The sequence below is a fragment of the Desmodus rotundus genome, chromosome 8 (assembly GCF_022682495.2).
Source record: "Desmodus rotundus isolate HL8 chromosome 8, HLdesRot8A.1, whole genome shotgun sequence".
Lineage (NCBI taxonomy): Eukaryota > Metazoa > Chordata > Mammalia > Chiroptera > Phyllostomidae > Desmodus > Desmodus rotundus.
Genome location: NC_071394.1, coordinates 132,023,132 through 132,084,079, shown reverse-complemented (window position 1 = coordinate 132,084,079; position 60,948 = coordinate 132,023,132). Strand labels below are relative to the sequence as shown.

Genomic DNA, 60,948 nt, shown 5'->3' with positions numbered 1-60,948 from the left:
GTATGGTGTCAGGTGGGACTGAAAATATGGGGGGGGACACTTTGTAAAGTATATGACTGTAGACTGTAACCACAGCCTTCTGATGCTGTACACCTGGAAGTAACATAACACAGTATTGAAAGTCAACTGTAATTGAAAAACAATTTTTTTAACTCTGCCCTTGCTATGCAAAGTAGCTCCTTCTACACAGAAATGGCCCTGTTCCTCCTCTTTCCTTATATATTTGAAATGTCACCATCCCTGACCTACAGCTGGAGTGGCTCTGTCCGGTCCTAGCTCCGCCCGGCGGGTTCGGTCGACGTCTCAGTCCCGCGTCCGGCGAGCGCTCCCGTGCCGCACTCCCATTGGCTGGAAGTTCCTTCGCCTGGAGTCCCGAGCGGCCTGGACTCGCCACGCCAGCGGGTCGGGACTCCAGACCGCCCAGGGGTGGGGCCAAGTGCGTGGGCGTGGCCATGCAGAGGCGTGGCCTCGGGCGGAGCGGGCGGGGCTCGCGGACGTCCGGGCGACCTATGGCGCAGGAGGCAGTGCGCCGCACCCCTCGAGGCCGGACCGGGCCGGGCCAATCCCCGGCGACCCGGCGGGCGAACGCGAGGCCTGGCGGGCCAGGCCGGAGGGGCTGGGGGAGGGAGACAATGGGCCGGTTCCTGGTGCGTCACCCGGAGTTCCTTAAAGGGGAAGCGAGCGCGGCGGCGGGCGGCGCGGGTGCGGTGGCGGAAGGCCCCGCGCGCTAGGAGGATGCCCGCGGCCTCCGCGAGACCATGCAATGGCGAGCGCTCGTCCTGGGGCTGCTGCTCCTGCGGCTTGGCCTCCACGGAACGCTGTGGCTCGTCTTCGGGCTGGGCCCCAGCATGGGCTTCTACCAGCGCTTCCCGCTCAGCTTCGGCTTCCAACGCCTGACGGGCCCCGACGGCCCCGCGTCTTCCGCCCCGGAGCCCGCGGACCGGCCCAGGACTCCCGGGCGGCCGACGGGACCGTCGTGGCTGCAGTCGCCGGGGCCCGGGGCGCCGGCGGGGCGGCAGCGCGCCCCACAGCGGCCGCGGCCCGGCGTGTGCGGCCCAGCGCACTGGGGCGACGTGCTGGGCGGCCGGGACGAATACGAGCGGCGCTACAGCGGCGCCTTCCCACCGCAGCTGCGCGCCCAGATGCGCGACCTGGCGCGGGGCATGTTTGTCTTCGGCTACGACAACTACATGGCGCACGCCTTTCCGCAGGACGAGCTCAACCCCATAGATTGCCGCGGCCGCGGGCCTGACCGCGGGGACCCGTAAGTAGCCCTCCGCGCCCGACTGCCCTCTGCCCGCCGGTGCTCCAGGGGAAGCCAGGCGCTTAGGGTCCTGGGCCAGCGCCCTCGCCGCTGTAGCCGGTCCCCGTGAGCCCCCCTGGGCTTGCGGTGCCTGGGTGGGCCGGGTGCTGCCTTCTTTCTTGGTTATTCCGGAATCGGGAACTACGGAACAGCTGCCCAGCACAGCCTCTTTTACAGATGGGGAAACTGAGGCCCGGGGCTCGGAGGGGACAGGGGCAATGCCAAGCGGTGACTTGAGGGCCTTTAGACTTCCATCTCCAGCCTTCTTCAGATGAACGTATAGTAAAATAAAATCCCTTGTAAACGCATCTAGGAAACAAGCCCTTATCTCTCTCCCCACCCCTACCTGTTCTATCTAAAAATATAAAAATTCAGGAGTTGACCCCGGGAAAGGACTTCTGTAAAGCCCCGCAGGGAGTTTGAGGCAGAACAGGGCGACACCCTTTCTCCATCATGGGGCTGCTTCCTGGGCTGTGGATACTCGGGAAGGAGAGGCCGTCTGGCCCAGATTGGGGGTCCTGATAGGGTGCGATTCCTTGGCCCCTGAATTGACTGTCAACATGTTGCCCTGTATGATTGCCCCATAAATTGCCCCACTCTGGTGGCAGGACCCTCGGGGAAGTTCGACCAGTGCCTCTAGTTTGTGAAGGCCGGGCTTCAGGGGCCATGGCTGTTGACCTCAGAGTCCAAGAGGACAACACACCCAGCTACGGACCTCCTTCCCAGAGCGAAGGTGCGCCTTGTCGCTGACCCTGTCAGGCCAGATAGGTGACTGCCTCCCTCTGGGTTCCCCCCACCCCCGAAGGTGGGAGTAGAGGATACAGGCTGCTCAGTCCTTGGGGACCACGCCCTGTGGGTGCCTTTAGACATTTCCCACGCAGGTTTTTCCTCACCTGGGGAAAAGCAGGCGAGCCCAACCCTTAGGTTCTGGAAAGGATCCTAAAGGGACTTGGAGAGTTTTTAAAATGGTTTGTTTCTCTACCGCTGGCGTCTTACACTGCAGTTTGAGAGTGCGGGTTGTGTTCCCAGGACGGGCTGGGCCTTCCCAAAATGGGAGGAAACTGATCTTTTTCTCGCTTTTCTGTATCAGTCTTTATACACTTAAATGTATTTTCTATCTCTCTCTCTTTTTTTTTTTTTTACGAAGTTTTATTAAGCCCTGGTTGGTGTGGCTCAGTGGATTGAGCGCAGGCTGCGAACCAAAGGGTCACTGGTTCGATTCCCAGTCAGGGCACATGCCTGGGTTGCAGGCCAGGTCCACAGTGGGGGACTCTTGAGAGGCAACCACACATTGATGTTTCTCTCCCTCTCTTTCTCCTTCCCTTCCCTCTCTCTAAAAAGACTTTTTTTTAAATAAATAAATAATATTTTAAAAAATATTAAGAAAAAGAAAAAGTTTTATTAAATTTTGAAAAAAGATACTGGGCCTTTCCAGATTGTGGGAGTTAACGAGTTATTTGTTTTGCTTAACTATACTGGATTTTAAACCTATATATATTTTTTTGTATCTTATTTTTTTGAGAAAAATTAAAACTTGAAAAAAGAAAGCCTAAAATGCCACCAGTTATTTTTAAGTGACCTTTCCTGCCAGCTCCTGCCCCTGCGCATACACATTCTTTACAGAGTTGAAATCACAGCGTGTGTGCGTATTTTGGATCTTAGTATTTTCTCCCTCCTGCTCATGGGGTTACAAGAAGGGACAGAACACATTCAAAAGTACCCTCTTGCCTCTCGGAGACTTTTTCTCTGAGTTCCTTTTTTGGGGTGGACTTGAGGAAAGCAGTTTAATGAGGACTTGTGGTAGATAACACTTCCAGTTGGGACTCTGGTGGTCCGGAGAGTGAGTCGATGACATTTCTGTGCATTTCTTAATGAGCCTGAGAGTCCTCTGGAGACCTGGAGCCCCTCTCCAGGGAAAGCTGGCAGCTGGCAGGCTTGCTGGTGCCCGCGGTAGTCCAGGGTGGCTGGCGCAGGCCATTGGTTCAGGGGTGAGCCTGCTGGCGAGTGTTTCGGTTTCGTTGTACAGCGCCGTTCTGGGGAGATCGAGGTCTGGTTGCTTGAGACACGTAGGCTGTTGGAAATACAGTGTGTGAGGGGTGGTATTTGGGTTGGGGTTGAAGTTGGAGTCTTTGAGGAGGCAAAAGAGCCCGGGTTTGGGGGTCTTGAGTAGACCCACCCACTGGGCTTGTCCGAAGAGCGGCAAGGTTAAGTTTTCTCAGTCCCTCCTTCACCTGAACTCCACCCAGACTGTAGTGTTCTCAGGTGAAGTTCAGAACCTGTGCTTTGTCATTCTGCTCTGAAACAACAGGGTGCGTTCTCATATGCAAAATAAATAACCTGTAACAAAAATCTTTCCAGTGTTTTATTTTTTTAAAGATTTTATTTATCTATTTTTAGAGAGAGAGGAAAGGAGGGAGAAAGAGAGGTAGAGAAACATCAATGTGTGGTTGCCTCTCTCATGCCCCCCACGGTGGGGGGAGACCTGGCCCCCAACCCAGGCCTGTGCCCTAACTGGGAATCGAACCAGCGACCCTGTGGTTTGCAGCCCGTGCTCAATCCACTGAGCCACACCAGCCAGGGCCTGATAGTTTAAAAAATCAAATGTGTTCCAGTGATTGCTGTCAAATGTATTCTTAGGATTCTTTTTTAAAATATAGAGTGGCATAGCTACTTGAATGTTATATAAAAGGCTCAGAAACAAAATATGGGCATAACCATGTGTATCTTTTTTTTAGTCACGTTTTCTCAAGGCTCATCTCACCATCTTGTTTGACTAGTGATAGGGGAATAGTTAACATGAAGTTAGTTGATAGAACCTGAACCCTTTAAAAATAGCAAGTCTTTCCATCCAGGTACAGATTACTATGCAAAGTCATTTCTTCTTACATCCACACTTTGGGGTGGAGGGTCCAAATTCAAAGCTCCTACCAGCCCTGGCTTCTGTGGCTCAGGGGACTGAGTGCCGGCCTGTGAACCAAAGGGTCGCCGGTGTGATTCCCAGTGAGGGCACATGCCTGGCTTTCAGGCCAGATCCCTGGGTGGGGGTTGTGCAAAAGGCAACCAGCACTGTTGTTTCTCTCCCTCTCTTTCTCCCTCCCTCCCCCTCTCTCTGAAAATAAATAAATAAAATCTGAAAAGAAAAAAATCTCCTTCCAGTACATTGAATGCGTTTTTGCAGTCCTGTGAACAGCGATAGTTCAGGTCTCGGGCACATGACCCTTTGCTCTCTCCCATTCATATCGCTATTTGAACAAAAATGCAAATCTCCAGCCCCCAAACCGACTCATTCCTAGGCACCCCTGGCTTAAGAGGATCTTCTCTGCATTTGTCGCTCTTTCTTAGATCCCGTCCTCCCTCAAGGTCAGGCCCAAGTCCTCCTCTGTGACCCCGCTGACCTGTTTGAAGATGATTTTCCTGGGTCGACTCCATTCTCCTTGGGCTCCTTTCCTTTGAGCTGCTGCCCAGCTTCTAACATCGTTTGAGACCTGAGCCCTGTTCCCCCTACCTGTCTCCCCAGGCCCCCTCTGTGCCCACCCAGCTGCAGGCAGATTCCTGAGCAGCCGGCACAGGTTACGTATGTGTGGGAGATTTTTGTACACGTTTGATTGGGTTAACTGCGTGATCACAAATTTTCCATTGGAGGCCGTAGTCTTTTGCATCGTCTCTGTTTTGGGGTGAGAAGAGCCGTAACAATCCATAGCGGGGAGAAGGTCATGAAGTGGAGGGTTGAATTCTGTGTCACCGCGGTGCGACCCGCTAGTGTGGCGGAAAAACGGGAAGTTCAGAGCCCAGCCTTGCACTGGGAGGTCCAGCGCTTGACTGGAGGTACTTCGACGGGGTCGAGTCAGCCGGCCTCTGGTCAGGAGTCTCCACAGAGAACAAATCCCCGTTCTCGCCGACATTGTCGTGTGGCACAGGGGACTCAGGATGACCGGTGGTTTAGGCCAAGAGGGCTTTACGGAGCCTGCTTGTTTCTCCACTCCGCTCCCCGTTGTTCTTTTCCATTGTGGCACGTTTTGAAAGCGCATAGAGAGCAATTATTTGATAGAAAAGAGGTAAAAGTGTTTCAATGAGCACCTTAGCTCTTTGGGTGGGCTTGTCTGACTGAGCGGAGAGAAGGACCCCCGTCACTGCGACTGCATGTTCACCGAGGCAGCACATGTAATTGCCCCTTGTTGGCGGCTGCTTGGGCGCAGGCTCGGACAGTATTTGAAAACGGGGTCCCCTTTACTTATAGCCTAAAAGGAGCGGTGCAGTAAAGCACGGGGAGGCTGCAGCCATCCAGCTCCGTGACGCCCTCGACGACGGTGCAGGCGGAGCAGGTAGCCGGGCGCTTCGCTTCGTTGCTGCAGCTGGGACGTTCGCTGGTGAGGGGCCACTTTCGCGGGGTGGGTGGTCGGAGGCCTCTCTTTGTTTCCCAGCAGCAGAGCCGGGTAGTTCAGTGTCGACACCCGACAGAGTCTGGAGGTGGCAGGACTGTGTGTGAGGCTGTCCCTGCCTGCTTTGACCTTCTCCAACTTTCCACAGATCCCATACGCCTTATTGTGGGCGGCGCCCTTGTGGTGCTTACCCCAGCCCACAGCTCTCGTCTGTCGAGGGCCTTCTGCAGTTCTATACATTTGTTTAGAAAGAATGGACAGCCCTGGCTGGTGTGGCTCAGTGCATTGAGCACCGGCCTGCGAACCGAAACGTTGCCAGTTCGATTCCTGGTCAGGGCACATGCCTGGGTTGCGGGCCAGGTCCCTAGATGGGGGCATGCGAGAGGCAACCAATCAGTGTATCTCACACATGATCTATCTCTCCCTCTCTTTCTCCCTCCCTCCCCCCTCTCTAAAAATAAATAAATAAGATCTTAAATTAAAAAAAAAAAGCACGGGAAACAGAAGAAGCAGCAGGCAGGGTGGTGTTTCAGCCCTGCGGCGTGCTGGCTTCGTGGCTTGCGAGACAGGGGCCAGCCCCCGTTCTAGATAGCCTTCCACACAGCCCTGTTTTGGGCCTATAATGTTGCTGCTCAGGCTTTGCCCCAGATTAGTGGCATGAAACAAAGTGCCGGCGGGCCCCAGAAGGTACGGGCGCCTGCCACGTGGGACTGCCACCTGCTCCCTGGCAGGCCATGGGTGCGGCCAAGAAGGTGTGACGGGGACCCATGGGAGTGTCCCAAGGAGAGGACAGAGTGGTCTGGGGTTGATGGAAGACACCAGAATACCGGTGACGGTAGAACTGGGGCTCTGTCACTTCAGTCTGTAAATAGCCATCGTGTTTCTCCCCTATGTTCATCTTCTCCAGCCTCTGTGGTTGCTCGGGGTTGCGGGGCTGGGATAGCGGGATCCCCGAACCCCACGCCACCCCCAGAACTTGTCAGGCTGCCGGGGTGGCATTCACTGCTTCTCCCTCCCTGCCCTTCCAGACGAGTGAGTTGCGGTCATCACAGGAGACCCTCAGGGTACCAAGGGAGCCTCACCCTCTGTGGGGTCCCAGGGTGGGGAGAGGGGGGCCTGTCGATGTGGGGAGGGGTTGGAGCCCATCTCAGAGTCCAGGGAGCTGACGTGATCCTTTGGGTGAGGGTCAGGGAGGAAGAAGTCAATTGACCCTACCCCCAACTCGGGAGAGAGGAGTGAGGGGGAGTGGCTGACTTCCGTGTTTGCATTCGTTGGCAGGGGAGTGTCTGGGGCGGCCCTATGATGGGGCTCTTAACCCTTTTTGTTCCGCATCCCTAGTGGTTTCAAAGTCAGAGCTCATTGAAGCTGAACAGAGAGATCACTTAGGGCGATAAAAGTGCCTCACAGAGGCGGCAGATGACTTGTCACCATCTGCTGACTTCGGCTGGGTCTCCTTCCCTCTGCGGTGGAAGTTGTCCCTGCTGTACTGTGTCTCGATTGAACTTGCAGCACTATGAAAACGGGACTTGTGAGCGAGAAAGACTGTCGCCACCCTCATTTACCCCCAGTCGTCGGTCCCTGAACAAGGGTTCCCAACAGTTGCAGTTTCTGGTGGATGTGGAGTTTTGCTGTCTTTCTTTTGTAAAATAAAGCACCTTTGTTTGCTTTGCTTGTCTTTCAGTTCCAATCTGAACATCAACGACGTCCTGGGCAACTACTCGCTGACGCTGGTCGATGCGTTAGACACACTTGCAGTAAGTTCCCGGCCTCGGTTTTTTTTTTTAATTAATTAAGATATTTTGGAGTTTGGTAACCCTAGTTTCCCCAAGGATGGGAATTTCAGCAAACCCGACCCTTGAACTGTATTCCTAGCTCTCAAACTTGAGTCTTTTATCGACCTTAATTCCTGGGGCAGGAACAGCCTGGGAGGAGAGATGAGGGGAATGTGATCCCCCTAAAAAATGGAGAGGAAACTGGGGTGATTTGGGGGGAACCAGTTTTTCCCCCAGTCTCCCACTATTTTAACCCCTCAAAGAATCAAAAGAGCATTTCATTAAAGCTTGCAGTGACTGTGAACTTGGACAGCAGTAAAAAGCTTTCAGGAGTAACAGACAAGAACTCAGGGTCGGTGGGTCCCCTGACAAATTGTCCCACTCCTGGGCCCCGGAGCATGTGGGAGCCCCATCTGTCCCTGCACCGGCGCCTCTCTGGGGATCTCCTTTCCTCGCTGCTTCTGTGGGCACTGCCCACTGGGCCCCGCCTCAGGTGCCACCTTGATGCCTCGTCGGTTCTGGGGAGCAGGTGACCTTCAACCAGACGTGCTGAGCCAGTGGGAAGCAGCCAGCTCTGTGGCAGGCGCTGGTGGCCAGGTGGGAGGGGCGCTTGGTCTCCCAACCCCATGAGTGAGCACAGCCCCCAGGGGACTGTGTCCCAGGCAGCGTTGTAGAATCTCTCCCCTTCATAGTCCAGCCAGCCTGTGCGGGAGAAAACTCCTGCTGTCTAGGCCCCAGCCGCACGTCCAGGAACTTAGCCGTCTCTCTCTCCTGGTGAGAGGTTCGAGTGTCAGCATGAGAGTTGCGCAACGCCGGCGGGGTTTGCATCAGACTCGACTCTGTGGGAGAAGCACCGGAACTTGGAAGGAGCTTGCGGGGCCCTCTGCATCCCACTCGGCCCTGGGCCGCACTGGGAATCCGGCGGGGGGTCCTGCCAGGCTGGGGGTGCAGGCACTGTGGTTTCCCGTGTCTCCTCCGGCATTTATCACTCTGACTCCACCAAACGAGCCCAGGCCGGCACCTTCGGCCCAGTCAGAGCTGATCCAATGAAGATGACGGGCTGACTCGGCCACAAGGGTGCAGCACAGCGTCCCCGGACGCCTGCACAGCTGCGAGAGCCTGGCTCTCTGCCTGTGTGTCTGCGCCCCTGCCATGCCCATCACGTTCAGGACCTTATCTCTGTCCCTCGGCAAGTCTGTGTCCCAGGAACGAATTTCGGCCAACCCAGCACTTCCCAACACAGACCCCAAGGGCACCCTCCTTGAAAGTAGGGTTCTGTCCCCACGGGAACTTGTGAAGTTTGCGTGTCTGTCCCACTGCTGGAGAGCCATGCGCACCCCAGCATTTTAGAGGCTCCAGAGTCCCACAGCAAGGAGACCGGCTTCCCGCCCCTGCCCTGTCCTGCCCTCTGGAGCAGAGCGAGGGTTTCGGGCCTGCCGTCTGTCCTGGCGACAGGTGAACTCCAACTCCAAGCTGCCGTGGCGGCTTCCGTCTCCACCTGCCACCAGACCTGGGATCCGGCTGGCAGCCACAGCCGCCAGCAGATGTTGGCGCCGGTGCATCTGGAAGGAAACAGGCCCCTCTGTGGTTTTCATTGCACAACGTCCGGCCTCTGCTGTGTTCGCACCTCAGCCGTTTTTTAGGGGCTACTTCTGTTGAGGTTTTCCTTTTCTTTGGTAACATTTCAAACCGGCTCCAACAGGTGTCTCAGGCACACCAGCGTGTCAGAAGCAGAGCAGAACCCCTCAAAGATAGCAGTCTCCTGGCCTGGGGTGCGGGGTGCAGCCCGATCATGTGATCTTTTAAAAAGGAAGAGCTTCCAGGCCGGAAGAGAGATGCCTGTACTGGTCTGTGCGGCCCAGGGAAGTAAAAGTGAGGAAGGACCCCTGGACCAGGTCATGCCAGGGACTCGGTGGACCTGGGGGAAGCAGTGTCTGAGTGAAGTGACCTGCTCCTCCTCTGTGTGCGTGTGTGTGTCCTCGTGACGTCACAAAGCTTTGCACACCACGAGAGCATGCCAGTCCAGGTCAGGTGGCTCTGAAAGCGTGGGTGCCCAGTCTGCTGTCGGTGCCCCAGGCAGGAGTCACAGTCCTAGGGCACAGTCGCAGGGGGACAGAGCTGACTGTTGAGGTGTCCGTTTCGCATGCTGCTGGTGTGGCGCTTCGCTCCGAGAGAGAGCGCGTGTGCTTCTCAAGGTGCTCGGACGCCTGGGACGCTTTCCGGGCGTTTGGGCCTCTGGGGGGCGAGCACCCAGGCTGCTGGTGTATCTGAGGAGCAGAGGGAAGGTCGTATCTTTGTTTCTTCCCGTTCCGCGATTTCCTGAATGCGGACCTCCACCGCCCCGTGCGAGGGAGCGTGGAAGGGACCGGTGAGGCGCCCGCGATCTTGTGAGCGTGTGCCCTCGGCAGACGTGGCTGCGCGGTTGGAGGCAGCGGCTTGCGAGTGTCCTCGTGTACTTCTGGGAGCTAACTGGGCGTTGTTCCCGCCCCACACAGACGTCAGGCGGCGCGACGCAGCCCCGGCGGCCCTTCAGCTCCCACTCCGTCTCAGGCTGTGGTAACGGTTTGTGTTCCTCTTTTTAAAGATAATGGGAAATTCATCCGAGTTCCAGAAAGCAGTCAAGTTAGTGATCAACACAGTTTCATTTGACAAAGATTCCACCGTCCAAGTCTTTGAGGCCACAATAAGGTAACACAGCCCCAAGGTGACGGAGGCTCCCTGTGTGTGCGTGAGGTCAGGGCCACCCGTGAGGGTCCCCCGGCCATGAGAGTGGGGCCGCGGGGACGTCCGGCGCCCTGGCCACTTTCCGTCTTCACTCTCAGATCTGTCAAACCCACGATTGACATGTCAGAGTAATTACTTTTTGGACTGAACAGGAAGTGTCCCCTTAACGCAAGTCTGGTTTCATTTCCTCCCTTCCCTGTGTCCCAGGAAAGGTCCCGCCTCTGCCGCCCCCTGCAGAGGCCGCAGCTCGCCGCGGGGGCACGCTTCCCAGGAGAGGGTCTCTCTCTGATGTGTTGGGCACGTGTTCCGTACCCGGTTTTGTACCTTGCCTCCTTAGCTTGATATATTGTGACTATTTTCATTTCATTTTTTAAAATTGCCTGGCTGTGTAATATCCCAGAGATAGCGTTTATTTGAAATTAAAATTGTGAAAGCATGTCACCATGCAGTTCAGATTAGAGGGGACATGGATTCACCGCTTTTCGGGGTCAAATGTAAGCTGGTGGCCTCTTACTCCGAGTGGGTCCCCTCCTCCTCTTCCTCACTGGCCTCCCCCCATCAGTCACTTGGCAGCCAAACAAGAACAGTTATTTGCTATTTGTTGTCATGCCCTGTTTTTTCCTCATAACGCTAAGTCTTTTCCCCACTGAGAGAAATCCAGGGTAATTACTGGAACTAAAAGGCAGCATTTATTCTGGGAGCGGTTTGAGCCCTCACTTGGGTGAGGAGTTGAGGTGACAGAGTTCAGCTGTGACGTCACGGGGGGTCGCTGTCACAGCCCCTCGCTCCCTCTTGGTATCGTGGTCGACTAGAAGTGGGCGTTATCGCTGGGGCTGGAGAGAACGTCAGGAAACCCAGGGCCAGTCCTGCCGGGTCCTGGCCGCCCGGAGCCCCGCAGAGCCGCGGCTGTTGTGTCTTCCGCGTCCAGACTGCGTGCACGTCCGACCGAGGCGCCTCCGTGTCTCTCTGTCCCCCTGTCCCTAGGGTCCTGGGGAGCCTCCTCTCCGCCCACAGAATAATAACGGACTCCAGGCAGCCCTTTGGTGACATGACAGTCAAGGACTACGACAACGAGCTGCTGCACATGGCGCACGACCTGGCCGTGCGGCTGCTCCCGGCCTTCGAGAACACCAAGACGGGCATCCCCTACCCCCGGGTAGGCCTCCGCCGCGCCGCCTTCCTGCACGGGAGTCTGCAAGTTGGTTGATGTGGGGGACGCACGGGGCTGATGTGCTATGTCTGGGAGAATTTGGCCCTAAATGTGATGTAAATGGTTTTCAATTCTTTTAGCATTTGCTGAGCACCTACTGTGTGCTGGGCATTCAGGGACACACCTGGCGTAACCCTTCTGCTTAAGGAAGGAGTTGTGCTCCTGCGCTCCAGATTGTCCGGTCCGTGGGGGGTTGTGGAGCCCCTGCTGCAGAGTAGTCTGGGGTTTGTCTTCATCTCCAACTTGGGTCATCTCCCCAGACCCTCCCGTGGGTGCTGGGGAGCTCAGTGAGGCCCTTCCCCTGGACCTTCCCCGAACAGCCTGACAGACCGGCCAGGTTGCTGCTGGGCTCAGTGCAGCGTCTGGAATGTGGCTTCCTCCCGTGGCTTCTCACTTGCTGCGCCAGTCTCCTCTGGGAAGTGGGGCAGCCTTTTGGATGACCAGCGGAGAATGGCCGGGCCGAAGCACCTCAGCGATGGTGGTCTGCTGCGGGTCGCTGTGCCCCCTTCCCTGCAGCGTGGGGTTTGTGTACACTCTCTGCACACGAGATGTGCACGTGATCCCGGCTGGCCTGGCCTCTCCTGGCTGACCCGGCACTGTGTGGCCACATGGAGAAGCTGCTGTAAAGAGGGGACTAGCGAGTGGCCCTCTGACAGCTCCCCTGAGGCTGCTCTTACTAGCAGACCAAGGGTCTGCTGTCCTCCCCGTCTTGTTTGTGTCTGAAACTGTCCTGCTCGTCCTGGAGCTAAAGCGGAGGTTGCCCCCTGAGTCTCTGCAGCGGGCGTGGCCCTTAGTGCAGTGTGGCAGCCATGACCCCCGCGGGTCCCTAGAGTTGTGCCTCGTCTCTCCCTGTCCCCAGGTGAACCTGCAGACAGGGGTCCCTCCCGACAGCAACAACGAGACCTGCACGGCTGGAGCCGGCTCCCTGCTGGTGGAGTTCGGGATCCTGAGCCGGCTGCTGGGGGACTCCACCTTCGAGTGGGTGGCCCGGCGGGCTGTGAAAGCCCTTTGGAACCTCCGGAGCAACGACACGGGGTTATTAGGTGCGGGCACCTGCTCCAGCTGTGGGGACCGCACACGTGGGGCCCCGTGCTCTCCTCTTCTCTCGGGCGCCCCCCCTCCCCACGCCTTCTTCCCGTACCTCCAAACCTGACGGTCAGCAGGTCGGCCCTCAGTGTGCGCCCGGCCTGGCCTCTTCCTGCAACCTCTGTGTAGGGGCAGGTCATGAGGCTGGACGGACAGAGGCTTGTGCGGGACCCCTTCTGATCTGCCCCTCGGCAGAGCCCCCCTCAAAACCACTGTTCCCGAAAACGGCGTGAGGAGAACTGCCTCCGAGGCAGACCGTGCATGTCAGTGCCAGGTCTCTTGTGCGGCTGCAGGCTGGCTTCCCCTCCTAGAAGACCGAGGCCCACGGCTGGGCCACCGCACGTGCCCCCCCCGGGGCTGGGCAGTAACACTGCACACATAGTTCCCCTCCCTCATCGTTTTTGTAACGCGTCTTCTCTCGAGCTCACTTTATTGTAGGAAGACAGCACATGACTCCCGTAGCCTACAGAACGTGCGCTGATGGACTGGCTGTGCGCCATCGTGGGCCCACAGCCGGCCGTCGGCAGTCCGGTGTGGGTTTGGCTGCGAGGTGGGGCCGGCCCCCCGAGGCCCGTGCTGTCCAGCCGCAGCTGTGGACTGAAAGCTCAGATCAAACCTGTATTGAGGGGTTGTTTTTCCCTTGAGAGTGTTTGGTCAGGAGACTGTTTTTTTTAATTACGGAAACTTTTGAGTATATAGAAGTAGGAAGCAGATAGGCGGATGAACACCGTGCGGTTGCCGTGCGCCATTGGAGGGTGTCGGCGTTTTGCTGACTCGGGGTGCTGTTCAGAAATGGGTTTCCCCTGAAACTGTCTGACAGTCAGACGTGTGTTTTGTCGCCAGGAAGTGACTGGAGTGTCCTGGGGCCATGCGGCTCTGCTTTTCAAAGGTGATTTGTGATTATTCCTTGCGTTCTTTTTTGTTTTTAGACTTCATTTACTTACTTTTAGAGAGAGGGGAAGGGAGAGAGAAAAAAGAGAAACATCAGTGTGTGGTTGTCTCTTATACAGCCCCAAATGGGGACCTGGCCCACAACCCAGACATGTGCCCTGACTGGAATCAAATCGGTGACCTTTTGGCTCGCAGGTCAGCACTCAATCCCCTGAGCCACACCAGCCAGGGACACTTTTTTTTTTTTTTTAAGATTTTTACTTATTTATTTTTAGAGAGAGGGTAAGGAGAAAAGAGTGGGAAAGAAACATCAATGTGTGGTTGCCTCTTGTGCACCCCCCACTGGGGACCTGGTCTGTAAACCCAGGCATGTGCCCTGACTGGGAATCGAACCTGTGACCCTTTGGCTTGCAGGCCCTTGCTCAAACCACTGAGCCACCACACCAGCTAGGGCAGGGGCCACTCTTTTAGGCTTTTGTCCATCTGGAAAAACAAAGTGGCAGCCCTGTTTTGCCTTGACATTGAATGATGTCCCACGTCTGTGTCAGTGCTGAACCTGTGTACTCAGAGAGGTCCCCCGGCTATCCGGGCAACAGTGTGAGGGCCCAGCTGTCCATCCTTCTCTGACCGCAAGGACAGAGGTGCTTCGGTGCGGGGGCCCCAGCAGCAGCCACCCCTCCCCCCCGCAGTCGGGGCCTGACAGGCCTTGTTTGTTCCGCAGGCAACGTGGTCAACATCCAGACCGGCCGCTGGGTGGGGAAGCAGAGCGGCTTGGGGGCCGGGCTGGACTCCTTCTATGAATACCTCCTGAAATCTTACATCCTCTTCGGAGAGAAGGAGGACCTGGACATGTTCAACGCCGCCTATGAGAGCATCCAGAACTACTTGCGAAGAGGGTAGGCCTCGAGTCCGTCTCCTGTGGCCCTGGGAGCACGCAGCGAGTGCGTGAATCCGCGGGCTCGGTGGGGCTCTGCCCTCACCAGTTGTTTGTCCGTCATTTGGGGGTGCAGGGGTGCATTAGCTGCCTGCTGCTGCGTAACAAGTCACCCTAAAACTTACTGCTTGAAGCAGCATCTGAGGGTCAGAAGCCAGGAACGGCCACGCTGACCAGGGTCTCACGAGGTCATCTCCAGCGTATTGGCAGAGGCAGTGGCCTTGTCGAGGTCTGGTTGGGGCCAGAGGGCCCCCTTTCAGGCTCACTCACGTGGCAGCTCCCCACCAGCTGGAGGTCCCAGCTCCTTGGGCCTCTGTGTAGGCAGCTCACCACAACTTCCTTCTGAGAAAGAAAAGACCAAAATGGCAGCCACGTGCTCCCATGACCTAAGCTCAGAACGGCAGGCCCTCGCTGCCTGACTCAGCCTCCGAGACGGACCTGATACCGCGTGGGAGGCGCTGCCCACGGGCGCAACTGCAGGGAGGCGGGGTCCCCGGGGCCTGTCCTGGAGACTGGCTGCCCTGTGGGCTGACAGGTGCCGGAGTGTAACAGGGCTTCCACTGCAGACACAACCGTGGCGAGAACAGTTATTGAGTTACTTTGCTTCTTTTACTTTCCAAAGAGTTGTTAGCCTTGGCTTTCACGCCTGGCAAGGGCGAGGACAGCGACCACGCTCCTCCCTCCTGTGCGCGATGAAACAGCACCGTCTGCTGCTTCTCCGTCACACCTTCAGGGTGGTGGCCACCCAACGCCACCCTTCCTTCAGCCTTTCATTCGTGGCTCTAGGGCTTCCCGCTGGGCAGGACCTTCCTCGGGCCCATTTCCACCTTAGCTGTTTGGCTGGGGCTCAGTCGTGTGTGCATTTGAAAGCCCCAAACTGAATTGCGCAGTGGCCCCTTGAGGCCTGGCTCGGACACATTCCTCCAGGCCCGTGGTGTCAGGTGTGTTAGATGGGAGACTCCTCTTCTGTGCAGAAATACCAGGCTTCCCACTCAGGTCCATGCCCACGGAGCCCCATGCTGTATACCACGCTCCGTGGCGGGGCCCTGTTCTTAAACCTGAACGTTAGGGAGCCTTCTGTGAGCACAGCAAGGCGTGAGCCATCCTGATGCCCAGTGGTAACCCTGGCACAGGTGTCATCTGTGCCAGACTCTGGGGCCGACAGGTAGAGGCAGCCTGTCTCTGAAGGCTTAAAGGGGGCGCAAGGAGCAAGGTTAAGCTGATGACATTTAAGTTAAACCACCAGAGGAGGTGGGGAGGGGGGATAGAGAAGGCCCGCCGGTGATCTCTCCCTCACCCGGACCGCTCTGCCTGGCCCCTAGTCGGGAAGCCTGCAACGAGGGAGAAGGAGACCCCCCGCTCTACGTCAACGTGAACATGTTCAGCGGGCAGCTGATGAACACGTGGATCGACTCCCTGCAGGCCTTCTTCCCCGGGCTGCAGGTACTGGGCCACGCTCACCCCTCTGGCACCGAGGGCCCCGCAGCCAGGGCATCTGTCGCTCCAGCTTGCCGCTTTGGGGGTTGGTCATGTGTCCAACCCGGGGTGGGAGTGAGTGGGTGGCAGGAGAGCCCATGGCTTCGTGTTGTGTCTGGCCACCGTGGGAAAAGCGCCGGAGCCTGGTGACCTGTGCCTGTCCCTAGGTGCTGATGGGAGACGTGGAGGACGCCATCTGCCTGCACGCCTTCTACTACGCCATCTGGAAGCGGTACGGGGCCCTGCCCGAGAGGTACAACTGGCAGCTGCAGGCCCCGGACGTGCTCTTCTACCCGCTGAGGCCCGAGCTGGTGGAGTCCACGTACCTGCTCTACCAGGTACTGCGTCTGCTCTCCCCCCGCCCCCGGGGGGGCCTCAGCTCCAGTCTGCTGCCTGCCGCAGGCCTGTGCTGTTCCGTGGTGACGCTGACGGGCGCCCGCCTGTCCCCGGTCTCCTCATTGGCGGTTCCATCGCAATCCCCCAGGGCGGGGACTGTGTCTGCGGTCTCACAGCAGTGACCTAATGCTCTGCAAAGCTGAGCTGGGTCTGACCGCAGGCCTCCTTCCCCGCGTCCTCGGGTGGTCAACATTGGCACCCAGTGTTTTCCAAATCCATCCGCTCCCACCGCTCTTTCTGGGGGGCAGTTCGTGTGCTGGGGGACCCAGTCTCTGCGGTAACTCTTCAGACAAAACAGTCCTTTCCCTTGGTTGTGAAGGAGAGTCGGGGACACGTCTGAACGCCTGTTCTTGGCCGATGCTGAAAACGTAGTGCAGGGGCTTCCTTGCTGAAGGGATGTCTCTGCCTGGGAGGTCTCCGCCCCCTCATCACAGGCGGACGTTTATACCCGCATGCCGTACTGTACACACAGCCTCCCACCGTACACTGCGGGGACACTGGCCTGCATGCGGTGCAGCCCATGCGCCCGGAACAGCCCCTGTAAGCCCGCCCCCGGGGCACGCTGACCCCCGTGTACCCCCGTGTGCTCTGCAGCGGCGTCAGCGCTGGGGCTCAGGTGTAGTCAGTGATGTCCGAACACCGAGGCCAGCTCACTGGCTTCTCCATGCAAAGGGGGGGCGTCCGAGAAGCTGCTGGTGGCCCTTGTGCTCCTGGGCTTAGGTGGCCTCTGAGAAGTGGGGGGCTGCCCCCGATGGGTCTCCCTGAGCTCAGGGTACCCCCGCCCCCTGTCCAGCTCCCAGGGCGGGAGGCCTGTGCTGGCTCAGCTCCCCTCAGCTTAGGTCTGTTGCCTTGGGGATTCTCTCTCTTCCTGTCTGTGCTGCTTCCCATTTTCAGCATTGTCCTCGTGCTGGCTGTTTTCCCAGGGTGCGGGGATGCCTTCCTGCTTGCAGCCTGGTCCCCTGTGCCCACAGCCACCACAGCCGCCCTTTAGTTCTCTGCTTTTGCTGCTGCCAGTTGGCACGAGGCAGGAATTAAACAGAATCCCCAGCTACCACACTGTTGGTGGGGTGAACTCACATCTTCCCAGGGAATCCTGTCCTAGCAAACCACCTCCAAGCGAGTGCCAGCACAGTGGGCACCCCCAGGCTGGAGCTGGAGGGTGGGCAGACAGGCAGCAGAGCCTCCTGTAAGCCCCGAGTGCCCTTGTTCCCATTCGCCACCTCGCAGTGTGGGCGCAGCACTGGGGCGAGCACCTGGTTCCCCGAGCCCAGAGCTGACCTTTCCGGGGAGGTCCTGCCCTTGGCACGGCACTGTCTGCTCGGCATCAATTGTCTCTGGCAGGGGCGCGGCTCCGGAAGGCCAAGCAGGGTTTTGTTCTGCGCAGGACCGGTCTCTCAGCCCTGCTTAATCTTAAATAGGTCATCGGGGCGCTCAACGGGAGCTGACAGACACCCTAGGCGTGTCACACCGTGACCCTTCAGGACCAAGGGGACCGGTCCCTGTGCCTTCCTTTGCCAGTGGCTCATCTGCTCAGGAACGCCTGCAGCGCCCACCAGCTCTGCCGCTGGCGCGTCCTCAGACCTCGCCCAGTCACACGCTCTCGTGCTCTCCCTAGGCGACCAAGAACCCCTTCTACCTCCACGTGGGCATGGACATCCTGCAGAGTCTGGAAAAGCACACGAAGGTCAAGTGAGTGCCCTCCGCCCCCCCCTTTTTCTGTGGGCACTTTGATTTGCCTTGAGTGGTTCTGGGGAAACGTCGCTGACGTGCTGTGGCACTTCAATTTACAGGACAGGTCACTACTGTTAACTCTGTAGGGAAACTGCTTCCTTTTTGTGTGACAGAACCTGCCCATTGTAGCGGGGGTGGTGTGTATTGTTTCACCGTTTTTCTCTGTGAGGTCCCAGCAGACTGTAAGGCTTTATTTATTTATTTTTAGATGGGGGAGGGAGAAAGAGAGGGGGAGAAATGCTGATATGTGAGATACATTGATTGGTTTCCTCTCAAACGTCCAACCAGGGACCAGCCCGAAACCCAGGCATGTGCCCTGCTGGGAATCCAACTGGTGACCTTTCGGTTCACAGCCAGCACTCAGTCCACTGAGCTGCACCATCCAGGGCGACTGTGTGTGTTCTTAACGTGAATAGATATGTGCACATTAAAAACTCTTTCAACATCGTGGCCTGCTTTGTTCACCTAGCAGTACGTCATAAGTGTTTTCGTATAAAATACTGTTTTCGGCTATCCAAATGATACATCAGTTCTATAGATATTAGGGCAAAAAAATGTAAACAAGTGCTTCCGAAGTTGTTGCAGGTCATCTCCCAGGTGTCCCTATGGCCTGCAGCACCCACCTGCCAGCACGCCCGCCTCCCTTCCCCCACAACTAACCTGGGGGCTCAGCCGCCGAGGCCGTTTGTAAATGAATTTGCAGGCAGTCGGCTAAAGACCGACAGCCCTTGAACCCCACCTGGTGCGTTCGCCCTGCAGCGTTGGACACTGTGGTTATTGCCCCGTACTGGACCCCTTCTGCCCCTCAGCGAGTGTGGGTGCGAGGGGCAGATGTGGGACTGACTGGGCCGCCGTCTCGCAGGTGCGGCTACGCCACGCTGCACCACGTCATCGACAAGTCCAAGGAGGACCGGATGGAGAGCTTCTTCCTCAGTGAGACCTGCAAGTACTTGTACCTGGTACGTGCGTCGTGAGGACCCCTCCCCACCCTGCCCCGGGAGCAGCCGGTCCCGCACCCCGTGGCTTCCAACCTCCGTGTGGAGGAGGCTCCGTCACGCAGACAGATGCGAGCCTGCACACGGTGCGACGCACAGTCCCAGTTGTGCGGGACCCATGTGAGCTGGTGGTCCCAGGTGTCTCCAGGGAGTGCTGGGCCTGCTGGTCTTCCTTGGGGGGGGGGGGGGTCTGGGCGGAGACTGCGGCCAGGCAGGCACCTCGGCCACGCCCACATTCTCCCATGTGCCGAGTCTCTGCGCCTGGAAGGGGCCCCCCAGGGCTCACAGACATGTTGGGGTCCTAGCTGGTGTCCATTGTGTGCTGGCACAGACAGGTCAGGGGACTTGCCTGGGCTCCTCGGGGTGACTGGGGCAGAGCTGAGGCTCGAACCCCAGTCCTGACTACTTCTCCAGCGTTCTTCCTACCTTGCATGCTGCTTGGGCACGTAGGGTGTCGGTACACTTGTGCACACTCCCTCCAGGCCCAGAAGGGTGGGACCTCCTGGTGGGGGCAGCACGGTGGTGGCCCAGAGCTGGGGCTGAGTCACAGGTATTGAGCAGGTCGTGTTACCCAGATCGGCGGCTCCCAGGCGGAGCTGAGTCCCCCACGGCCCTTGTTACTTTCGCCCTGCTGTGTCAGATTCCTTAGAACGGGCTCGGAGTCCGTCATTTCACAGGGGGTTCATGACTGTGCAAGGCCAGGTGTGGGAGTGCCGGTCCCACACTTTGGCGTCACTTCCCACAGGGGACCGCAGAGGAGGCACGCCCCCAGCAGCTGCGTGCCAGGCCCCCTCTGACAGCACAGCAGAGTCAGGCGGTGACACAGGCTGGCCAGGGCTGGGCCTCACCCTGTGCAGCAGCCACGCTGTGGGGGTGTTTGCAGGGCGGGGCTGGAGTGAGTGGAGGGGACCCCTAGGGCCTGGGGGAAAGGCCCAGTGTCGGGGAGAGCTGGCCCAGCCTGTCCCCCTGTTCGCTGTGCAGACGTGGGCAGACGGTGCAGGGCCCCCGTTTCCCTCATTTGTAAAATACGTGAGGGGACTCGCAGGTGTCTCCCACCTGAGATGCCTTGGTGCCCACTCACTTGGCATGCACTGAACCCACCTGCCCTCCCACCCTGCTCCCACCCTTGGAGGAGAGAGGGCCCAAGTCCCCTGTGTCCCCGGAGCCCGGCTGCCCTGGCAGTGGGATGAGCTGGGTGGTGGCCCACGTGCTGAGGATGCTGAGAAGGATAAAACACCTGCCTCCTCTCCTGGCATCTGGCAGGGTGGGGTCCAGGGAGTTCCAGAAGCCTGCATGAGGACGCGTGGGGTGCAGCCCGGGGCTTCCACACGCTGCCCGAGTCTGCCCCTCAGCCCTGGGCCTTGCGACTCTCTCAGCCGGTGGGGGGGACATCTGAGTTTAAGAAAAGTCAGCGACTCGGACTTGTAGCCAAGTTGGCAACCACGGTGCTTCACCGGCGCCTTCTCCCCATTTGTCGCTGCAGAGCCAGAGGCCGCGCCCGGGGGTTGGGCCCCGCGGGCGGCAGTTGCCAGCTGGGTCTGTTTTCTCTTTTCCTCCCACCAGCTCTTTGACGAGGAGAACCCAGTGCACAAGTCCGGGACCAGGTACATGTTCACAACCGAGGGACACATCGTGTCTGTGGACAAGCACCTCCGGGAGTCCCCGTGGAAGGAGCTCTTCTCCGAGGAGGGTGGACGGGGCCCCGCAGGAAAGCCTGCACACAGGCCCAAGTCCCATGACGTGAAGGTCATCAACTCCAGCTCCAACGTAAGTTGCTTCCACTCTTCCCAGGAGGTTCGCATGTGGAGGGAGAGAACACACTGGCAGCCCATTACAGGGCCCACGCAGGTTGGCTTAGCTAAGAGTTTCCCAAGGCCATCACGTAGGTGGCGTCAGGGTGTGAATGCCACAGGAGCGGGGGCACATTGTCACTCCCGGCTGCAGGAGCCGGCAGGGACGGTGGTCACGGGAGCTGGCAGGCAGGGGTGGGGCGGGGGGGCGGCCTCCGGCAGGAGCAGCCAGCGGCAGTGGTCTGGCAGGAAGGAGCCAGCTGAGGACGCGCTTGACCCTCCTCCTTCTTCCCAGAAGGGCAAGAGGCAGAGGGCGGGGGCCTGTGTTAGAATCATCTCGTTGGCCGGAGCAGGGTGCACAGGTGCAGGTGGATCCGAGGGCAGGTGGAAGAGAGGCAGCACCCGCCCCCCCGCAGTGGTAGAGAGGAGGCAGCATCGTTTCCACACTTTTCATGAAGACACCCCTGAAGGGCAGTGGGGGTCTGGCCCCACCCCAGGCGGGCTGCACTGTGCAGGCTGGTCACCCAGCAGGCTGCGGGGGGGACATGGAAACAGGGCCTGTGTCTCTCATAGCAGTCCTCCTCCTCCTCCTCCTCATCCTCATACTCCTCGTCATCATCGTCGCAATTTGAATCAAGCAGCAGGTTTGGAAGGGAGGCTGGGAAGTAGGCCATGCTTTGGTTGGAATGTCAGGCCTTGTTTTCCCACAAAGTATCGGATGCCATCTCTCCCCTCGGCAAAGCCTTGGTGGCTGAGATTCCTACCACCTACCGCCTGGGATGGGGGCACCTTCCACCCCAGACTCTGCCCCAGGACTGCCCCTTAGTGTCTGCGTGAAGGTCTCAGCCATCAGCCTGTGAACAAAAGTGAGAGGCCAGAGCGTGGAAGAGCCCCCCAGATTCCCAGTTCCGGGTCACACACCATGTGGCAGAGCCAGGCTTGGGGCAGAGGGTGATACCCATATAATAGAGCTGATTCCATAGGGCTTGGGGGCCCATCAAGGGACCCCGTTCCAGACAGGTCATGGCCTAGTGAGGAGACCGCCTACCCGCAGGTACTTGTGAGGAGGGCCCAGCTGCAGTGCTGCCGAGAAAGTCAGGAGGGCTTCCTAGAGGAGTTGGCCTTTCAGTGAGTCCTGGAGACTGGAAGGGGCCCCCAGGAGGGGGATGCTTGGGCAGAAGGAAGTATGGGTGGGATGCAGGGACCGGCTGAGGGACTGGTCGGGCTTGTCTTTCTAAGGATGAGGAGCAGGGCCAGGTGAGCTCCATTCGGAGTGGTGGGGGCAGGTTCTTTTGGAGAAGAGCCTGTTACAATGTTTGGGGAAACTGTCCCCAGATGTCACATTTAGTTTCAAACTTGCTCTCCTTTGAGGGGAGAAAAAAAGACCTGTAAGTACAAAAAAACATAAAAATTTTTTTTTTTAAGCACTCTTAAGCGTTTAGGTTTTAGCTGTGAAGAGCCATAAACTCAGAAAAACCGTGCTCTTTCCAAAGAGCAAAAACATCCCCTGCAGTTCTGGGTGGATGAGGGACCTCGCGCAGCAGCTGGAGGCCCGCCCTCTCCCCCTCCACACTTGGGAGGACATCGGCCCCCCGGGTCCCCAGATCCTCCCCAGGAATGAGGGTCTTACCTCATGTCAGTGCTCCTCAGGGCCAGTGGGCAGGGTCTAGAGACAATCTCAGTCGCCACGCTGGGTGGTGGGGTCGGGGGTCATCTGGTGGCAGAGACCAGGGGTGCTGCTCACCCTCCCGCAGCCCACAGGCAGCCCCAAACGTCCCCGGCGCCCGGCTGAGAAACCCCAGCTTGGGTCACCCAGCCACGTTAGCTCAGCACAGGGATCTCCAGTCCCAAGTCTCCATCGCCCCTCCCTGTTCTCTCCCCAGTGCAACCGTGTGCCTGACGAGAGGAGGTTCTCCCTGCCCCTAAAGAGCGTCTACATGCGGCAGATCGACCAGATGGTTGGCCTGATTTGACCTGTGCCGCTCTGTGGGCCCCCGAACCCGGACCGAGCCGGGACCCAACGCCGAGCCAGGCCCTGCGGGCCGTCCACGGGCCCTGCCCAGCCCTCACCCACGTCTAGTAGAGTCTCGCTCACTTCATTATTTCTCCTCTGTTCAATAAAGTGCCCTGTTTTTCTTAAGGACACAGTTTGAGGTGAGAAGGTCCATAGAAGGTGGCTCCTGGTGACTGTGCTGATGTCACTCAGCACAGCGGACCGGCAGCTCCGGATGGATCTTCGCAGCTTCATTCTGGGGGTCCCGCAACGCGGCCGCCTGGCTGTTGGCCGGCTGTGGGTGGAGTTTCTGTGCAAAGGGCCTGAAGTTGATTGCACTTTGTCATCCTGTCTCTCTCTCATTGGACAGTCGGGCTCCCTTCCCGAAGCCCGCTGTGAGTTTGGATCCCACGGGGAGGATCACCCAGGTACCCGTCTGCACCCCAGTGGCCTCCGCAGTGTCGGCGGCGGCTTGCTCGCAGGTAGCGGCGCAGCCTGCATTCTGGCAGGCGGTCTCCGAAGCTGCCGCGCTGGATGTGTTTCACACCAACGCGGAACTTACCTGAGGAGCCGCCCCCGCCCCAGGACCAGGGCGTGTGCCTTTTGGGGAGAGAGGAACCCCTAGGGTTGCCTGAGCTTCCGTCTGCCTCGTACTTACTAACCCAGGAGTCTCCGTTCTGACCACGTCTGGGTCAGGGTTTGTTTTTGTTTCCTGTGTCTGGTGCCAATCCACTGAGTCGGGAGGAGTGATCAGGTGGCTTCCCAGCACCCTTGAGTGGTTTCTCTGTCTTACAGGCTTTGGCCTCATGCCTTATGTGGCTTCGGTTTGGGCCATTGGATGTCACAGCTGCTGCTGTGGGTCTAAGAGGTGTGTTCTTTGCCATTCCACAGCGGGGCCATGGCGAGAGGTGGGCAGGGTGGGTGTTAGTTAGCAATATTCTGGAAATCTCTTGGCCAGTTGTTACCCCTCAACCTGATTTTTAAGCAAGCGTTTATAAGGAGAAACGTGCGCTAAAATGCCTTCCTTCTTTTCCCCTTATTTCTTATTTCCTTAGCTAAAAGGAAAGCATCTCTCTGAACATGTGCTCAGGGCTCATGCAGAGATGGATTCGAACCCCTCCCCTGGCTTCCCTGCACCCTCTGAGGTTGCAATGCACCCTCTGCTATCTGGTGGCTCGCCCAGCGCTGCTCGCTCACCTGGCGCTATCTCATGGTTGTCTGTCTGTCTGTCTGTCTGACGAGAGGCAGGCCTGGTGTGAGCCAAAGGGACACGTTGTATTCCTTCCTGAAAATTTGTTACTGTTTTTTAAGAGATGTAGGATTCAGTTCACTGAGATTTTTTTAAAGGCTATTTTTCAGTAATAATGTATCACCTCCATCTTTTAAACATTTACTCTGCCAGTTTTACAGTAAAAGAATCAAATGCTTCTGTTTTACCTTTCTTTTTTCATTTCAGAAGCATTCTGTTTGTCAACACTGTCTCGTCTACTGAATAGAAAACTTCCTTGTTTTCATCAGCTCGGGAAAACCTAAGTGTCTCACTTTAGACTTGCGCATCTCAGCAGGGGCGTCGTCCCCGTAGCTTTCCACGGGATACATCAGGGAAAGACTGCTTGGGAGCATGGGTCACTCTGGGCCAGAGAGCAGGCCCCTCGGGCATCCTCTCTCCGTGCCACCCTGACTTTCCTCCTGGCTTCTGTGACACACCCAGCACCCCACGGTCCCCTCTGGGCCAGGCCTTGCTCCACAGGTCTCTGGCTGCTCCTCTGTCCCGAGTCTGGGAGCTTCAGGCCCGGGGGCCTGCCTAGGGCAATGTCAGACGTTTCCTTGCCGGGGCTCTGCCGGGAGCCCCTCTTGAGCAGCTGTGCGCCTTGCCCTCCTCGCAGTCCCGCAGACAGCTGGCGTCTCAGTCGCTTTGGCCCACACGGTGCCAGGGTTTGGAGGGCTGTGGGGAAGGCTGCCCTCCAGTCAGGTGGCTGGGGTCCTGTCTCCCCCGCCAAGGGTGGAACTGTCACAGGGCAGCCTCGCTGCTGCAGGTGATGGGACGGGAACTCCCCTCCCTGGAGTTCCTGGGAGCCTGGAGGTGACAGCAGGCTCTCCAGCCACTCTGACTGCCTGGAAACCCAGCTCCTGTCGCCACTTCTTCCCTGTAGACCACCCAGCTAGGCTTCTGCACAGAGGCTGCCCTGACATGGGGTGGGTGCACGTGGGGTCCTCGTTCTCGGTGTTTGTGCCTGGGCGGTGACTGCAGCTGACAGCCTGGGACTGGCAAGGCAAGTGCTGTTGTGCGGCCGGAGGGCTGAGCCTGGCCACCCCATTCCCAAGCTCTCCCCTTAGCTCAGTGTGCGGGGTGACTGCAGGCTGACGCGCGTCCGACTGGCCTTTCTTCCTCGGCGCCCCACGGGTCTTCCCCTCGGATGCTCTCTGGTTCCACACTGGCTGCCGTGCCACTGGTTCCACACTGGCTGCCGTGCCAGAGCGGGGGAACCTTCAACCTTCCTCTTTCCTCTTCCATCTGGCCACGTCCGCTGCTGCCCTGGGGCCTCCCCCCTGCAGGGCAGAGCTTCTGGGACTGTGGGGGCGGGCTGGGGGTGTCCCTCCACCGCAGAGCTCACAAACACTCACTCGAACACTCGCAGGGTTTGGTTCCTGGGGACCTGCCCCAGGGGGTGCCTCTCCCCCTCCACAGAGGCAGAGAATGGTTTTTCAAAGTATTCTGTGGTCGTTTTAATAGCAAAATACAAGCTGCATTTTTATTTATTATGCACAAGAAAAGTAAATCTGTTTTTTTAAAAAAAAGAAATCTAGAGTTGGAAGCCCTGGAAAACCTACAGAAATACACAAATGCTTCTCTGTAATGTGCAATATGCTTTCAATTAGAGATGATATTTTATATCTAATCTGTAAATAAGAAGTGTATTTAAATTAAAAGGGAGCTTTTTGTAAAAGGACCAAATGTTCTTTTATAAATGTACTAAGAAATAACTTGCTCTTTGAAACTTATCAGGATTTTATGAGCAATTTTTATTAAAAGATTCTTTTTTTGAGTTGTCCTGTGTCTCTCCTTCCCAGACCCACGCAGCACATTCAATGCAGAACATCCGGACTGGGTGGGGTGGGGGGATCTTTAAAGGAAACTATAAAACTTGAATAAAAACTTCCTGTTTTTTACAGCTAAGCCCTGAGCACTCACTCCCACCAGACTTGTCTGTCACCTTCACTAGCTGTCCCTTTTCATGCCCTCTGTCCCCCCTTCTCTCACACCAGCACCCCCCAACCCACCCCCGTCTTCCACAACTGACTCGCTGTCAGTTCCTGTGGCTGTTTATTGGAGTCTCCATGTTCTGGAGCTGGTGTCTGTGCGGGGTGGGGGGCAGTCCTTCCTCCTGCCCTCTCGCGGAAAACGGTGACGGCAGTGCCGCGGGCCCTGTGCAGATGTGGGGACGCTGCCCAGGAGACGCACAGGCCAGGGGTGGGTCGGGGATGGATGGGATCTTGAAGAAGATTGCTGACTCTGCCCCTGGGTCATCTTGACTCCTGCCATTCAAAGGCCCGAGGAAAATGACTCTCCTCCCACTCACACAAAGGTAGCGTTGCTGTCCAGTCTCAGCTACTCGTTGGTGAAACAAAACGATGACGTACCCGCAAGTCTGGAAGAAACGAACACCACCAGGTACTGGTGAGGTCGTGAGTGGCCAGGACACATGGACCCTGCTGGTGGGGGTGCAAGTGTGCAAAGCCCTGTGGGGGGGAGAGTGGCTTGACCCAGCAAAGTTGAGTGTGCACCTGCCCCTTGACCCGGCCGCCTGTGCCCTGCGCACTCGGGGCTGCCGTGCAGTTGTGGGGGGCGGGGGTGAGGCACTGGCAGTCCCCCTCCTAAGCAAGTCATCTTCAGCAGGAGTCGGCAGACTGGGGGACAAGGTCCCAATCCAGCCTGCTGCTTGTCTCTGCTTTGTTTTGTTAAATAAAGTCATGCTCTTTTTTTTTTTTTAAACACATGGTCATAATTGCTTCCCCAGGACGGGGGCAGAGTCCAGCGTTGGGAGAGAAACTGTCTAGTTCAAACATTTACCAACTGGCCATTAGTGGAAAACGTCCACCAGCCTCTGGTCTAGGGAGTCTGCCGCACGCAGGGAATCCGTTGACATACGAGGCTCTTTGTGGCAGCTTCATTTCCCGACGTGAAAACTTGGAAAATTAACCAAATGTCCTTCAAAAGGAGTCGACGTGTACTAGTGGAATATTACACACAGGAGCAAGTCACACTGGGTCCTTTTTTTAAAAGATTTTATTTACTTTTAGAGAGAGGGGAAGAGAAGGAGAAAGGGAGAGAAACATCAGTGTGGTTGCCTCTCAGGCGCCCCCTACTGGGGACCTGGCCCTCAACCCAGGCATGTGCCCTGACTGGGAATCGAACCAGCAACCCTTTAGTTTGCAGGCCAGCACTCAATCCACCGAGCTACACCAGCAAGGGCCACAGTGGGTCCTTTACACACAGTTCAACAGTAACCCAAACTGAACTCTGCGCTTAGAGATGGAAACGCAGATGGGAAGCCATATAGAAAAACAAGCCCTGGTTGGGTGGCTCAGTGGATTGAGTGCTGTTCTGAGAACCAAAGGGTCACTGTTCAATTCCCAGTCAGGGCACATGCCTGGGTTGCAGGCCAGGTCCCCAAAAGGGGGTGCCTGAGAGGCAACCACACATTGGTGTTTCTCTTCCTCTCTCCCTCCCTTCCCCTCTCTCTAAAAATAAATAAATGAAATCTTAAAAAAGAAGAAAAACAAGGCCATGATCATCATAGACAGCATCATCTCTGGGGTGAGCGTGACTGTGGAGAGGTGCCAGGCCCCCGCCCACCCCCACAGGATCCATGCTTAGCTGGGTTCAGCCCTAGCTGAGTGGCTGCTCGCTTTAAGTCCACTCTCTCTGCAGCCTGCGTGGTTCAGATGCTCTCCAGGGCGGACGCCGCATCCTATAGAGTGAACGAGAACCTCGCATGTGAAGGGCACTCCCCAAGCGTGAAATACAAGTCGTCATCAGTCTGTTCTGATGCACACTGCACAGTGTGCAAAACAGCAAAGGAACAATAAAACTGTGGCCCCTCTGGAGAAGTCTCCCCGTATTCTGGGTCCCCTCCCAGGCTGCCTGTGCTTCAAGTCGACACAGGCCTGGACATGGCATCAGAGCTGCCAAGCTCATTCTAGACCCCCATCAGGGGGAGTCTTTTTTTTTAAGATTTTTTAAAAAGATATTTTTATTTATTTTTAGAGAGAGAGGAAGGGAGGGAGAAAGAGAAGGAAAGAAACATCAATGAGCGAGAAGTACACGAATCGGTTGCCTCTCGCACTCCGGCTGGGGACTCGACCAGGCACGTGGCCTGACCGTGCCCGTGGAACTCACGGGAACACAACCTCAGAGTGATTCCTGGCCCCCTTCTCCGACTTCCCTGGGTGATCCAGGAGTGTGGAGAAGAAAGGCGGGCGGCCGACGGGAGGAATAAAACTTTTCATGGCCCCGAGAGAAGGCTCCCAAGTGTGCTTTGGGTTTTAGACACGCACTTTGCAGATGCATCCATCCCAGGGGCCGTTTTCAACCACCAGCTTCTCCAGCTCCCGTTCCATGAGCTGTTGTGCAAACTGTCCGTGCCCACCAGAGGGCAGTGCTGCTTCGCGTTTTCTTTGGTGCCTGTTACAAAACTACCGCTCTGCGGGCAGTGGTCCACAAAACCCACACAGTGTGCAAGTGTGACTTCGTGGCCCTTTGGAATCTCACGTGGAACTTGCGGCCTGAGCTGCTCATTGAAATGTGAGCCACGGTGATGATGACAATGACAATGCTGGATGCCTCTCTAGGGCCTGGCCCTGCGATTACGCTCTTTCCTACTTCTCAGTGAAGACTCACCGTGCCCAGGGTCTTGGGGTTCTTGGTGGCCAGAGAGTGAATCCAGGGAGGTGCCACGGGTTGGGCGAATGTTTCCAAGCAAGGGGTGAGGCATTCGGGAAGGGGGTGCTGTCCAGTCCTCCGGAAAGAAGCAGCGGCCTTCCACAGTGGCACACCGGTGGCTCACCTTCTGCCTCGGGAAGATGCTGTCAGCCTGAGGCATCGTGGGGGGACACAAAGCTGCGGATGAAGCCTGGGGGCGCCTCTGAGCACCCATGGAGCACTGTTCCGCTCTCTCCTCTTGGCCTCAAACCACGAGGTCCCCAGGAGACCTACCTCCTGGGAGTCACCGCCCTGCCCTCCGTTTTCTGCGTCCAAGTTGGCAGGCGAGGGTGTTTGGAGTCAGCATGGAGGGTTTGAGGCTGGACTCTGCTCCTTGTTGGCTGGGCAAGTTAGTGAACCTCTGAGTCTCAGTTTCCTCATCTGTGAGATGGGACCAACGATTCCCTCCTTGCAGGGTTTTGTGGGGGCTCAAACCACAGTATATGGGGTGGGCCTGCTCGGCAAACCCATTGCCGCTCCCGCAGCTGTGGGCTCGAGTCTGGGAGGTTCACAGGATGCATGCGACCGCCCGACTAGCCTTGCAGCACAACCCTGTGGTCCTCACACTTGAATATGAACCTCCTGTTCCACACGAGGCGCTGGCCAACCCCGTCTCGGTGGGGCGCTCCCCTGGGCAGGCGTGGCGGGCCATTGGCTGAGTGAACAACACGGTCCTCACCGGCGCAGGGGCCTCATCCAATCCACGGAGGCCTGGGGAGGACAGAGGGGCCGAGGGGGCAGGTCCAACCTGTACTGAGCTGCGACAGCCATCCCCCACCCCCTCCCTGGGCTGTGGGCACTCCTGGTCCTCAGGCCCCTGGCTCCAACCGGAGCACTTGTCACTTCCCCGAACTTCCTGCCAACAGTAGCACCTCATGGAACTGCTCAGCCCCGTAGTCAGGTGAGGCCAATCCCTCTTCACAACTTCTTGCTGTATATCTTTTTTAAAAGGACCCCCTGCATGACTGCTAACCATTCGCTGGGTGGCCTGAGTCAGTCCGTCCAGGGGGCTGTGAGGAGGCTGGTGGAGGTAGCTCCTCTTGGGACCCTCCCCCAGGCCCCCTGGCATCTAGCAGCCGCCTGCCAACTTCGGACATGCTTGGAAAATGCCATCCTTGCGGGCAGGAAAGCTCCTTCTCAGAATGTGGTTCCCGAAGCCGCTGCAGCACCTGTAACTGGTTCCACATGCAAAAGACGGGGTTTAGAGACAGGGAAACTCCAGGTCTGCCGTGGAGGGCCAGCCAGGGGGTCTTCCTCCCACGGGTGGGTCAGGTTCCTGCCAGCTTCGAGCCAGGAGGGGTGGTCGGTGGCCTTGTCGAGCCCTCTCCTGCGCGGGTGGCGGGCACTGAGCACAGACCCAATCACTTACTCTCCCCCAACACGCCCATCCCCTCAGCCACATGCTATTCAGGACTGAGAGGCGGGATGGGCGTTCCCTCCCTGCCAGGCACTCTGCTGGGCACGGGCTTCTAGAGGTGATACTGTGCCTTGGCTGAGATAAATATACTTATGCCGAAAGTCAGTGCAGTAAGAGCTACAGGCCAGCAGGGGGAGAGGGTGGAATGTCGTTGGGAGAGTGGTGGGTTGGGGAGGGGAGGGGGGCTCTCCGTTTTTTCTTGGGTGAGAGAGAGGACATGGATATGTCTGGGTGGCTGTACAAGGAAGGGACCCAAAAACCTGGAGTTTATTTAGAAGTAATCGCGTACTTATTCTGACATGTTTAAACTTCAGTCACCTCCCGAGTCCTCTCCGTGATGCAGTTCGCCTATCAAGCCGTTTTTCCCACGGCTTAAAACAGTTTTTGAACTTGTCGGTTTTGATGCCTTTTCGTGCTTCTGCCATTTTTTGTTTCACCTCTTCCACATTCACAGAACGTTTCCCTTTGAGGACTTTTTTCATCCGGGGAAACAAACAAAAAAGTCGCTTGGAGTGAGATCAGGTGAATAGGGAGGATGGGGCACGGGGGTCATGCCGTTTTTGGTCAACAACTGCTGAAAACTCAGTGTGGTGTGGACAGGTGTGCTCATAAGTCACCCGTCATGAAATGGGCAAACCCGTTGAAAGAGTTTTCAAAAACATGCACTGAAGCCAAACACAGCCTCTCACAACAACACCAGCTGGTGCACTGAACCAGACGGGTTCCTAGAACACTCACCTAGCAAAGGAAGCCTGGACTAATAGGGGCCTGCCCTCTAGAAGACTGTTCTGGGGTTTTTTGGGTCCCCCCTCATATTGTGCCCTATGACCCTTGTCCAGGGAAGAGCACCTCGGGCTCCACCCCTGCCCGCTCAGGTCGAAGGCCGCACTCTCCTCCCACGCGGTGTGGGGAGGCACACGCTGGCCACTGCTCCTCCCCCAACAGTGACCACTTTGGCAACAGCTCTGCACAGCCTGAAAGGGGCTCAGTCCCGGGGCTTTTTCTAGAAACCACTGGAGAGAGAGAGGGAAATGAGAAACTACTGTGGGTGATTGCTGAATTTGTATGTGGGCTGGAGGTTGGGGTTCCCAGGGGCTGCTGCCCTGGGGGAAGAGCTTTCCTGGGGAACCAAGCCCGCCCGGGTAGCTGGAGCCCCGAGGTCCAGCTGTGCCGGAAGTACGCGCTCCTGGACTTTTAGACGGCTGAGCCAGCCCTTCATCTTTTTGGGTGGAACCCGCTACAGTCCCTGGAAACTCAGAGGGTTCTGATGTTTAAGCTCAGAGAACATGGGTTCAACTCTGGGCTCTGCCTGTTTCAGGCTGAGTCATCCCCTCTTCCGCTCAAAGGGCTGGTGGAGAGGAAGACACGCACAGGGCCAAGTCAGGAAAGGTGTCAAGTGTGACGCTACTGCTGTCCTCTGGTGCATCACCTCCTGGCACCGATTTGCAATCATACACGCAGGGTGTCGCCAGCCAGGACATGCTCGCCCAAGTTCCGGTGTCCGGTTTTTACCGGGGCTTCATTATGTCGGCGTGGTTGCTTGATTGACTGATTGATAGCCCCTGTGGCTGAACTGAGTCTCCTTGTCAACAGGTACCCCGTGACCCGAAGTGCCATCCTAAGTCACCTGGGGGATCTCTCTGGCACAGCCAGCCCCCAGCCCTGACAATCAGGTGTGGCGTGAACTGCACTGGGGAGGGGGCTGGGATTTAAAGACACAGTCTGAACCGTGGGGAAGGGAAGCAGCTGCCGGCACTGAGAGCCGACAGGCGCGCTCCCGCTGCACCAGTGGGTGAGCCAGGGGTGGTAGCAATGGCCCCCCCACCCCTGGGCTCAAGAAGGTCACTTTATGTGGCAAAGTGGACGCTAAGGGGAGACGGAGGTAGGGATCGTGCGATGGGGAGAGCATCCTGGGTGTCTGGTGGTCCCTGAATGTAGCCCCCGAGCCCTTGTAAGAGGAAGGCAGAAAGGAGAGGGCGATTCGAGAAGGGGTGAGAGTGAGGCCCTTCGAGGGTGGAGGGGAAGGGGCCTGAGCCCAGAGATACAGGCGCTACTAGGACCTGAGAACAGCAGGGAACTGTCACCGAGGGCAGGTCCGGCTGCCCGCCGCCATGAAAGCCAACCCTCGAGACGCAGGTGCTGATGGAAAAGAAGTGGTTTCATTCAGATGCCGACCACCTGGAAGATGGGGGACTCAGTGGCGTCTCAAAGCCTGTCTCCCCCTCTCAGTGGAGGCAGAGGTTTCTATAAGGAGGGAGAGGGGAACAGAACGGAGATCAAGGGAAGAGCTTGCAGACTCCTCTTTGAACAGACAAGCACGGTCCATTCTCATCAGGCAAGTGATGGATGGTCCTGTGTGCGTCATCCTGGTTAGTCATCCCGGCTTCACAGCTTCCTGGCTCCATGGCTGAAGGTCAGCGAGCCTCCTGGAGCTGGGGTGCCTGAAGGTTGGAGTCAGTATCTGTTGAAGTTAGTTCCTAGGGTTCCTACACAATCGTGCTGTCCCTGCACAAGCTGCGTGTTAGTCAGAGTCCGCACTCACAGAAACAAGGTCAAAGGAACGGTGGGTGGGTTACCATCCCCAGGGGTACGCTGCTGCGCTGTTACAATGTGACCGTTCTGTCTGCACTAACAGGGCTCCTGGCTCCAGGAAGCTGAGGCTGCAAAGAGCTGAATGGCTTCTTGGGGAAAGTCCACTTATCCGGAGGGAGACTTCCCCACGAGGTCACGTCAGGGCAAGCATCGCGTTCTCGGGGCAGGAGGTTGCTTTATCAGATGGCTTTGCAAGACCACTTCGAAGCCCGTGCCCGGCTGCGCCCGCCAATCCTGGAAGAGTATGGTACACGCTTTGTGCAAGCACAGTCAGACCCGGGGTCGAAAGAGCTGCCTTACCAGCACCCCCACCCCGCCGACACCCCATAAATATTCCAGGTGTGCCCCCCACCCCCGAAGATGCTACAGCAATTCTGACAAGGCTGTACTGCCCTCCTCATGGGAGCAATGACCTTGACCTTGGCTGACCAGGGTTCTCTGAAGGACAGGACTACCGTCCTAAGCGGCCCTACCGAAATGATCACATAAGACGCCGCTTTTTGCCGCAGTCTTTGAAGCTCTGCGTGTTTCCCCTTGAGGGCTGCGGAGCAGTCTCCGCGCAGGTGCTGTCCGGTGTTCCGGTGTTTACCTGTTCACGCAGCCCCGCCCCCAACAGTGATGGGCTTTTACCTCGCTTCCAATTTCGTGCTTTCGTGTTTTGGAGCGGGCCTATTGGTCATATCAGTCCCCAGTGCCGGAATTGCGGGGTCGAAGGCATTTGTTGCTCGTAGCAGTTCTAGTCCCAACGGCCAAAAGGGGGAGACGGCCCAGCGTCCGTCCGCGGGAGTGGCCGGACAGACGAACGGTGGCCCCCGGGGCACAGAGCCGCAGCATCCCCCCACGAAAAGGCGTAGAGGCCCACGCGCGCCGCAGTGCGGGGGGAAGGCACTGCGCTAAGGGGAAGGAGCCAGGCCCGAAAGGTCCCCACTGTCCGCCTCCGTTCCCGTGAAGGGTCCAGAGCAGGTGCGCTCGCAGAGACAGAACGCAGACTGGTGCTTGCGGGTGGGGGAAGGAGCCGCTCAATGAGCGGTTTTCTTCGGGGCGACGGAGCTGTTCTGGAGCGGGATAGAGGTGGTGGTCGCACCACACGGCGAGTGCCCTGAAGTGTTCGCTGTAAAAGGGTTAATTTTATGGGCATTTCACCTCAATTTTAAAAAGGAGCTGAATGAATGCACTTTCATAATTTTGCAGATAATGTCACACAGGAAGGTGGCACCGGTTTACAGTCCCCTCAGCCTGTGTCCCCACCCCCTTAAGTTCTGAATCTCGACCTACAGGTAAAAAACCTGTAAGTCTGGTCTGATTTCCACTCCTTAGTGCGAGAGGAGAACCAGCTTTTCAGGGGTTTGAGAGAGATTATTTGTATTCCCTTTTTCTTGGATAGCCTGTGTCCTTTGCCCAGTTTTCTACTTGTTGTTGGGTCTTTTTCTTATAGATTTATGAGAACTCTTCATATATGAAGGACATCAGGTTTTTATTTTACAATGCGTTGTTGTTGTTTGTAGCCAGTTTCTTTGTGTTCTGGCTTTGACGGTGGGTTTTACCACCTAGAGTCTTGTTTCAAGTGTGAAAGAACTTACTGATTTCCCCCCGTATGGTTTCTGGCTTGGTAATACTCAGAAGGTCCCCTCCACTCCAAGGCTCTGCACGCTTCTCCCTTTTTCTCCAGTATTTCCATAGTTCACTTATTTTTGACATTTACGTCCTCGACCCACCTGGAAAAAATGTTCTAATAATCTCAATGGCTGACTGTGTGTTGAGAAACACCAGGAAAAAGGAGCAGCCAGCCTGCCCCCGGACTCTCGGCTCAGCCCTGGCCTCACCCAGGAGCCTGGTGCAGCACTCACCTTCGTGCCTGAAATGACGCCCTGCTGGCCCGGGGCTCCTCGCCCCCACCCCAGGTCCGGGGCTGAGATGGACGGGGCTCAAACCCCCACCCCCCGGGAGGTCCCCTTCTCTGGTTGGACCCTCCTCATGGAGCTGTGGGGTATGGACCCAGCGGGCGATGGCCGCTGCCCGACAGGACTTCTCGCCCTTTGTACCAACATCTGGAGTAAAGGAAACTAAGGTGGCTGGACCTAGATCAAGTCGCTGCGCCTCTCCGAGCTCCAGATGCTTTATCTGTGGGATGGAGATAACACGCAGTCCCTGCCTTGCAACCCTGAGGACTAGATACACGGGCCCTACACTCAGGAAGTGCAGCACAGGCTCTGATGGCTTGCTCAGAGCCTGTTTACTTGTTTTTTTTTAATTGATCTTGGAGAGGGAGAGAGACTTGGATTTGCTGTTCCATGTATTGATGCATTCATTGGTTGATTCTTATCTGTGCCCTGACTGGGGATCGAACCTGCAACCCTGGTGTATCAGGACGATGCTCTAACCAACTGAGCCACCCAGCTAGGAAAGCAAGGCATCTGTTTACTTGGCAAATGTTACTGAACACCTACCAATGCCGGGCACTGTCCTTGGTGCTGGGGATACAGCAGGGACAAAAACCTAACTCCTTCCTGGTGGAAGCCATGAACAGAAAAGCAGGTGACACTACTTATCAGGTAGCAACAGAAACAAGGGAATGGCCTGGGAGGTCTCAGCCAGGCAGCAGGGAAGACCTGGCAGTGAAGGTAGTCACTGTTCATCGCGTGGCGGACATTTTTAGAGAACATGACCTGATTATTTTTCATTCATCTGTTTTCTTGGCTAATTTCTGTGTCCAGGAGGTCAGGCTGTGGGACTGCCAAGTGCCTGTGGAGGGGGCCAGGTCTGAGCCGATGGGGCCAGTGGCTCTGTTTTGCTGGCCCCATCGGGGCTGTGGAGGGACCCAGAGTTGGGGGAGAGGGGGACTTGGCTAGGAGCTGTTCCAAGGTCAAGCTGCAGGGCCACACAGGGGTTTAGGTTCCACTGTGAGTGTGGGGGTGGACGCAGGGCACACACCACACTGGAAGATGAGCATGAAACCCCTCCCATTCTGTGTGGGCTGGACACTGGGGAGAGGAGGAGCCCAGGGCCGGCAGCAGAGGGCTCATTGGGAGTCAGAGTGGAGTAGTGGGGAGGTGTGCGGGGAGCTCAAGACAGGGCCTGACACACTCCATCACCAGCCCTCAGCAACCTCAAACCCAAAAGGCGGCCTCCTCCCCAATGCTCCGAGCCAAAGTCCTGGGACAGGCTCTGATTGGACCGAGGAAGGTCCTGTAGTCATCGCTGAGTCAGTCAAGCGGCCTGGAAGATACATCACGTTGATTGGCCGAGAGCAGCAGGCAGGAGCTGATTTCAGACAAGGCCAGGCTGCTGGGTGAGGACCAGTTCGTTAGGAGCTGGGAAGTGCCTCCGGCTCACCAAGCTCTGGCCCTGCGCCAACCCCAGGGCCTTTGCACAGGTACTTCCCACCCACCCTGCCCCGGGGTTGGGTTGGGAGGAGAGTCCGCTCGGCCAGGTCTACACTCAAATTTCGCTTTTTCTTAGAGGCCCCTCACACCCTGCAGGCTGGCTGCTCGGGAGTCAGTGGGGGCTCCCAGAGACAGAGCGAGGCCGCCTCTCTGGTGCCCGTTGCCTCGCAAGAAGGGCTTGGGAAAGGTCGCTGGGGCAAAGGATGCCGCGCAAACACTTGCAAACACCCATCCACACGCGGACCCCCTTCCTGGCCACAAGTGGGGGTACGTGGGCATCCCACCCGGTTTGCAAACCCACCTGGCTCGGGGAGCACAGATTCGCGCGCGCGCACACGTAACAATGCCCCTTCTCAATCAATCCCCTACTAGTGCGCGCGCAGACGCGGGGACACGCCCACCCGCTCCCGGCCAGACGCCCACCCGGGAACTAGCAGCGCTCTCTGCGCATGCGCGGTCCCAAGTCCCACCTCCTCCCGGCCGCGCCCGTGGGGGCGGGGCGGGGCGCGTTGGGGGCGGGTCCTGCGACCCCGCCCGGGAAGCTGCGCGAGGCTGGGCGGCCCCCGCCACATCCTCCTCCTGCTCCGAGGCCGAGCCAGCGAGCGGGGCCAGGGCCGAGCCGAGGGCTCCGAGGGCGCGGGCGGAGCGGGGCACGGAGCCATGGCGCATCAGACGGGCATCCACGGTGAGGGCGGGTGGTGGGCGGCCAGGGGGCACAGGGTCTCCACCTGCGGCTGCTGCCTCTTCCCAGCCCTCGGGTCCTGTCTCCTCCCCGGCACCAGCCCGGGGAGGCTTCCTGTTAATGTTTTGCAGCCGCGGGTCGCCTGGGGTGGGCACATCTGGGGTGGGGGAAGGGGACTTGCTGTTCAGAGGTGGACGTGGGTGTACTTGTACACACACAGCTGGGGCGGAAGTCCCTGTGCTCTGTGCCCTTCCTGGCGTGGAGGTGCTGGTGTGTGCCCATCTATGGATTTTTGTTCCTTTCAGGGGGTGGGTGTACCCGGATGCGCACATCTGGGGAAGCGTGCACGCATGTGCACTTGTCTTGTGTGTACAGTCCTGTGCGTGTGCTCATCTGGGTACACATGCACTACGGGCCGATTGAATGGACACAGTCATATGGAAGCACCTTCAGACATCAATGTTTCGTGACTGTGTGCAGTCGTCCGTGGGTGTCTGTGTGTGTGTGCTCGGCTTGTGTGCACCTCAGTGTGCATTTGTTTCCATGGATGCACGTACCAGCTGTGTCTGCGTATAGCTTGTATGGGTTTGTGTCTGTTCGCAGAGGGGTCCTTGACCTTTGGCTCCTCCCAGGACCCTCACACACTCCTGTGAGCCAGGCTGGGGAAACCTGGGACAGGGCCTTCAGAGCGGGACAGTGGCCAGGCTGACCTTGACCTCAGATCTGCTCCTTTGCCCCCATTTTATACTCGGGTCTTCTGAGTCTACCCCAGCCAGAGTCGGAGGGCTCCAGTCCCAGGTTGGGAACATAGAAGAGGGTCCAGATCTGGGGCTTGTGGCCCTAGAGACTCTAGGCCATCTCCCCCCAACCCCAAGCTTCTTCTCCAAACCAGAGCATCACCCCCTGCCCCAAGGGCCTCGGTTTCGCCTTTAGGCTGGGAGAGAAGCAGTGGCCGGGAACCAGGTGTCCCCATCCTGCCTGGGCTCCTGTCCCCCTCCGCTGGCCTGTGCAGAAGGTACAGGCTGCTGGCCCGGAGAGCCTGGTGGTTTGGCTGTCAGCCACCCTTCCCACCACAGCCGGGGCCACCATCCACCTGCCTGACCGCCTGGATCTGGGCTTGTGGTTGTGGCCGCTTGGTGGCCCAGTAGCCCTGAGGGCTTCCCTGTCCCCGCCTCACAGTACCAGAGAAGGCCTGAGCCCAGGCAGGGCCGGCCTCCCACCCCACTGGTGGGCCAGCCTCTCCCCAGGAGGAGTGGGAGGGCCTGTCTCATGACTCAGCCCCACAGGAGGAAATAGTCCCCATTGTCTCTTCCTTCCCCTTTGTCTGGCCATTGCTGCCGTCTCCAGCTGGGAGGGACTTTGAGGTTAGGGTCCTCTCCCAAAAGGTGAGGCAGACTTGCCTCTGCCTCCTGCACCCTGGGCTCAGGGCCACTCCTCCTGCCTGTGAGCAGCCCACTCCTCTGGCCTGGGGGAGTGGGAAGACAGACTGCCCTGGACTCCCAGGTGCCAGCCCCGCCCTGGCCACAGGTGTGACTGCTGACCTCACAGCAGGGCAGGGGAGGGACCTGCAACCTGAGGCTCATGGGGTGGGGGGCAGTCATGAATCTTTGATGACTGGGGCTCAGGTGTCCCAGGCCTGGCCTCTGGATTATTGATGGTGTCTGAGGCAGCCTAGGGGGTTGTCTCCTCCCCTCCTGGGGTGTCACCGCCCTGGTAACCCTAGAAGGGGCACTGTCAGCCTCCCCTCTGGGAGAGCTGCTTGGCCTTTTCTCCCAGGAGGCCTGTGCAGGTAGGGGAGCAAGTCAGCACAGCCCTGCAGTCAGTCGAGGCCCTGGTACCCAACCCCTTCTCCCATCTACCCCTCCCCCAGCCCTCTGCATCTGGGGAGCATGAGCTCCACATTATAGATGAATTTGCGGCTCAGTGAGGTCGGGGTTGCACACAGCTGTGGGGAAGGGGGTGCCCCCAGGCCAGGTCTCCATCAGGGGCCTTCAGGGGGTGTTCTGCTTGGCCCAGTGGGGCTGTCCCCATGCCTCAGTGCTCCGAGGACCAAGCACCTGAGGGCTCAGCAGCGACCCTGCCCACCCTGCGGCTGGAGGTCTCAGGCCCAGGGTTACCCTGCGGGAGGGGCACCTGAGGACAGGGCCAGAGTCTGTTTCCCACAGGCTCCCCTGCCCCTGAGCTGGAGCCCTATAAATATTCTCTGACCTCAGCCCTTCCACTGTGTCCCTGCAGAGTTCTCTGACCCCTGGGAACCCTCAAGGTCACGCTGGCTGGCCCTGTGTGCCCAGAGGCCACGTTGGGCCCTTCCCCACTCGGACCTTGGTTTCTCCATCTGAACCTTGGTGGCTCTGACTTCCCATGATTCCCTGGCTCTGACCGTGATCCTCACCTCTGCATTTGGGTCCTCATTCATTGGCTGGGACCTTCCAGCTCTGTGGCCCAAGGACCAAGACGGGGTCTGTTTGGGGGAGTTCCTAGGAGTCCTTCCTCCTCCAGGAAGCCCTCCCAGCTGCCTGGGGTTGGGAGCTTATTCCCCCGGCAGGGCTGCGTCCGTGCGTGCCTCTGTGTTTCTGTGTGTACTCCATACATCATTTGCCTGTTTGTGTGTGCGTGGCACACGTGGCACTGGGCTGGGCGTGTGTGCGTGTCTAATCACGTGAGCCCATTCACGTTTGACCCACCGAGCATGTGCTCGCAGACGAGGGCGTGTGCGTTCATACCCCTCTCTGTCCCCTGCACATGTTGACGTGTTACATCCACCCACGCTGGGCCAAGTGTGTACCTGTTTGTTGGCACACGCAGCCTGTGTGTGTGTGCCCACGAGTGTTAATGGGCACAGTGGTCCCGGCACACTGGGGGTGTTTGTTCATGTGTTTCTGTCTGGGGTGGGTTGGGGACGTGACGGCACTGGGCGGGCCTGTCCCAGAGCCCGCCTCCTCCTTGGCCGGCCTGTCCCATCCCCGCTGCCCTGTCACCAGAGCCACCCCAGCCAGCAGGCCACTCGCCTGCCACCTCTGCTGGCTAAATTTGGGAGCTTATGTTCGGCGGCGTCTCAGATTCCCGGTCACATGGGGGGCTGCATTTAACCCAGCTCCCAGCTCCGCCACCTGGCCACACTGGACAGAGCAGGCCCTGGACGTGTCCCTGCCCGCCCTGCTCACGCCTCCTGCTCACCCCCGCCATGTTTCTCGTCCTTATAGCCACCGAGGAGCTGAGGGAGTTCTTTGCCAAGGCTCGGGCTGGCTCCGTCAGGCTCATCAAAGTCGTCATTGAGGACGGTGAGTGCCCCCTACAGGCTGGGGCGACAGCTGGGCATGAGCCCTGCTGCTTCTCTGGGGGTGGGGGGACACTGGCCTCCAGCCCCTCTGGACCTCAGTTTCCCCATCTGGGGACGGGAGGGGCCTTGTAGGAGAACACTGCAGGTGGTGTTCAATAGCAAGAAGCTAAAGCCAGGGGCATCGCGGGGAGGGCCTGGTCGGGGGTCCTGCCCGGCCCCCCCAGAGGCTGTGTGGGGACAGGACGGGACAGGCGGGGGGGCAGGCAATGTCAGGCCCGACACTGCCCATGTGGCCAGCGCCTCTCACCTCCAAGAGGCTGGCAGGCCTGGACCGGCTCCACTGCTGTCCAGGGGGCGTCCCTTAGGAAGTGCCCCCACAGTGGGGAGAAGGGACTCATGTCCAGATCCCTTTGAGATGAAGATGGGTGACTTCTAGGCTTGGCTGGGCCTTGACCTCTGGGGCCTGGGGCTTCTGCAGGGGGAGGGGCTGGGCGCGGGAGTCTGAGTTGAGGAGGGTTGGAGGGTTAGACTGTGCTTTGTGGGGGCAGGAGTGGAGGACCTCTCCCCCTGGAGACTAGGGGCCGGACTCTGGGATGGGGAGTGGGTCCCCCCAAGTCTTTCCAGCCTTTCCTTGGAGCCACGCAGTAGGGGGCCTTTCTGGGAGCTCCCGAGTGGGCTTGGGGCGCACTGCATTGGCTCAGAGCAGGGGCTGCTCAGACCGGGTGTCCCTACAGGTGTTGAGCAGGAGGGTGCTCTCCGTGGGCTGTGACCTGTCTCGGTTCTGCTCAAGGTTGTTGGGACAGCTGGGAGTGTCCAGGAGGGTCTGGGCCTCCCGAACAGGCGGCCGCGGCCCATCCCCGAGTGAGCGTGGCCGACCTCCTGGTTTTTCTAGAGAAGCTGTGAATTCCACTTCCTGTGTAAGACTTTCCAGTTCGAAGAGTAGGCACCAGGTTAAACCACATTGACGGTGCCGTTGGGGCTGACTCGGCCTGTGCCAGCCAGTTTTCCATGCTGACCCCACCGGGGTTGGGGCGGGCAGGTGAGGAGGCTGAGCCTCCAGAGAGGAGGCCAGGCCACTGACCTGGCATGGTGGGGTCCCCCCACCCCCATCAGGAGGGCCCAATGCTCAGGTGCCACCCCAGGTGAGGGGGCGGCTGCCCCAGCTTTGCCTCCGGCCTGGGCCTGTGCACCTGTGGGCTGCTGTTTGGAGCCCTGCTAAGGCTGATGGGCCCACTGTTGCCCTAGGCACCAGCCAGGGGGCTGGCAGGCTGGTCAGCCAGGCCTTGAGAGGTGGCCGCTTCTGATTTGTTACTTTTGGGGGAAGGGACCACAGCTGGTGGGCGGCAGCAGAGATTGCGTTTGCACGGTGTTGCCCGCGGCTCCCTCCTTTTCCGCACAGGTTTGCTTCTGCTGGTCCCCACGGCCCTCAGCTGTGAGCCCACCCCCCTGAGCACAGTGGCTCCCAGGAGGCTGTGCGGGAGCCCTAGGGTGGGGGAGTGGGTGGCTGGGTGTCGGTGAGGGGCCATGCCATTGGGACTGACTGTGGTTGTCTGTGCCGGGTCCCCTGTGCGCACAGTCCCACACCATCTCTGTGCCTTTGTAGAGTGAGTGGCCTCTAGCTGCCCGCTTTTTCTCTCAGTCATTCATGAGCTCAGACACCGATTCAACCTCACAGCCTCGTCCCTCAGGGGCTGGGGGCTCCAGGAGAAGGCAGGGTGGGGTGGCCAGCAGGTCTGAACCACGGCTGGAGGCGGGAGGGCCCGTCAGGGGTGGGTGTGGGCTGTAGCCACGCCTGGGCTCACCCGGCCTCTGCCCCCAGAGCAGCTCGTGCTGGGGGCGTCACGGGAGCCGGTTGGGAGCTGGGACCAGGACTATGACCGGGCTGTGCTGCCGCTTCTGGATGCCCAGCAGCCCTGCTACCTGCTGTACCGCCTGGACTCGAAGAACGCCCAGGGCTTCGAGTGGCTCTTCCTCGCCTGGTCGCCTGATAATTCCCCCGTGAGTCCTGAGGCCCCCTGTTCAGTCCCAAGATCAGGGGAAGGGGCAGCTGGTCTGAGCGAGACAAGAATATAGCACTCAGGAGTCACAAGTTGAGGGCGGAGGCGTCAGGCCCTGCAGCAGGGAGCCTGAGGGGCAAGGTCCTGGGGGGGCCTGCAGCTCCCCTGGCTGGCCAGCCTCGCTCTGGGAGGCCGAGGTGGAGGTTGGGCTGGGCGAGGGCTCCCCCTGCTGTTTGAGCCTCTCCACTGTCTCCTCACCTCCAAACTTCGCCCTCTGGGGGTGCACAGGCACACTGAGGTGGCCTGACCCCACCCAGAGGCTCTTGCCTGCTGGAGAGACTGCCCTGCCCAGAGGGGTCTCACAGCTCAGCCCCCACTCGCCAGGTGCGGCTGAAGATGTTGTACGCAGCCACCCGGGCCACAGTGAAGAAGGAATTTGGGGGCGGCCACGTGAAGGATGAGCTCTTCGGGACCGTGAAGGTAACTGGCCCAGAGAGGACAGCATGTGATTAGGGATCACAGAGCAAATGGGCTCCAGGCTTGGGGATGAGTGGGGAGGGCCCAGGGCTGCAGCCCAGGGTGCTGGGTGCACTTCTGGCACCCCATCCCAAGGTGCCCATTTATGCCTCTGCACCCACCGGCCAGGACGACCTCTCCTTTGCTGGGTACCAGAAGCACCTGTCGTCCTGTGCAGCGCCTGCCCCGCTGACCTCGGCCGAGAGAGAGCTTCAGCAGATCCGTATCAACGAGGTGGGTGCACACACAGGGTGGGCGCAGGTCCTGGCGCAGGGCCCTCTGGGGGGTACCAGGCCTGTGCCCCCTGGGTGGGCCGAAGGTTGCAGGTGGCAGGTGAGGGCCTCATTCAGGGCCTCCCTGCCCCCAGGTGAAGACCGAGATCAGCGTGGAGAGCAAGCACCAGACCCTGCAGGGGCTCGCCTTCCCGCTGCAGCCAGAGGCCCAGCGGGCGCTCCAGCAGCTCAAGCAGAAGACGATCAACTACATCCAGCTGGTGGGTGTGCCCCCACCCCACCTGCTCGCACACTGTGCAAAGGTGCACACACACACCCAGCCTGTCCGCTGCAGCCCCCCTGTGTACCAGTGGGAACACCCATCCACCCCACCCCCGTCCCTACCAGTTCCCATTTGGGGTACAGCCACCCTGTCCCTGCTCATGTGCAGGTGTGCCTGTGACCCACTCACCCCTGTTCTGCCTTCCACGCTGCGTATGCACTCTCCCCTGGGATCGACTGACCCCTCAGCTCTGAGCCCCTTCCTGTCCCAGACACTCTGCAGCCTCCTGACCCCCTGTCCCCACAGGGCCCTCTGCCCCAGCATCCACGCTGCCCCCTCTCCAGCAGAACGTCTCCTCCTTTCTAAGACACAGCCACCCACCCAGGCCTCGAGTCCGAGGGCAGGCTGGCCCAGTGGCGGTGCCTCCCTGAGGCCGAGACCCTTCCCACCGTCCTGCCCTCAGCCCTCAGTGGGGCTCCGCCAGCAGAGCTCTCAGAGCAGCTGAGTTGGGGCTGGGACCTCCCTGGTCCAGCACCCTCACCTGCCCCTGCCCCCTGGCAGAAGTTGGACCTGGAGCGGGAGACGATCGAGTTGGTGCACACTGATCCCACGGACCTGGCCCAGCTGCCCTCACGGGTGCCCCGAGAGGCCGCCCGCTACCACTTCTTCCTCTACAAGCACACCCATGAGGGTGACCCGCTGGAGTCTGTGGGTGAGTGGCTACGGCAGGGCCCATGGGGCGGGGCAGGTGCAGGGCTGGCCTACAGCGGCAGGCCGCCCCACTCACCTCCGTGCCCCACCCCCAGTGTTCATCTACTCCATGCCGGGGTACAAGTGCAGCATCCGGGAGCGCATGCTCTACTCCAGCTGCAAGAGCCGCCTCCTTGACTCTGTGGAGCAGGGCTTCCAGCTGGAGATCTCCAAGAAGGTGGGTGCCTGTCCCCGCCCCCAGCCCTGTCTCCTGCCCTCAGCGTGGGCTGTGGGGTCCCGAGACAGGCAGAGCAGGGGTCGCTGCTGCCTGTGGGATGGGTGGGGAGACTGAGGCCCCAGGGCTGACATGTGTTGTCCAAGGCTTCCCCGCTGACTGCTGGCCTGGGTAAGCCCTAGCCCTGCTGTCCCCGGGTCTGGGAGGCAGAGGGGACCAGGCGCACAGGGCCCGGAGGTGGCGTCCCAGGTGGGGTTCGCCAGGCTGGGGTGTGCAAGGTCAAGGGAGTGTGCCCCGGGAGTGGGGGTAGCCGAGGCTCTGTGTGACCCTGCTCGGCCCCCCGCACAGATTGAGATCGGGGACGGGGCGGAGCTGACGGCTGACTTCCTGTACGACGAGGTGCACCCCAAGCAGCACGCCTTCAAGCAGGCCTTCGCCAAGCCCAAGGGCCCAGGAGGCAAGCGGGGCCACAAGCGCCTCATCCGGGGCCCTGGCGAGAACGGGGATGACAGCTAGGAGGCAGGGCCTGAGCCGCGCCAGTGTGGGACTGTGGGGCCGCTCCCCATCACCCCCCTCCTTCCTGGCCTGGGCACCGGGGCAGGGCTGCCTCTCGAGGGGCAGGAGGGCTGGTGACTGATCACATGTGCGGCATCTGAGGGCCACTGAGCCGGCATTTGCGAGCGACCCTCCCCATGGCTCTCCCTGCTGCCCCTCTGTGTGCCCAGAATGTCTGGGGACCCTGCTTGGATGTCTCAAGGGCCTGGCATGAACCAGCCCCCAGGGAACTGAGCCTAGGGTCCCAGCACAGCCCGGAAACCTTTGGCCACAGGGGTGGGGCCGGGTGGGGTGGGGCAGGGGTCACTGCAGGATGAGATGGTTGAATGCTGTATTTTTTAAAGAATAAAATATTTTTAAATCAACACTTGATTCTGGCTCCGAGGGACCACCTCTGGTGTGGGCATTGGGAGGCACTGTGCGCCCTCCTGTCCCTCCCCCTCTCAGAAGGTATCGAGAGGGCAGAGCCTCAGACAGGTCCCCTTGTGGCTGGGGGTGGCCAGCCTCCGCTGTGGCCTGGGGACCTGGGTGTGTTGGTTTCCTATGGCAGCTCTAGGTTCCCCAAACTTACTGGCTTTAACCAACACAGACAGTCCTGGTTGGTGTGGCTCAGTGGATTGAGCACCAGAATGTGAAGCAAAAGGTTGCTGGTTCAATTCCCAGTCGGGGCACATGCCTGGGTTCCAGGCCAGGTCCCCAGTAGAGGGTGCATGAGAAGCAACTACATATTGATGTTTTTCTTCCTCCCTTCTCTCTAAAAAAGAACCAAAACAAAACCAACGTATTCTCTTAACAGTTCTGATGCGTCTGGGATGAGCTTCCCAGCGCTAAAACCTGGGCATTGGTGGAGCTGGTTTTCTCTGCCGGCCTCAGGAGCGTCCATTTCCTCACCTTTTCCACAGCGAGAGAGCCCCCCCACCCCCTGGTTTTCAAAGCAGGAGACTCCCCTCTCAAATCCTGTCCCCCACCTGCACAGTCCCTTCTGTTGTGTGCAGAACATGCTCACAGCTCTGGGAGTGGGGCGGGGGTCTCCTTGGGGGCCTCTTGGGCCTGCCACACTGGGGCAGCTCTGTGCGCCGGGCTTCTCAGTCTCCACGGGGCTGAGGCGCGGTGGGTGTGTCTAGGCATCTGACACCTGCGGTGTCCAGTCCTTGTGTGTGCGGACATCTGCTCGGGGTCCTGTGTTCCTGCCCCTGAGGCAGACAGGGTGGCTGCTTGGGGTGGCAGAGGGGCGGAGGGCCTGGGTCTTTGGTCCCAGGGACTCTGGGAGAACCTCCTTGGGGCTTGGGACTCAGCAGGAGGTATGCCTAGGAGAGGGCATGCAGGGTCAATGGCTGGGGTTCAGCTGCTGACCGGGCGCCGTCCTTTCTCCTGTGAGCACGTCCTGGGCTGAGTCTCAGATCCCCATCCCAACCCTGGGGCCTTTCTCAGGCCCTGCTAAAGACCCTGGAGGTATAGGGCAGAGAGCCAGACCCAGAGAAGGGGGCCCCCAACACTGGTCCCCAGGTGGGCAGAACAACCCTGCCGTTGCTGCCATTCGACCCCCCTGGGCCTGGGAGCCTGCTGCACTCCCGGCAGCTTGGAGCGGTGCCCCGACCCGGTCACCCAGCCCTGCTCCCCCCCGACCCCCGCAGAAGCCCTATCTGTTTGCTCCCTCATCATCGCTCAGGGACACTGAGCCTGCCCAGAGCTGAGTGCTGCAGAGCCGTGCATTCCACCAGCACAGTGCTGGATGCTGTGCTGGGGGCCCTGGGGTACGGACAGGAAAGACCTCGGCCCTCAGGAGCGTGGCACTGCAGCAGGGCACGAAGACAGCACATGACAGAAACTCAAGGCTGTGGCGTGTTAGTGGGAAAAGACCGTCAGTGACACAGAAAAGCAGCTGGAGGAGGGGCTCATGGGGGTACGAGGCCCCGGAGGGAGGCTGTACCCAGGTCAGGGAAGCCCGAGTGGCGAGGGTGGCGTGTGAGCGGAGCCGTAAAGGAGGTGACTTGGGAGTATCTGAGAGAGGAGCTCTGACTGTACGTTCAAAGGCCCCAGGGCGGGAGAGGGCACGGGTGTGCTGGCGGCGGGTCATGGCGGCACTGGGAGGATGCACCCTAAGGGACCCTGTGGCTTAGAGACCATAAAGGGCCACGGAGGGGTCTGCGCAGAGGAGGGACCTCGTGTGACCTAGGAGCCACATGGGAATAGGCCATGGGGTGCGAGCACAGAAGCAGGCCAGCCGTGAGGATGTGGCAACGGCACTGCCCTCGGCCAGAGACAAGGTGGCTCAGACCTCCAGGCCGATGGACATGAGGGCAGTGGGCGATGGGCAGCTGTTGGGCTGATCTGAAAGTGGAGCCAACAGGACTTGCTGAGGAGCTCGGCCCCTGTCCGCCCCCGACCCCCAGGGTTAGAGCCTGAGGAGCAGGGAAGAGCCAAGGGGGAGGAAGAGGCAGGAAGCCCTCCCTGGCGGCCTGGCCCAGGGTCTGTGCCCTGGCCGCACCAGGTCCTTGGGGATGCAGAGGGGAGGCCCTGCCCCGTGGGGAGTTGTGTGGGGAATGGCAGGCTGTGGCACAGGCAGGTGCAGCCCGAGTCGGCCAGGGCTCCCTGTCTCTGGCTTCGCAGGCCTCAGAGAGCTCTGGGGACGGCCGTGGGGCCAGGGAAGGGCAGGTGCAGGACGGAGCTGCTGGCCAGAGCACGCTGCCCATGGGGCAGCAGCTGAGGACGCCAGGAGTGAGAGTGGAAGGAAGGGCCCTGGCGCGGATACCGCAGCCCCGCTGAGGCCCCCGCACTGTCCCTGAGCCCAATTTTTTATGAGCTCACACTAGATTCTGGGCCTCTGTGTCTTCCAATTCCCGGAGGGCAGGTGTGAGGTTCAGGAAGGGGTGTGTGGCACAGCTGGGACAGGACCTGGGACAGCCGGGCAGGGGCGGGAGGCCCAGGGTAGTGAAAGAGGAAGGAGCCAAGGGGCCCGCAGTCTGCCACCTGACTATGCAAACGACCTCTGACTCATTGCACAGCCCCTCCCCCCAGCTGGGCAGGGAGGGGGCTACTAGGTTGTGAAATTCTCACTTCCTCTGCTCTGTGAGCCGTCACTGCGGGAAGGGACCTCTCACACACAAGCAAGACCCTCTGGAGAAGCCCCCACTCCTCATCATGGTAGGACAGCCCCCCTCAGCCCCCCAGGGGAGGGGACAGCGGGGGGGGGGGGGGGAGGTGGGCTCGGTGGCCACAGACAGTAGGGGAAAGGGCAGTCACCCACGTGGCTCTGGTGCATGACACTCCCTGAGCCCTAAAGACATCAGATCAGAAGCCCTTCTCTGGGCAGGAGGCCCGACCCATTGCGTGGATGAAGAGGCTGAGGTGCGAGCTCCTCGTGGTGGTCCGGGGCCAAGGCGAGGCCGGGCACCCAGGCCTGGGCTCCATGTGTCCCTTTGCTACCCACCCTGCCCTCCAATCCATTCTGACTCAGAGCAGGTCCAGTGCCCCTGGGCAGCACCCTCCCTTACCGGGGCCGTGGGTGGCCCCAGCCTGGACCCCAGCGGGAGACCCTCACTCCTGCCTGGGTCTTGGCCAAAGGGAGAGGTGGGTGGGGGAGTCAGGGCGGAGACTTGCTCAGGAGAGAAGAGGGATGGCTGAGGAAGGGCAGGGGGACGTAGCAGGGAGCCTGGGGAACAGTGGATGTAGCGGGGAGCCCCTTGCCCACCTCTCTGGTCCAGGGTTTGGCTCTGAGGGAAAGTTCTAGATCGTGAGTCTGGCTTCCAGGTCTCAAAAGTAGTTGCTAGTCAAAGGCTGGGTCTGAGACCCAAGTCCAGGTTCCCCACGGTGGGGAGGTGGGATGGGGGCTGGGCAGAGGCAGGAACCCCACCACTACCACCGAGGGAGGGTAGGGGAGGCGCTGGGGGGGAGTGGAGCTGGGGCTGCCACTCACGGTCCCCTCCCCGCAGGGTCCCTGCCCTGGTGCCCTGCTCCCCCTGCTTCTCCTGGTCCAGGCCACGGCGCTGGCTCCGGGCTCCTTGCCTGCCTTCCTGCCCTGTGAACTTGAGGCCCCCTACAAAGTCAACTGTGCGTGGCTGTTCCTGACGTCCGTGCCCCACTTCTCAGCATCCGATCCCCAAGGCAACATCACCGACCTTTCCTTGCGCTGCAACCGCATCCGCCACCTCCACAACTCTGACTTCGCCGCCCTGTCCGGTCTGAAACGGCTCGACCTCAAGTGGAACTGTCCTCCAAGCAGCCTCAGCACCATGCAGTGGGCCTGTCACATGACCATCGAGCCCAACACCTTCCTGGCCGTGCCCACCCTGGAGGACCTGAACTTGAGCTACAACAACATCACGACTGTGCCCGCCCTGCCCCACTCCCTCAGGAACCTGTCCCTGAGCCACACCAACATCCTGGCGATCGACCCCTCCAGCTTCAGGGGCCTGCACGCCCTGAGCCACCTGTACATGGATGGCAACTGCTACTACAAGAACCCCTGCGGCCGGGCCGTGCAGGTGGCCCCGGGCGCCCTCCTCGGCCTGCGCCACCTCATCCACCTGTCGCTCAAGTACAACAACCTCACGGCGGTGCCCCGCCGCCTGCCCCCCAGCCTGCGGACCCTGCTGCTCTCCTACAACCGCATCACCTCCCTGGGGCCCAAGGACCTGGCCAACCTCACCGCCCTGCGCGTGCTTGACGTGGGTGGAAACTGTCGCCGGTGTGACCACGCCCCCAACCCCTGTGTGGAGTGCCCCTACAGGTCCCTCAAGCTGCACCCCAACACATTCAGCCACCTGAGACACCTGCAGGGCCTGGTGCTGAGTGACAGTTCTCTCTACACCCTGGACGCCAGGTGGTTCGGCCGCCTGAAGAACCTCTCTGTGCTCGACCTGAGTGAGAACTTCCTGTACAAATGCATCTCCAAAACCACGGTCTTCCAGAACCTGACGACGCTGCGCAAACTCAACCTGTCCTTCAATTACCGCAAGGGGATATCCTACGCCCACCTGTGGCTGGCAGAGTCCTTCAGCAGCCTGACCTCCTTGCAGCAGCTGGACATGGCCGGCATCTTCTTCCGCTCGCTGGACCACGGCACACTCAGGCCGCTGACCCGCCTGCCTGCCCTGCAGAACCTGAGTTTCCAGATGAATTTCATCAACAAGGCCAACCTCAGCCTCTTCCAGGAGTTCACACACCTGCGCCAGGTGGACCTGTCCAACAACCACATCAGCGGGATGGAGGGGTCGGCGGCGTCAGCACGGTTGGTGGCCTCTGCGGTGAGGGCCAGTGCCGAGGAGGAGGTCTTGCCGTCACCCAGGCGCCTCGCTCCAGGCCCCCAGGATGCCTCCGGCTCTGAGGACTTCATGCCCAGCTGCAAGACCTTCAACTTCACCTTGGATCTGTCCCGGAACAACCTGGTGACTGTCCAGTCCCAGATGTTTGCCGGGCTGTCACACCTGCAGTGCCTGCGCCTGAGTCACAACAGCATCTCCCAGGCGGTCAACGGCTCCCAGTTCGTGCCTCTGACCAGCCTGCGGGTGCTGGACCTGTCCCACAATAAGCTGGACCTGTACCACGGGAGCTCATTCACGGAGCTGCCCCAGCTGGAGGCCCTGGACCTCAGCGACAACAGCGAGTCCTTCCGCATGCAGGGCGTGGGCCACAACCTCAGCTTCGTGGCACGGCTGCCCAACCTGCGCTACCTCAGCCTTGCGCAGAACGCCATCTATAGTCGCGTGTCCCCGCAGCTCTGCAGCACCTCGCTGTTGGCCCTGGACTTCAGCGGCAATTCCCTGAACCTCATGTGGAAGGAGGGGGACCTCTACCTCCACTTCTTCCGAGAGCTGACACAGCTGCTCCGCCTGGACCTGTCCCAGAATCACCTGCACGCCTTCCTGCCGCACACCGTGGGCAGCCTCCCCAAGAGCCTGCAGCTGCTGCGTCTTCGTGACAACTACCTGGCCTACTTCAACTGGAGCAGCCTGGCCCTGCTGCCCAACCTGGAAGTGCTGGACCTGGCAGGAAACCAGCTGAAGCGCCTGACCAACGGCAGCCTCCCTGTTCACACCAAACTCCGGAAGCTGGACATCAGCCGCAACAGGATCAACTTCGTGGACCTCGGCTTCTTCGCTCTTGCCACAAGGCTGCAAATGATCAACCTGAGCTCCAACGCCCTCAAGACCGTGGAGCCCTCTTGGTTTGGCTCCCAAGCGGCCACCCTGAGAGTCCTGGACGTGAGGAACAACCCTCTGCACTGTGCCTGCGGGGCGGCCTTCATGGACTTCCTGCTGCAGGTGCAGGAGGCCGTTCCCGGGCTGTCCAACCAAGTCACGTGTGGCAGCCCCACCCAGCTGCGGGGCCGCAGCATCTTCGAGCAGGACCTGCGCCTGTGTCTGGATGAGACCCTCTCCTGGGCCTGCTTTAGCGCCACCCTGCTGTTTGTGCTCCTGGTCCTGGCCTTCACCCTGCTGAAGCACCTGTGTGGCTGGGACCTCTGGTACTGCTTCTACCTGGGCCTAGCCTGGCTGCCCCGGCAGGGGCGCCAGCCGGGCTCGGCCTCCCTGGACTACGACGCCTTCGTGGTCTTCAACAAGTCCGACGGCGCCGTGGCCGACTGGGTGTACAATGAGCTCCGGGTGCAGCTGGAGGAGCGCCGCGGGCGCCAGGCGCTGCACCTGTGTCTGGAGGAGCGGGACTGGCTCCCTGGCAAGACGCTCTTCGAGAACCTGTGGGCCTCGGTCTACAGCAGCCGCAAGACGCTGTTCGTGCTGGACCGCACGGACCGGGTCAGCGGCCTCCTGCGTGCCAGCTTCCTGCTCGCCCAACAGCGCCTGCTGGAGGACCAGAAGGACGTGGTGGTGCTGGTGATCCTGAACCCCAACACCCACAGCTCCCGCTACGTGCGGCTCCGCCAGCGCCTCTGCCGCCAGAGCGTCCTCCTCTGGCCCCACCAGCCCAGTGGCCAGGGCATGTTCTGGGCCCAGCTGGGCACGGCCCTGACCAGGGACAACCACCACTTCTACAACCGAAACTTCTGCCGGGGGCCCACGACAGCCTAGTACCACAGGGGGACAGCCGGCACACCCCAGCCCTGCCTCCACGGTGCCCTCTGCCTGGGACACCCCAACCTGCCTCGCTCTGCAGAGGGGCTGCTGGGGGGGGCCCCACCCTCATGCCCACGCCCACCCCTGGCATACAGAAGGCACTCAATAAATGGTACTGGCAGGCCCCACGGCTACTCCTGAGCTCAGGGGGCACGCGTGGGAGGAAAGAAGGGAGAATTCTCCAGGCTTCCTACAGTGAGGTGGGACTAGAGGTGATTTGGGGTCTTCAGAGGAAGGAAGCCACCCAGGGCAGCTGCATTCTGGGGGGCAGCTGCGGAAGGTCACTGAACCTTCTCTCCGTCTTCCCAGAGAGCAGCCTGGGTCTCCTGCCCCTTCAGCCCCACCGCCCACGCCCTGCCCTGAGTCCCTGGCTGTGCCGGGCCGATTTCTGTTGTATGCTGGCCTCAGGCTCTTCCTCCTTTGCCTGCTAGACCGAAAGTGCCTTCAAGGCTGAGGACCTGCGTGCCTGCTTCATTTGTGGCCCCCAGTGAAGCCCGGGCCCCAGCAGGTGGGGGGCTTCCAGGCACGTTCAGTGGGGTGACTGCGCCCTCTGGTGGCCACACACGTGCTGTGTGCACAGGTGACCCCTGCGTGGGGAGAGGAAGGCTAGCCAGGATATCCCCACAGCAGGGACCAGGGAGCCCTGGAAGATTCCAGCGTGAGCTCAAAACCTGCCCCTTTCTGCTTCTCCTAGAGTACATGCGGGGTCTGTGCTCTGACATCAGAGGGACACCCAGGTGAGCCTCCACCTGGTGACAAAGCTGGGGCACCTCTTCCCTGCCCTCACTTCTCACCACTGATTGCGCTTGGGAGACCCAGCCCCACGGGCCCAGGAGGGCTATGTGTGTGCTAGGTCTGGGGATACCACTGGGAGCCCCCCCAACTCAAGTCTGATAACAGCCCGTCCAGGTCTGTATCCCACGAGTCTGGGAAGTCGTGGGTTGGGTCCGACCTGGGCCAGCTGCGCCATCCCGGCGGCTACAGCTGCCCTGTGAGGAGCAGACGTCACGCCCCCGCCGGGGCCTGGCTGGGTCCTGGGCAGGCCAGTGTGGGGCAGCTCAGCTGGTCGGGGCCACGTGGGGTGGGGGGCCACAGGCTTGCTGATCTTGCAGCCTGACTGCGGGCAGCTCTGCGGGGGGGGGGGGTCAGTGCTCTGCCCTCACAGCTGGGAGAGAAGTGTGGCCACCTTCCTCTTTCTGACTTGGGCACAGGGACTTCTGCGCCCAAGCGGGCTGGTGTCCCCGGTTATCTGCTTGCCTAAAAGAAGTCAGAAGGAGGGTCTCTGACCCACCGACCCGAAGCCCCACGTGGGCCCTGTCCTGTCCTGATGGGGCCAAGCTGGCTCCTGGAGGAGCAGGCGGAAGGCTTCGCACGGCCCCCAGCCCTTCCTCGGGCGGGCCCTGTGGGAGGAAAGAAAACAAGAACTGTCCTCCCCAAGGCTGCAGTCTGGGGGAGGCCCCTGCTGAGTGGCTGGGAGAGTTTCAGCCAGAAGCAGGGCCCTTGGTGTGGGAACCACCATTTGTCTGCCTCTCAGAACAGCTAAGGTGGCCCTCCCTTACCCCACCCCCACTCACCACACAGTCCTGGCTCGGGTGGGGGGTTGGGCGGCGGGTTCAGAAGAACATTGTGGAGACAAAGATGGGGCAGTGGTGGGAGGACTGTGGGCTCTTGTCTACTGCATGAGAAGGGCCAGAGCTCCCCTCTCGCGGTCCTACAGGAGGTGGGGCCGGGGGTCTAGGGGTGGGGAGCTGGGCTGGGGGCTGGAGGAACGGGAGCGGGAAGGGTGCTCACAGTGGGCCCCGGGCCCTCTCCTCCACGCTGCTGGACATGCTCAACCGTGACCACTGCCTGAAGGATGGGAAGAGACGGGACTCGGATGACCCGGGATAACTACCAGCTCTGCCACCTGGCTTAGCTTGGGCAGGCGAAGCCCCACTTGGAGGCTTGGTCTGCGAGTCTGGACATGGAGCTGGCCACCACGGTTAGAAGGACTCGGGGTGACGAGTGTGAAGGTCTGATGAATGCAGCAGGTGCTCCTCGGTTGTCACTATTAGGTAAGGCGCTTACGCCGAGGCCAGCCAGCTGGTGCGGCTTCGATGGTGCTCCTCCAGAGCCAGGCACCCCGCCCAGAGCACCCAAGCCGGGACCAAAGAAGGATGGGTGCCTCAGAGGCTCACAAAGCAGGAGCTGGGCCAGGCACCCACAGATGCTGATGTTGCCTCGGATTTTCTGCTGTTGGGGAGCAGTGAGCACTAGACTCCCTGAGGTGTGGGTGCTAGGCTTAGGGAAACCCGAGAGGAAATGCGAGGACGGGAAATGACACCCTTTGCCCCCCAGGACACCTGATGTAATTAATGTGCTCAGCTTATGAACGTACTTGGAAAACTTCCACAGCATCACACCTTGTCACGCAGGAGTTCTTTTTAGAAGCTAAGCGGTTCACAAATTCCACAGCTTCCTACAGGCCATCCATCACCCTCTGGAACCCCCAGGGGCAGTGAGGAGAAATGTCCCGCCGATAACCCTGGGACCCCACTGGCTCAGACTCTGGTGAGAGGGAAGGTGGGTCTCGCTAAGCCCTTGAGAGGTGGCCGGGCTAGAGGACAAAGCCGGCAGGAAGGGGAAGGGCCCAGGGGGCTGCAGGCGCAGGGCCGCGAGGAAGCGCCCCGAGAGCTCCATCTGGGAGGAAGCAGGGGAAAGGGGAGTGTGGCTGGCTTCCGTAGCAGAAAGAAGTATTGGTGGCTCTCATCCTGCGTGGCCTGCAGGGCGTATGGCTCTTTGTGATGGAGCAAGTCTCCACCGAGCTCTGTCCAGGGCAGGGCGGACACGGGCAGGGACAGAGCGCGGCGCTCCTTTTGAGAGCTGAGAGTGGGCAGCAGGCTGAGGGTTCTCTCTGTCCGCCAGCTGCTCGGTTTTTCTCCAGCTCACCTGTTCCTTCAGTTAAGGAGGCTTAGATGCTGCTATCAGTCCTGTCACGGGTTGTGTCCCCCCAGGTTTGTCTGTTGGAGCCCTAACCCCGACGTGATGGCATTGAGACCTTTGGAAGGTACCGGAGATTTAGACCAGGTCAGGGAGTGGGACTTTAACTGGCAGCCTCACGAGAGGAGGAAGACAGGCCTGAGGAAAGGCCTCGTGAACTCACTCTGCAGCGTGAAGCAGCAGCCTGCGGGCCGGGAAGAGCCCTCACCAGGAGCCCCGTCGGCCAGCCCCAGGCCTTGTGCCCCCTGCCTGCAGAACTGTGAGCAGTGGATGTCTGTCATGGGGTCTGTGGGGTCCGTGATGGCAGCCTGGGCTGCGACAGTCCCCTTCCGTTCGTCCAGCACACACTGGCCCAGAGCCTCCTCTGTGTTGGGTGCCAGCCCCTGGGGCTGCAGAAGTGAGAAGAGGGCAGACGGTCAGCAGGGGGAGGTCACTGTGGCAGTGACCCATGCTTTGCAGGGCACCGTGGGTGGTTGGGGGTCGAATGCTTGGTGAGAACCCAGGAGGGGCTGCCCAGGGCTCAGGCACACTCTCCGTGGGGCCTCTTGTCCTGTGTCAAGACAGGCGGCCCCAGGGTGGGAAAACCAGGCAGAGGGACAGTGGCCGCCTCCAAGGCCTGGGGGCCAGGATCCTTCTGGGGTTTTCAAGGTTTGGGGGTATGCGCCAACACATGAAGCAGAGAGAGAAATGAAGGTGGGGTGGGAAGCCCAGCAAATGCTTCAGCTGTGGGAGGAATCTGGCATTGAACCTGAGTGCACCTGGAGAACCCAGGACCGTTTTCTGCAGGGGAGGGAAGTGCTGTGACCCACGTTTTTAAAAGCTCCCAGCCCTGGCTGGTGCGGCTCAGTGGATTGAGTGCCGGGCTGTGAACCAAAGGGTCACTGGTTTGATTCCCTGTCAGGGCACATGTGGGCCAGGTCCCCAGTAGGGGGCACACAAGAGGCAACCACACATTGATGTTTTTTGCTCTTTCTTCCTCCCTTCCCCCTCTAAAAATAAATAAAATCTTGAAAAAAGAAAAAAGCTCCCAGATTGCCGCATAGGGTTGAGGCTGGGGCAGGTGCCAGGATGAAGGCGGTGTGAGTGGATGGATGGTCGCTGTGGAGGCGATGGGAAGTGGCCTGGCTCGAGATGCGTCCTCGAGGTAGAACTTTCAGGACTGGCTAACAGGCTCATGTGAGGGCCAACAGCTGACCTCCACGCAGAGGCCCGAGCATGGGCAGGTGGTAGTAAGACGGGAGGATCGGCTGACCCGCTGCACCTGCGTGGCCCAAGGTGGTGGTCAGCAGACCGCACCCCACAGCTGGACTGAAAACCCAGGCTGGGCGCGGCCGTGGGGGAAGGGAGTAATCAGGGGAATCGGTGCGAGGCAGCGGAGAGCGCACGGGGAGAGCTGACCAGAGGCCGAGGGCAGGCAGCGCATCCACGTTTCCACAGGGGGCAGGGACCAGAGCGCAGGTGGGGAGGGGCCAGCAGAGAAGGGCGGAGGGGCAGCTAGGAGGGGACTGAGGCAGAGCTTGCTTGTTTTTCCTTTTTAAAGGTATTGGTGTTAACAGTGGTGACATCATATAAATTTCTGGTAGTACATAAAACTGGGTAACACAGCCCATTTTGTGCTCAGCACCTGAGGTCTAGGCCCCTCCCGTCACCCTGCATTTGACCCCTGGCCTTCACCCTCCTCATCCTCCCCCACCCCTGCCCTCCCGTAACCACCATTGTTGTCTAGTTTCGCTGCTTTGTGCCTCGAGGGGCAAGGTCACAGTTGTATTTTCTGTCTGGCTTCACTGACCCAGATGCTCTCCAGACCCACCCTGTAGCAAATGGCCATCTTTCCTCTTTATGGCTGGGTGAGACTCCACGGCATACATGTGCCACATCTTCAACTCATTCGTTGGAGGACACCTGGGCTCGGTTACTTTTAAGGCGAGTGACAAATCCTGCTGCAGGCCAATGGGGCTGAGCAGGATGAGGACACACGTGACGGAGAAGGAGCAGGTGGCAGGAATGTGCAAGCAGCAATGGGCCCAGGACTTGGGGGGAAGGAGTCAGGTGAGGAGCACACCCCCTCCTGCTATCCCACAGAGGACACGGCGGTGGCCATGGCGGGGCGGGCGCAGGTGGCTGGCGGCCCGACTCTTTCGGGGAAGTGTGAGGCCGAGGCAGCAGCTGGGAAGGAAAGGGAAGCGGGCAGCCGCGGCACCGGGGGCATCGTGGGCACGGCAGGGACTGCAGGCGAGAATGGAAAGTGAGCCTGGCCACCATTGCCACGGTGACTCCTGTCAGAGCCCGGGCAGCTGCAGTGGCTGCGAGGCACCAGGTGCGGCCAGTGTCATCTGGGCACAGCGGGAGGCCTGCCGCCCCACAGGGTCTGAAGCCATCACCTGAGGGCCAGTGCGTTTCCATGCACTTCATACACCTCAGCGGCACAGACCGAACACAAAGGGATGAAGGAAAGGACTTTCTGGTTCAGCAGCGAAAACCAGGGGGACCCACCCGCCCCTTAAACAAGAGTTTACTGGCAGGATTATGCTTTCACTATAGATTAAAATTTAATATAATTTAACCCACAGAGACATTCCCGGAGACTCTGTGGGTACAACAGGGCGGGGACAGGCGGGTGGCCGAGGCCAGGGCGCGCTTAGGCCTGAGCGGAGACCAGCTTGCTCATGCCGGAGAAGAAGGCCCGCTCCCTCTCGCTCATCGCTTCGAAGTGCAGCGGCCTCCTGCAGAAGTTGCACTCGCCGGAGGAGTGTGGCTTCAGCTCCAGCCCCACTTGCTTCCACGTGGCCAGCAGACTCTCTGTGAGGGCCAAGCGGCAAAAGATGAAAAGGAATACACACCCAAGAGGAATGACAATGTCCACTCAAACCTTGACCATTATTTTCCTAACAGTCAAAAAGGGTGTGTTCTCAGCAGCCTGCGAACGGAAAGGTCGCCGGTTCGATTTCCAGTCAGGGCACATGCCTGGGTTGCGGGCCAGGTCCCCAGCTAGTAGGGTGCGAGAGGCAACCGATGTATCTCACACACACATGTTTTTCTCCCTCTTTTTCTCCTTCCCCGTCTCTAACAGTAAATACAATCTTTTAAAAAAAAGCAGGAACCCCCACGTCCACCCGCTGGCGGGCACTGGAGCCAAGGAAGACTGTTTGGCCCTGAGAGGGGAGGAAGCGTGGGTCCCGCTGCAGCCTGGGCAGCGCGGGCAGCCCCAGAGGGCACCGCAGTGAGTGCCGCCAGGCACGGGCCACACGCCTCAGGTTCCACGCCCGGCATAGCAAGTCCAGACAGGGTGTGGGCTGAGGGCTGCGGGCGCTAGGGGACAGACTGGGGACAGACTGGGGAGTGGCTGCTGAAGGCTGCAGGGTTTCTCCCTGGGCTGATGGAGTGTCCGCAATCAGACAGTGCAGACGGTGTTCGCCTGGCGGGCAGCAGCCCCCCGCCCGCAGTTTGTTCCCTGTGGTCAGCTGTGGCCTGAAAGTATTAAATGGGAAACTCCAGAAACGCACGACTCGTAGGTCTCGAACCACACAGCCTCTGAGCAGCATGGTGAGACCCCCACCCCTAGCAGGAGGGGCCAGGTGAGGGGCTGGTTCAGGGACCACGCACGGCAGGGAAGAGAGAAGAGCGAGGCTGCGCTCCCAGGCCGCCCTCTGCTCCCCGGAGCGGCCGTGCCTGTGCATCCTGAGTCACTGACAAGGGGCGCCGGGCGTGCTGGAAGACACGGCAGGCTCCCGTAGGGCTTCCGTGGTGACCCTGTAGCCTCCGACCGACGGTGAAGCCGTCACTGAAGTGGTATTGAGTTGGGCACCACGAGAGCCCTCCCGGTGACTGGGACAGCTCTGCGGGGGGCTGCCAGCACTCACCAAGGAAGTAGTCCATCATCTGGGGGGTGTGGTGCGGTGTGGGGGCGATCCGCAGCAGCTCCTCCCCCCGGGGCACTGTCGGGTAATTGATGGCTTGCACGTAGATGTGTCTGCTCATGAGCTCGTCGCAGATTTCTGTGTTTTTAGCAGCATCTGCCACCTGAGTTTGAAGATGACAAAGGTCAGGCCAGAGCAGGACGGACCACCTCTGAGCAGAGAGGCTGGCAGACTGCGCAGTGAGGGGAGGGGCAGTTCCGGCCTGGGCAGCACACGTCTGGGGACCGGGGAGGAGGCTGCCCAAGCAGACGGGGAGCCCGTGCCACCAGAGAAGTAGATTTCCGGAGACTGCTGCCCTCGCCCCGCCCTCCCTGGGCCCAGCAGGCCAAGCAGCTCTCACCCGGATGGGGATGATGTGACTGGGGCAGTGGACCACGGGGAGGCCGGCATCCATGAGCATCTGCCTCAGGAGCTTGACGTTGCGCTGGTGCTGGCGGCGCAGTGCCCGCCCCTCGGCGCTCTTGAGGGTCCGCACCGACTCCAGGGCTCCGGCCAGCAGCATGGGTGGCAGGGAGGTGGTGAAGATGAAGCCGGCAGCGTAGGAGCGCACGGTGTCGACCAGCGCGCTGGTGCTGGCGATGTAGCCGCCCACACAGCCGAAGGCTTTGCCTGGGAGCAGAGCAGACAGCAACTGCTCAGCCCTACGCTGCTGCAGGGGCTCAGGGCGCATCCTTTTCTCTGTCTCCTAAATCCACCCTAAGACTGAAGGCAAGGGACGTCCCCCAATCTCGGAAAGTGAAAAACTGAGGAAGCTTGTGAAAGGGTCTCGCCCAAAGCCCACGGACAAGCTGGTGTCTGGCCCCAGGGAGCCTGAACACCGGTGGCACCGGCCTCTCCCACTAGGCCCACAGCTCTGCCAGCTGCCTGAGCCAGCCCTGAGCTCACTGCTGTGTGCTCCTGGGGCGGGCCTTTCGCTGTGAGTGTCACCTTGGAGCCTGGACTGTCCCCCAAGGAAGCCACTTAACTGATGACTGGGCCGTATTGTCTCCTGCTTAAGCAAACACAGAATTCCAACAATTAGCATTTGCCAGACAAACACCAAACCTCAGAACCTATTCAGGTGGGTTTAGGGCCAGGCTCGTTTTTCAGTCCTCATTAAGTCCCTTTACATAATCTGTATCTCAAGTTTCAGGACTAATGACTCCAGAGCCTCTGAGACCTCAGCACCATGTTCTGTCATTGACCTTGCCCGACCATGCAGGGCTGGGTGGGAAATTCCTCTCCAGCATCCTCTGTCTCCTGAGGGCCGTACTTTGTCAGGGCCCATGTCACGAGAGCTCGTTGAAAGGAGACAGCTGCTGGGGCCAGGACCTGTGAGCAAGGGCTTCCTCCGGCGGGGGCCCTGGCCCCGGAGCCCCGGCCCTCCAGGTCCGCCCGCCCCTCGCCAGTGCTGAAGGGTACTCTTTCCTGCCCGCCCTTCCTTAAGCAACTGCCGCACAGGTCTCTGCCTGCCTGACTAATTTGAAATCCTCAAATCTGTACTACTACATTTTCATCTCTTTCGAGTCCCATAAGTAAAGAGAGCGTGGACAAGAGCTGCTTCCACACGATGCACAAAACCGGAGGAAGGGCTATTGCTGCCGCTACTGCACAGGTGAGGAGCCCGCAGCGCAGACTGGAGAGCAGCTGGCCCGAGGTTGCAGGGTGAGCGCGCGCCTGGGGCAGCGCTCTCACCCCTCAGGCCCCACAGCTCCAAGTCCGGCCCCAGGAGACCCTGCCTCTCAGTGACAAGGAGCAATGGAGAGACAAGGTGTCTGGGTGAGGAGATCGGTTCCCACGTGGCACATCACAACACCCGTGCCTGTGGCCACGGCCTGCAGTGGGTGCGGCACCGTCTGGGACGGGCCCTGAAGGCCGCAGGTGGCACTGCTATCGTGGAGGCTGTGGGACTCGCTTTGGTTCTAGGAGCCAAGCCTCCAGGCTGCAAGGGTTCCGCTGGGCCGTGCCACCTCATGAGAACACAAACACTCGCCCCAAACGGGGCCAGGCTCGCCGCACCCTCACCTGGCCCCAGCCAGACCCGTGCGCCTGTGGCCTCGCTGGGGCCGTGGAGTGAGCGTCAAGCGCAGAGCGTGTGGAGGACACATACCGAGTGTTCCAGAAATGATGTCCATCTTTGGCATGACTCCGTCCCGATCGCCAATCCCGCCGCCTCGGGCCCCGTACAGCCCCACAGCGTGGACCTCGTCCACGAAGGTGATGGCGCCGAACTCGTGGGCCACGTCACACAGCTCCTCCAGCGGGCACACCGCCCCTGAGGAGACACATGGGCCGCTCTGAAGGTCTGGGCACCTTCCCGGTTTCCACTTTAGTAGAAGCCGAACAAGAGGACTGATGCTCGTGTCTCATTTTTCACGCTGGAGGGAAAAATGAACTTCCCCAGTTTCTAGATGACCTTGGGATCTTAGAGCCGAGTAGAAGCCAGAGTAGAAAACCTACGTTTACCCAAATACATATGATGCCCACCAATTACA

At 59.7% G+C, this 60,948-nt stretch overlaps 3 protein-coding genes across 6 annotated transcripts in view; 2 read left to right on the top strand and 1 right to left on the bottom strand.

Moving 5' to 3' along the window:
- Positions 1–593: 593 nt before the first annotated feature.
- EDEM1 (ER degradation enhancing alpha-mannosidase like protein 1) lies at positions 594–25,727 on the top strand. 2 transcript variants are annotated; one of them, XM_053929638.2, is made up of 12 exons: positions 594–1,264; positions 7,364–7,436; positions 10,039–10,142; positions 11,163–11,376; positions 12,248–12,431; positions 14,087–14,261; positions 15,622–15,742; positions 15,943–16,113; positions 17,787–17,860; positions 18,765–18,861; positions 20,461–20,664; positions 22,571–25,727. In XM_053929638.2, exons 1-12 carry the CDS (start codon positions 759–761, stop codon positions 22,658–22,660), a joined length of 2,013 nt encoding a protein of 670 aa, XP_053785613.1. In that variant the 5' UTR covers positions 594–758; the 3' UTR covers positions 22,661–25,727. The 2 variants fall into 2 exon arrangements, with proteins under 2 accessions (XP_053785613.1, XP_053785614.1); XM_053929639.2 differs by having other exon boundaries at positions 596–1,264; positions 11,163–11,334.
- A 10,855-nt stretch (positions 25,728–36,582) lies between these two features.
- LOC112309685 (twinfilin-2) lies at positions 36,583–52,603 on the top strand. 3 transcript variants are annotated; one of them, XM_071222168.1, is made up of 9 exons: positions 36,583–36,740; positions 39,941–40,018; positions 41,837–42,015; positions 42,399–42,494; positions 42,660–42,764; positions 42,898–43,023; positions 43,587–43,737; positions 43,832–43,953; positions 48,438–51,723. In XM_071222168.1, exons 1-9 carry the CDS (start codon positions 36,716–36,718, stop codon positions 51,531–51,533), a joined length of 3,978 nt encoding a protein of 1,325 aa, XP_071078269.1. In that variant the 5' UTR covers positions 36,583–36,715; the 3' UTR covers positions 51,534–51,723. The 3 variants fall into 3 exon arrangements, with proteins under 3 accessions (XP_071078269.1, XP_053786155.1, XP_024421674.2); XM_053930180.2 differs by lacking the exon at positions 48,438–51,723 and adding an exon at positions 44,299–44,870 and having other exon boundaries at positions 36,584–36,740; XM_024565906.4 differs by lacking the exons at positions 36,583–36,740; positions 39,941–40,018; positions 41,837–42,015; ... (3 more) ...; positions 43,587–43,737; positions 43,832–43,953 and adding an exon at positions 46,163–47,649 and having other exon boundaries at positions 48,438–52,603.
- Positions 52,604–57,081: 4,478 nt separating this feature from the next.
- The window catches only part of ALAS1 (5'-aminolevulinate synthase 1), a 12,262-nt gene continuing 8,395 nt past the window's right edge, over positions 57,082–60,948 (bottom strand). Inside the window, exons 8-11 of the mRNA XM_024565931.3 lie at positions 60,564–60,728; positions 58,815–59,083; positions 58,418–58,577; positions 57,082–57,356 (exon numbers count right to left, since the gene is read on the bottom strand). Of these exons, the coding sequence (XP_024421699.2) occupies positions 57,196–57,356; positions 58,418–58,577; positions 58,815–59,083; positions 60,564–60,728 (755 nt within the window). The 3' untranslated portion in view covers positions 57,082–57,195. The remainder of the gene's footprint in view (positions 57,357–58,417; positions 58,578–58,814; positions 59,084–60,563; positions 60,729–60,948) is intronic.

Coding starts and splice junctions, on each gene's coding strand:
- EDEM1 (XM_053929638.2), top strand. CDS start 759: ATGCAATGGCGAGCGCTCGTCCTGGGGCTGCTGCTCCTGCGGCTTGGC. Junction 15,743..15,942: donor CCTTCTTCCCCGGGCTGCAG/GTACTGGGCCAC, acceptor GCCTGTCCCTAG/GTGCTGATGGGAGACGTGGA. Junction 17,861..18,764: donor GAAAAGCACACGAAGGTCAA/GTGAGTGCCCTC, acceptor GCCGTCTCGCAG/GTGCGGCTACGCCACGCTGC.
- LOC112309685 (XM_071222168.1), top strand. CDS start 36,716: ATGGCGCATCAGACGGGCATCCACG. Junction 42,495..42,659: donor AGCTCTTCGGGACCGTGAAG/GTAACTGGCCCA, acceptor CCCACCGGCCAG/GACGACCTCTCCTTTGCTGG. Junction 43,954..48,437: donor AGCTGGAGATCTCCAAGAAG/GTGGGTGCCTGT, acceptor CCCTCCCCGCAG/GGTCCCTGCCCTGGTGCCCT.